The sequence below is a fragment of the Mustela erminea genome, chromosome 9 (genome assembly GCF_009829155.1).
Source record: "Mustela erminea isolate mMusErm1 chromosome 9, mMusErm1.Pri, whole genome shotgun sequence".
Classification (NCBI taxonomy): domain Eukaryota; kingdom Metazoa; phylum Chordata; class Mammalia; order Carnivora; family Mustelidae; genus Mustela; species Mustela erminea.
In genome coordinates, this window is record NC_045622.1 from 38,313,596 (window position 1) to 38,379,643 (window position 66,048).

Sequence of the window (66,048 nt, forward strand, 5' to 3'; positions counted from 1 at the left end):
ACTCATATGAGAAATTTAAGAAACAAAACAAACAAGCAAAGGGAAAAAGAGAGAGACACACCAAAAAACAGACTCTTAACTATACAGAACAAATTGGTGGTTACTGGAGGGGGGGTGGGTGGGGGGATGGGTGAAATAGGTGGTGGGGATTAAGGAGGGCACCCGTGATGAGCCCAGCGTGATGTAGGGAAGTGGCGAATCACTATGTTGTACACCTGAAACAAATATAACACTGTATGTTAACTCACTGGAGTTAAAATTTTTTAAAAACCCACAAAACTTTTCTTTTGAGATCAGGAACCATACAAGGATGCTGCTATCAGCACTTTCATCTAACTTTGTACTAGAGGTCCTTGTGAAAGCAGTCACACAAACAAGAAAAATGAATAAAACATATAGAGATTTTATAGATTGACACTGTCATTATTCACTGATAATACGAATATATATATGCACTGAAAATCCAAAAGAATCTATAGAGGAGTTGTTATTACTAATAAGAAGGCTAGCCAGCTAGCTGGATATAAAATCAACCTACAGAATCAGCACGTGTTCCCAGTGGAACTACAGAATATCCCAACTCTACTAATAACAGAAAGGATCAATAAATTATGCTGTAGTCTTACAGTGGTTTATATACTGTAATAAAAATGAATGAATTATAGGTATATGCAAATTTATGTGTGAATTTTATAAATTTAATGTTGACCAAAAAAGCAAGACTCAGAAGAATCATAGCATGCATTATGATTCTGCTTATATACAGATCAAAATCAGACATAGATTATGCTTAGTGAAAGAAGCCAGTATATGCTGTATTGTTCTATTTATGCAAAAGTTGGAGACTGAACTAGCCTATAGTGATAGGAAGTGGATTAGTGGTAGTCTGGGGTTGGGACTGAGAGGATTTACTGCAAAGGGACACGAGGAAACTTCCGGGAAGACAGAAATTCTATATTTTGATTGGGGTAGTGGTAACATAGGCATATACACCTGCAAAACTCACTAAACTATATTATTTAATGGTGCATTTCGTTGTACATAAATTTTGCCACAGTATAAATGACACGACACATTTTAAAATAGCTGCTGCAGTAAAACTACAAGGAAAAGTGAGAAAATAATTATCCCAAAGGCAGGCCAGTGGTTTCCTCCCAAGAGAGGAATACATGGGGCACTTGTAGAGTCTTCACAGTGTTTATTGTTTGGCCTGAGTAGTGGCTCTATCAATTTCACTTTAAAAGATTTTATTTATTTATTTGACAGACAGAGATCACAAGTAGGCGGAGAGGCAGGCAGAGAGACAGGAGGAAGCAGGCTCCCTGCTGAGCAGATGCGGGGCTGGATCCCAGGACCCTGGGATCATGACCTGAGCCGAAGGCAGAGGCTTTAACCCACTGAGCCACCCAGGCACCCCTCAATTTCACTTTAGAGGGGTTTTTTGTTGTTGTTATTGTTACCTTGCAAATATATGTTTCATGTACTTATGTGTGTGTATTTCACAATAAAACAAAAAAATGGAAAGCATAACTAAACCCACAAAAGAACGTTTCCCTCTTGCACTCATGGAGTAGAAAATCATAAGACAGTCCTCATTACTATTCACATTTAGGGAAGAGGTACTGTGGACAGACCACATTAGCAGTGATTGTGTTGGTAGAAGATCCCACGCACATTTTCTTAAAACAGATTTTGCTAAATGTCTTGTTTCAAAAAGTATTGCATCTAATTTCCTTCTGAGGTAAGTACAGGATTTGGTTCCTGCTGACTACAAGAGAAATTTCTCTAGATTTTAAGAAGGAGACTCAAATTAAGAGAGACTTAACACCACTTATAAAGTAACTAGAGTCTCTGTGTTACGGTTCAACTCTCAGATGTACACTTTTTAGACAAGTTTTTCACTTAGGCTTTTTATTTTGATTATTACCATGTTTATTTCACCAGGAAATTGCTATTTTTTTTTTTCGAAAGTGATTTGGTGACTAGCAGTCAGGATAGATTATTCTGTGGTAATGAAAAAAATGGCAAAGAATCAGAGGACTAATAGAATACACATTTATTGCTCAGTCACACCAAGTGCCTTTTGGTTTCAGTGCCTCTTTACCAGTGTGATGGGAAGAATAATACCTTATATTTGTTTAATACTTTGAAATCTATCTTTTCCTCAACATCTTTTTCATTTACTCTTCAGCAGATTTTTTAAGGACTGCTCCTGAGCCAGGCACCATGCTAGGTACAGAACGTGGGAATAAGACAGAGGCTCTCGCCTTCTCTGTGCCAGTATCTTGTGGTAACTACAGTATAAAAGCCTGATGGGTACAATGATGGCCAAGAGGAGAGAGTGTTTAACACCATCACAGAGAGACACTCCTAACCGGAAGCTGTACTACATAAGCCAAGGTTTCAAAGAGAAGTAGAAGTTATCAAGGAGAAGGGATGGGGAGGTAGGAAAGGCAATTCAGGGAGTGAGACAGGCAGCTTGAGAGGCATCGAGGGTTACCTTACACGCTCTCCCCAAAACACCAAGAACTGGGCATTCACTGCTCTCCCAGTTTTGTAGCTAAGGAAATGCAAGCTCAAAGAAGGGAATGATTTTCTCAGTTCACACCCCTAACGAAAGGCAGAGGAGAACTCAGTCTTTTATTTTATTTCATTTTTTTAAAATTTAAATTCAATTAGCCAGCATATTGTGTATCATTCATTTCAGATGTAGTATTCAATAATTTATCAGTTGTGTATCATGCCCAGTGCTCATTACATCACGTGCCCTCCTTAATGTCTGTCACCCACTTACCCCAGCCCCTACCCACCTCCCCTCCAGCAGCCCTCAGTTTGTTTCCTATAGTTAAGAGGCTCTCATGGTTTGTCTCCTTCTTTGAATTCTTCCCCTTCAGTTTTCCTTCCCTTCCCCTAAGATCCTCTGCTCTGTTTCTTATAGTCCACATATGAGTGAAACTGTATGATAATTGTCTTTCTCTGATTGACATATTTTGCTCAGCACAATACCCTCCAGTTCCATCCACAGCTATGTAAATGGCAGGTGTTCATCCTTTTAAATCCGAATCTCACGCTCTAAGTACTTACTATCATCATCATCCGTATAAAAAGCATACTTTAAAGTAATGGACATACATAACTCACATGATCTATCTTGACCATATTACTGCCTGGCATAACATTGGTATTCAGTAGATCAAAGGAGAAGAAAGCTCTAGACAACTCTGCTTTCTAAGTGCAAGGTATTTCTTCTCCATATGGGCAGAAATTTCATCTCTTTTTTTCTTTTTTCTTTTTTGTTTTTGAAAATTGAGGCACAATTGACATGTAACATATTAGTTTCAGGTATACAACATAATGATTTGATATTTGTATATTTTGTGAGATGATCACCACCATAAGCATAGTTAACATCTGTCATTAATAATATACATAGTTAAATTTTTCTTGTGATGAGAACTAAGGTTTCATCTCTTTGCAACTTTGAAATATGCAATACAGCATTATTAGCTATCATAACCATGCTGCACGTTATATCCCCAGAACTGACTGATTTTATATCAGGAAGTCTGGACCTTTCATATCTCTCTTCTTTTTTAAATCATCCTGTCTTTGGTTTCAAGTAGAGCACCTGATACATTATTGGTTCTCTATAAATATTTATTAAGGGAAAGAAGGAAGGAAGTGGGGGGTAATGAAAGAATCCATCTAAGTCTTTATCCTTAAACCAATGGGAAAAGTTCCTTTGATTTATTTTTTTTAAAGATTTATTTATTTATTTGACAGGGGGAGAGAGAAAGTGTGAGAGAGAGAGCAGGGGGAGGGCAGAAGAAGAGAAAGAGAATCTTCAAGTGCATTCTTTGCTGGGTGGGGGGGCCCAACCCAGGACTCGATCTCGGGACCCAGAGATCACGATCTGACCCGAAATCAAGAGTTGGACACTTAACCAACTGAGCCACTCAGGCGCCCCTCCTTTGATCTATTTGAACACCAAAATAACCATTTACTTTGCATTCATAGAACTTCCAGTCCACTTTTTTTGTGAGCTGGTCCATTTTTCATCATGACATAGAGCAATCAGGACACGGAAGTGTGGGTCACAGGAAAAGAGCCCCGTTCAGTATTTTGAACTTGGCAGGTTCCCTAAATGTGGGTCCAGTGACTAGATGGCAAAATCATGTCTGTCGTTATTCATCTGAAACAACACATTCTGCGTGATTTAAACCCTTGGAGACTGGAGATTTATTACCGCTTAGTGATTACTTCAAACATTGCAGATTAATGAGGCGTAAGAGATTACCTCAGACTTTAGTGATCTCAGGAGTTTAGTAAACATCACCAGCTCTTCAGTCTGTAGTGAGAGGTCTGATGGGGCCACAGCAGGCCTTATTTATAGAAACTCTGGTTCTGCACCAGTGGTATACCTGCCCTTTCTACTGTGAGGGAAGATTCGAAAGACGGTTTGGGGTGATTGCACAGCAGTACTTATCTCAGGGGCACATCAAAATGCTGCAGTCAGTCACCTTTAGAATTAACCATTTAGATGGCCTTGGAGCTGAAAACAGAAGCTAAAAGGCCACCGTCTGTCAGTCAGCAATGAGTTTTAACAACCTCCGACACATAATAGTACACTGACTAGTTGCTGAAGTGGCTCCTGAAGAAACCAACAGAAGGCATATTCTTTGCTCATGAGAAGGATGCAAACCAGATGGGAGAAGTATCACAGAATAACAGAAGAGGTCTTGAATCAAGTGCCAAATAATTGGGCAATAGGTCTATAAGAAGGGAGATGCCACAGGGTACCGAGAGCGTCCAGGAAGACTTATTGGAGGAATAGGACTTAAGATATGTAGGTGTGGATTGTCACCCCTGCCTGTGGACTCCTGTGATCCAGGCACACGACGTTTCACCCCATGGAAAACAGACACTTGTACTTCTGAAGGAATATGTGAAATTGCAGGTGTCATGGGATTTTTTTCTTTAAGGATTTGATTTGTTTATTTGACAGAGAGAAAGAAAGAGAATGCACAAGCAGGGGGAGAGGCAGGCAGAGGGAGAGGGAGAAGTAGGCTCCCACTGAGCAGAGAGGCTGACATGGGGTTCAATCCCAGGACCCTGGGATCATGACCTGAGCAGAATGCAGATGCTCAACCCACTGAGCCACCAAGGGCTCCCTGCCTCATAAAGTTATTTATAAGCTGCCCATTCTGCCTAGAATATTCTTCCTCCACCTTTCTGCCCTCCCCAAGGGCATTCAAATAGGGTTTCCTCTTCCAGATACTTCCCCAGCCTCCTTTGGCACCTGGGCAAAGTCGGCTCCTCCCTCTATGGCTCTCCCATAGCCCTCTGTATGTGTCTCTAACGCATCAGCAACCACACTGGAGTGTAATGAATTGTGTATGTGTCTGTTTCTCCCCTCCACGGTGCCAGGCAAGTCAGGGGTTCTCAACAAATATTTGTTGTATGGGTGGATGGACAGACAAATTAACTGGAGGAGGGCTTTCTAATGAGAGACCAGTGGGAGATCTGGTAAGATGGGTCTAGATTTTGAGGGGCCTTTTTTCCCCTAGTTTTATTGAAAAATAATTGACATACATCACTGTGTAAGTGGAAGGCATGCAGCTGGGTGGTCTGATTCACAGATACTGTGAAATGATTATCACAGTAGGTGGTCTCAGAGAACATCCATTTTTCATAGATACAATAAAAAGAAAAGAAAAAGGGAAAAAAATTCTCCTTGTGATAAGAACTCCTAGGATTTACTCTCTTTTAAAAATTGTAATTCACTGATATATTCATTTCGGGTGTATAGTACGGCACTTCCATAATTCTATGCATTACTTCATGCTCATTGTGATGAGTGTTACCCTTACTCCTCATCATCAGTTTCACACACCCCCCTCCCCTGCTCCTCTGGTCACCACCATCTGTTTGTTTTCTAGAGTTAAAAGTCTGGGGGTTTTGTTGTTGTTGGGTTGTTGGTTTTTTTTTTGAGGGGGGGTCTCTTTTCTCCTTTGCTTGTTTGTTTTATTTCTTCAATTTCACATTTCTTAAATTTCACATGATTTTCACATCACAGCTGGTGTTTTGTTTTTCCCCGACTGGCTTATTTTGCTTAGCATTATACTCTCTAGATCCATCCACATTGCTGCAGATGGCAAGATCCCATTCTTCTTTGTGGCTGAGGGATATTCCATTGTGTGTGTGTGTCATGTGTGTGGGCGCACACACACGTATATGTCACCTCTTCTTTATCCATTCATGTATTGCTGGACACTTGGGCTGCTTCTATAATTTGGCTATTGTAAGTAGTGCTGCTATAAACACAAGGGGTGCATAGATCTTTTCAAATTTGTGTTTTCATATTCTTTGGGTAAATACCCAAGAGTGGAATTACTGGATCCTGGTAATTCTATTTTTAAGTTTTTAGAGAAACTTCGTAGTGTTTTCCACAGTGGCTGTACCAGTGTGTCTTCCCACCAACCGTGCACGAGCGTTTCTTTTTCTCCGCAGGATGTACTCTCCTAACAACTTTCCTATATATCATAAAGCAGTGTTGTGAAGGCCTTTTTAAAAGCTAAGACAAAGGTAGAGGTAAAGAAAGAGAGAAAGAGAGAAGGAAGGAAAGCAGGAAGGAAGGGAGGAAGGGAAAGAGGGAAGGAAGGAGGGACGTGTTTGAGTAGGTTAAGGGAAAACACTGGAGTTGGATGTTTTTTGTTTTTTCTTTAGATGATCCAGAAAATAAAACCCATCCATAATCCCACTTCTCAGAGATACCCACTATTAACATTATTTGTGTTTCCCCAGCAGTTTTCCTATGCATATAAATACGCTGGCAAATTTCCCTATAATTTATGTTCCCACTATTCATGTACAAGAGTGTCCAAAACTCCAGTCAAGCAAGAAATATTTATTGTATGCTTAGGAATTGCTGTGTAATGGGGAGCAAAACATTGTCCCTGCCTTTCACAGATTTTGCGGTATAGTGGATAAAATAGCATCTAAAATTATAAATTGTTCAGTAAATGACTAAAATGTGCAAAGATTCATCTCCATCATTGTCATATGTTTTCAATGGACAGTATATGATGAAACCAGCATTTCAAATGACTAAGTTGGCACCAGGAGAGATTGAGAAGGAGAGATGTTAATAAGGGACCTGGGTGTGGGTGATGGCAGTGAGAATACAGAAAAGACAGTGAAACCAAGAAATACTTGGAAGCAATATTTCTTTTTTTTTTTTTTTAAAGATTTATTTATTTGACAGAGAGAGAGACAGCCAGAGAGGGAACACAAGCAGGGGGAGTGCAAGAGGGAGAAGCAGGCTTCCCGCTGAGCAGGGAGCCTGAGGTGGGGGCTCGGCTCCATCCCAGAACCCTGGGATCATGACCTGAGCCAAAGACAGATGCTTAATGACTGAGCCAACCAGGGGCCCCGAATCAAAATTTCTTAATGTAGGGACTACAGATCTATTTTGGGATACAAAGATAAATTTTAGGATTGTTGAGTCCTCAAATTTAGATAGTATATATAGTTTATTTATGTATTTTTCTATGGACAGTAAGTCTGGTCGGTCTTCCTAACCTCTCTGCAGAGGCACTATACATAGTACAGTGTATTGCATTGGATTTAGAAAATCTAGGCTCAAACACTGTCTCTACCACCATAACTTTTGGAACTTTAGACATGTTACTTAAACTTCTGGAGGTAGCAAAGCAATAAAACAATAATAATGTAAATTTTTTTTCACCCCATTAACTTTATTTTATAAGGGTCTACTACCTAAAGGATAAAAATCATCACTGTAAAGAAAGAACAGCCAATGCTTGATGTCCGATTTATAATGAGGGAGGAGAAAGGGGTAGAAGAAAGGGGATTCCAAGGTTTCTGGTATGGGAGATGAAATAAATGAAGATTTATTGCAGGAGCATGAAGGACTCTGAGAATATGTTCCTATAGGGGTACAGTCCCTCTGCATTGCATAGTTTTTAGAATACAAGAAGGGGGTACATTATAGATTTGCTATAAAAAATTTAGAGTTTGGATCACTTTGCTGATTATCAAAAATGTTGACTCATTTTAATTGAATACTAAAAGCCAATGTTGGCAGAGTCGGGGGTGGGGGGGGGAGGTTGGGGGCGGGGAGAAAGCTGAGTGGAGAGTGGGTTGGCAAGAAGACTTCCCAGGACCTTCAGATTTGGAGCATCTACAAGTAGGCACTATTCACATAGCTACTGGTAAAATTATTATGTTCTTGGTTGAGAGTCAGGGTTGGACCTTAAGACACTATTTACAGATAATAATATACACATTGCCATAGAGACATCTTGACAAGGGCCCAGTTGTCGAAGATCGTACCACTTAAAAATGCGTATCTCATTGTTAGACCACACCATCCGTATACACTGGGAGTTAATATATTTATCATATTGTATTTTTCCTTTTTCCTTTTATCATCCTGAGAAAAATTTAAGCTATAGAATCTTGTTATCTGACCACTAAAATTATTTTTGTTATATTTTCTTCATTAATAGTTGCATAAATCTTTTCTTATGAATAATAGTTACATTGCATTGTTTTTCTGTTTTATAATCTTCTTTTGGCTAAAATTTTTTTTAATGCAGAAATCACAAAAAATGGAAATGACTTGGGTCTTTCTTGTTTTCTATGCAACCGTAGATCTACAAAACACTGTGATAAATGTGGTGGAGGAAAGGGTCTATAGGGAGGAGAGCACAGCATTTTCAAAAGACCCCAAGAGAATTTCTGCACCAGTCATACCTTGAAAGTTGTAAACAAGTGCCCTCCGTAATACCCATCCTCCATGCAACCCCTCGACCTGCCTATCTCCCTTCCAGCAACCACCAGTGTGTCCTCTACAGTTAAGAGTCTGTATTATGGTTTACCTCTCTCTCTCTCTTTTTAGCCTCACGTTCATCTACTTTGTTTCTTAGATTCTGTATATGAACGAAATCATATGGTAATTGTCTTTCTCTGATTGACTTACTTTGCTTAGCATTATACACTCTAGCTCCATCCACATCTTTTTTTTTTTTAAGATTTTATTTATTTATTTGACAGAGAGAGAGATCACAACTAGACAGAGAGGCAGGCAGAGAGAGAGAGGGAGCAGCAGGCTCCCTGCCAAGCAGAGAGTCAGATGCGGGGCTCGATCCCAGGACCCTGAGATCATGACCTGAACTGAAGGCAGAGGCTTATTCCACTGAGCCACCCAGGCGCCCCTCCATCCACATCTTTGCACATGGCAAGATTTCATTCCTTTTGATGGCTGAGTAATATTCAATACACATATACAACACATCTTTTTCATTCATTCATCAGTTGTTGGAAACTTGGGGTCTTCCCATAATTTGGCTTCTGTTGACAATGCTGCTATAAACATCAGGGAGCATGTGTCCCTTCAAACCAGTATTTTGGTATCCTTTGGGTAAATACCTAGCAGTGCAATTGCTGGATCACAGGGTAGTTTTATTTTTAACTTTTTAAGGAACCTGTGTACTGTTCTCCAGTGGCTGCACCCGTTTGCATTCCCACTAACAAAAACAACAATAACAAAAAATGCACGCTATTCCTATTTACCACTCAGTAGAAGTTTAAATGTCTTCAAAAAGATAGGCCACAAGTGCTTTTTGAGAATCTATTATTTATTTGCCTAGGAGTCTGGGGAAATAAAAAGAAACTAAAATATATAGTTTTGTGTTAAGCTCCCAATCTGGCTGTGGCATCACGATTTATGTTTAGGAAATATTTAAGAAACAAATATAGATAAATGTCCTTGTCAGTCCCTCAGGATGCTATTCTACTGATTCTACTGGTTCTTTCCCTCGGTGGTCAGAGAAAGCAGTTTGTAATAATGTTTAATTATTTAAAGACCAAACTATATCTTCCAGGCTTATGATGCTAAATGCATCTCATTTTCATGCAAAAATGGGACCTTTTTGAACAATACTATGGTGGTAAGTGCCGGCCACTTACCATGTTTATCATCTCTTTAGAAGAAAAGATAGTTTTTTGCATTTAAATATATCAGGATTGGGGCATGTGACCCTGTTACCTAGCCAAAATGGATTGACCCGGAAATCAGAGTCAAAAGTAATTGTTAAGAGCTGAACATAGTCACAATAGGTAAATATTTAATGAGCACTTACTGTGAGTCAAACACTAGGCTGAGGTCTTCATTTAATTGTTTTATTTAATCTTAAAATTGTTCTATGAGGTGGTCAGAATATTATTAGATGCATCTTGATAACAATACGCATGTAGTTATACAGACACCCTGACAGGACTGAAAAAATTCTCAATAATAATTCAACTTTAAACACATGTCCATGACCAGCTCATGCCCCCAGAGAATCTTAGTAATTGGTCAATGTCACAAGCTAGAAAGTGGAGTTGCTGGGGCTTGAACCCAGGATCTTTCTGTCTGCCTAACTCCAGAGTCTTACTCTCTTTTTTTTTGTTTTGTTTTGTTTTGTTTGTTTGTTTAAAGTAAGCTCTATTCCCCAAGTCGGGCTTGAACTCATAACCCCAAGATTAAGAGTTGCTTAAAGAGCCCTTACTCTTAACCCATAGCCTGTGTGGTCGTCTCATTCTGCTTAATGAGGGTTTTCTGTATGGCTACAACTCAGTCAAATCCTCTCTTCCTGGAGGGTGTGTTGAAGGTGACACTTACAGTTAGAAAGTGTGGAAGCAAAAGAAATAGAAAAGAGGTAAAGATAGAGAGCACAGGCTTAGGAGAATGGGCGTTGTCGGGAACCAGAAAGAGTGAGATGACAACTATGTCACTATAGCTCAGAAATGCCAGACACGCTAAATGACCCTGAAAGACATTCAGCATCCCAGCTCTCATTAGGCCTGATCATGTGACATTTCCTCAAAGAAGTCACCTGAGGTCATCTTTGGCCCTAGCTCCCTGAGCAAATCCTAAGTAACACAGAAATGATCTTTTGCTTGGGCAAGAATCAGGTTCCTGATTTCTATGAAGAAATCGTCATAGAAGAAAGTTAATCCTGACAACATTCCTCACACCTGAAACACACGGAGTACTCTCTAACTAATGACATAGATGACCTACTCTTCAAGAGAATTTAGGAGTTAATTTGACTTTAAATTGACACTTGCTAAAAGCTGACTTGAAGCACTTTCTGAGGCTGAGTCTGAGAGACTTGTTAGTTTTCCAGACCTTCAGCTTCTCAAAATTCTCTCCCAGCATTAAATTAGGCCACTGTTGAGTGAAGATTTAGTATTATAGTTTTTGCTCCAATGAAGAGAGGCATGTACGGAGCATCATTTAAAATAATAAATTACTTTTGTTTCACTGGGAGGAAAAATTCATTTTTCCAAGTGAACAACATATGCTTCCTTTAATTACAAAGAGAATTTTAATAACATTAGGTTTTCTGCTATTTCTTCGCTGCCAGGAAACTCACAGCCCCAGGATAATGTGCAAGGCTCTCATTAATCGATCTTATATACCTGGGACCATTTATATACCTGGTGTTTCCAGTACATTTTGTTCTCATATTTTAAAAATGACATATTTTTATTATAAGTTATCTCCAAACATTTTTGAAAGTGTTAAGTTGAGCCATCTGAAGTTGCCAATAGTCAATCATTTTGAATCTATAAAAGGAGCAATTCCAGATGGTTCAACTTGTAAATCAGAAGTAAATACAAGATGTATGTGTGTGAGGAAAAGTTCCAAAGGGCACATGGCAAAAATTTAACTGTGAAATCCTACAGTGAGTCTGTATATGCTTTTTTTAAAAAAAAATTTCTTTATTTATTTGAAAGAGAGCATGAGGGGGAGGGAAAAAGGAGAGGGAGATAAAATTCCAAGCAGACTCCCTGCGGAGCATAGAGCCCTACTCAGGGCTCGATCCCACCACCCTGAGATCATGACCTGAGCTGAAATCAAGGGTCGGATGCTTAACCAGCTGAGTCACCCAGGCACCCCTGCATATGCTTCTTATTTTCTTCTTCCTGCTTTTTGTATTTTCTAAATTTTTTATTGCTTTTGCTTCATTCACCAACACTGTTGCTTCTTCCTTTTTGCTTCTGTCGCAGATTGTGCCTTATTACTCCGTAGCTATCACCCTAGACTTATTATCTTGTATTTATTATCCACACCTATACTTATTACCCGCACTTGATACATTGTACTTACTGCATTGAACTTATGACCCTGTACTGCACCTTCAAAAACAAAAACCAACCAAACAAAAATTCTATGTGTCTCTTCTGTGAATTTCTTGAGAGCAAATACTGTATCTTATTTATTTTCATATTCACTGTACTTGCCTCATAGGAGGGACTCAACAATTGTTTGTCTAATTGAATGAATAAGTGTATTCATGTCAGCCCTAACCAAATTAGAACTAAATTCATATATAACATTTCAAGTAATTGATTTTTCTAAAAATAACTGAATAAAGCTTTATAATTACTTTTCTATATTTTACATCTTCTCTTCTATTAATGTGTTAACCTTTGGATGACATACATTCTTTTATTATATTCAGGTGACATTTACATTTCTTTTCAGTTTATTTTAACCTGGCAGTAGCTTTTAGTATTGCATGACTACAGCTCTAAGATCATACTTGGATGTTTTCCAGATTTCTTAAATTGAACTGGGGCTATGTTCAAAGTATGTCCTTGACTCTTGTCCTGTTTGCTTGGAATCATTTCTTTTGATGAACCCAGTATCTATCTTTGCTCTACAGCAGATAACCTTGAGGGCATTTGACTCAGAGCTTTCCTCTGTGTTTTACATCAGTCAGTCTGTGTAGGGTTTATGGCATCTCTTTATGAATGACCAGTTTCAGATCATAATGATGCCCTGAGCCTAAAATGTATAAACAGCTCTATGTTTCTATGAACATGGAGGCAGTAAGCTGTGACAAAAGCCAATGCTCCTCAAAATTCAATGTACATACACAACACTGGGGATCTTGTTAAAATATGGATTTTGATTCAGTTGGTCTGGACCAGGGTGTAAGTGTCTATGTCCTAGCAAGGTGCTGCTGGTGCTAAGGGCTTGGGCCCAGAGTGTGAGTAGGCAGATGATGGGCCCTCTTGTATAGCCCTGGGTATCCTTAAATGCTCCAGTTGGAGCCTGGAGAGGGTTCATCTCTAGTAAATGTAGAAGTTCCATGGGCTGGTGGCATTGTATCTGAAGCACGCCCCCAAGTTAGTTCAAGTTTTTGTTGCTTCTCTATCCCCCTTTATCCTTCCAGATGCCTTCTGCAAGGTATGTCATGGAAGCTCAATGTTCTCACTGTGGCATTCCACTTGAGCTTAGCCTTTCCCTATGCTCTGAATTGTCCTGTTGTGCATCCAATCAATTCAAGTTCCCATCTGAAACTAATTTAAGGAACACATGCTCAAGAATGTGTCAATAGACAACACAGTTCAATGTGGTAATTTCAATTTGAAAACACAAGTCTTTGGTTTGCATATTTGCTCTGCTATTAACTGGCTAGGGATCTTGACAAATCATTTTGTGCCCTCAAAGAAGTCCACACCCTAATCCCTGGAACCTGTGCATGTTTCTTTGTCTGGAAAAGAAACTTTGCAGATGTGATTACATTCAGATCTTGAGTTGGGGATATTGTCCTGGATTATCTAGGTTTGCCCAGGGTGATCAGAGGAATCCTTACAAGAGGGAGGTAGGAAATGTCCACAACAGCCAAAATATGGAAAGAACTCAGATGTCCACAGACAGATGGATGGATAAAGAAGATGTGGTACATATATACAATGGAATACTACTGAGCTATCAAAAAAATGAAACCTTACCATGTGCAGTAATGTGGATGGAACTAGAGGGTACTATGCTAAGAGAAATAAGTCAGTCAGAGAAAGACAAATACCATATGATTTCACTCATATGTGGAATTTAAGAAACAAACACAGGGTTAAAGGGGAAGGAAGGGGAAAATAAAATAAGACAAAACCAGAGAGGGAGACAAACCATAAGAACCTCTTAATTATAGAAAACAAACTGAGGGTTGGTGGAGGCAGTGGGGTGGGGGGATGGGGTAACTGGGTGATGGGCATTAAGAAGGGCACGTGATATAATGAGGACTGGGTATTTTACGCAAGTGATGAATCACTGAGCTCTACCTCTGAAGCTAATAATACATTACATGTTAATTAACTGGATTTAAATAAAATTAAATTAAATTTTAAAAAGAGGGAGACAGGAAGATAAAGCAATGTGGAGACAGAAGCAGAGACTGTAGTGATGCAGGCATGAGCCAAGGCAGTCTCTAGAAGCTGGAAGAGGCAAGAAGCAGACTCTCTCTTGGAGCCTCCAGAAGGAACCAAGCCTGCTGACACCTTGATTTTAGTCCAGTAAAACAGATTTTAGATTCCTGGCTTCCAGAATCATGAGAGAACAAATGGTATGGTTTTAAGCCAAGCCACTAGGTATGGGGTAATTTCTTAAAGCAGCATTAGGAAATTAAGACAACGTTTCTGTTTCTTAGTTTCTAATATATGACTAACGATAACAAGACTAATAGAAGCTTTGATGCTAGCTTTATATATATGAAAGTGTTTTGAAAACTCTGAAGCTATGGATCTCAGACCTTAGTGGATAAAGGAATCATTTGAGAGCTTATTAAAATTGAGATTTTTTAGGGAGCCTGGCTGGGTCAATTGGTAGGGCATGTGACTCTTGATCTCAGGGTTGTAGGTTCGAGCCCCAGTGGGTATAGAGATAACTTGTTAAAAAAAAAAAAAAAAAACTTGAAAAAATAAAATAAGAAAGCGACTGATTTCTGTACATTGATTTTGTGTCCTGCCACATTACTGAATTGCTATGGACTCTGAGAAACAAACTGAGGGTTTTGGAGGGAAGGAGAGTTGGGGGTTGAGTGATCCTGGTGGTGGGTATTAAGGATGGCATATATTGCACTGGGTGTGGGGCATAAGCAAGGAATTTTGGAACACTAAAAAAAAATTTAATTTAATTTAATTTGAATTAATAAAATAAAATAGAGGTTTTTTTTTCTTCTCTAGGGATTCTGATATGATACGCTTGGGGTTAGCGCATGAATCTGCATTTCCAACAATCACCTGAAACTTTCTCATTTAGGTAGTCCCTGGACCACGCCTGCAGGCATTGTTCTTATGTGTCCAAGCCTCCCCCAACACCCGCGCCAAAAAAAAAAAAAAAAAAAAAAAAAAAAAAAAAAAATCCAAGCCCCCTGGTGGACAGGTTGGGTAGATCTTGGGGGGAGTGGGGGAGGAAGAAGGCAAAGGTCTAAATCACCTGACAGAGTCTCCCACAAATGAGCATATCTTTGTAAGGTGCCCTCAGATGGGGTTGGTATGTATCATGTCAGCAACAGCATCTATAAAAACAATGATCTTCTGTCCAGTGGCGGGATGTGGCAGCAGCTTATAGGGTACAGTCTCCTGGTCATGGTTCTCCCATGCCATAAGGCACGACCCTGGGGCAGCTGTCTGTCCTTCAGATTCAGAGCATGTCGCTACCTCCATGTTCAGAACAACTGAACCAAATGCCCTTATCTATAAAAGTAATGGTCAGAGGACAAACACATTTAAAAAAAAATAAAACATAGCCGAGGTCTTATTTTGTGTTAGGCCCTGAGTTTCCGTTCTAAAGGAACACACAGTGGGCTGGGCCATAGACAGGGAACCATCCCAGGGGCATGCGCAGAGGGTCCAAAAGACTAGAAGAATCTGCCAACAGAGGACTAGAAGAGCCAACACTTAAAATGTTGTTAATAACTTTAAAGTGCTAGACCAATGGCTTTTACTTTTCCCTAATTATGCCTGTCTTTCAGAGTGTTACATGAACCCAGAGGGGACACCTAATTCAACTTGGGTGATGGTTAATTTTTATGTGTCAACGTGACTGAATCACAGGGTGCCCAGATATTTGGTCAAACGTTACTTGGGGCTATTTCTGTGAGGGTGTTTTTGGATGAACTTAACAGTTCAGTTGATAGACTGAATAAAGTGGATTGCTTTCCCTAACGTGGATGGGCCCCAACCAGTCAAGCCTAAAGAGAACCAAAAGGTTGACCTTTCTCAGAATAAGAAGGAATTCCTCCTGCTTGGCTGCCTTTGAACTGGATATTGATTTTCTTCTTGTCTTCTGGCTCAAACTGCAACATCGACTCATCTTGGGTCTTGAGCCTGCTAACCTTCAGACTAAAACTGCCATCGGCTCTCGTGGCTCACACCTCTTGACTGCAGATCTTAGGGCTCACCAGCCTCCTTAATTGCATGAACCAATTCCTTATAATAAATCTCTCTCTGTGTGTCTCTCTTACACACATACACCCTGTTGGTTTCGTGTCTCTGGAGAACTCTAATGCGGATTGAGTACCAGGGAAGGCTTCACAGAGGAGCTCACTTCTCAGAGAGGTGTTGACATCATTTCTAAATATTCTACTTTATACACTATAAATTCCTTTGTCATTCATCCATTAATTTCAACCAACACTTAGGGTTTGGATGAATTCTGTGAGTGCTCATGGCACACCAGGCACTTTGCTAGGCACAAAGGTGGGGTCTAAGCATAAGACATCGGCTCTGATCTTCCAGTGAGAAAGTCAGGCTTGAAGGCAAAGCACTGCTGAGCAATATCGTACGTACAGATGATCTTCTGAAAGTGGCAGTCCCATTCTTACAAAATAAAAACAGGCTATCCAGCTAGGATTGCCAGCTAAAATATTGCATGGAATATTCAATTATTGGTTGCTTATCTGAAATTCAGATTTACCTGGGCATCCTGTATTTTTAATTGCTTGATGTGGCAATCCTCTCGTTCTTCCTCTATATCCAGACGATATAGACCTAAGGAAGACAAGGGCCACCTTGGACTCAGAAGGGTAGATGCCCTTCTCTTCTCTTTTAGAGTATTTCTTCCACCCTGGCCAGCCCCCAGCCCCCTGGGACTTCCACTGCAGACATTGCATATTGGCTGACAGCAAATCCCCCATATATCATTCCAGAAATGGTGTAAGCAATCCCTACTGGGACACAGGGGAATGCCTTTGACTCTGCCTCTGGGGAGAGAAGGGGGCCCACATAGCCTGAAGCTAATTCTGCTTTCCCCAAAGGCCCTCCCACCTGGATTTGCTGCTCCAGGTACTTTAAGCTAGTTAAAGCCAGAGCCAGGTTGGGAAAGAGGCAAGCACTCCTGAGTGCTCTTAGAGACAGGACTAAGTGGAGGCTGAAAGCAGGGAATTTGGAATGAGCCTGCATCTGAATCGTCATTTACTTGCTCTATAAACTTGGATGTGTGGCTTAATCTTCCTAAGCCTCTATTTCTTCAAGGATAACATGAGGAAGATCATTTTTCTGTGAGGATTAAGTAAAATGCTGTACATCAGCATAGTGCTTGGGTATCCAGGGATATGTGCTCAGCACATGGTGGTCGTTACTAATGCTTCTGAGTCTCTTTTACACCTAGCTTATTACTGGTTTTTTTGTTTCTAATATGTTGTTGTACACATTTTTGTGCATTTTAATTAATTAATTAATTAATTAATTAATTTGGGGGCGAGAGAGAGAGAGAATCCTAAGCAGGCTCCACACCCAGTGCAGAGCCTGATGCAGGGGTGGATCCCATGACACTGAGATCATGCCCTGAGCCTAAACCAAGAGTCCAGGGCTTTCCCATCCAGCCCCTGGAATTTATTTATTTATTTATTTATTTATTTATTTATTTATGTTTTGAATGTGTGTCTTGGAACAAGTGCCTAGGAGTAGTATTATTAGGCCAAAGACCATCAGAGGCACAGAGCACAGATGCAGAGCATAGACTCTGAAGCCAGAGAAGCTAGGATCTTCTTCCTGGCTACTCTTCTTCCTGGTTATACAATTTTGGGCAGATTCCTTCACTTCTGTATGCTGTGGTGTTATGGAATTTAAATCAGTATTAGTTTTTACGGTGAATGTATGATTGGTCTCTGTACCTATTGGCAGGTTACCTTCTAACTATAATAGTTTGATTATGATAGTAACTATCTTCCCATTAGACTAAGAGCAAATCATATTCCCCTTTGCATCTACCATTTTTTTTAAGTGTTTTTACATTTCTCTGCTTTCTTTTACTTTAATCTTTGTTTTTCATCATATCTGTCTTCTATTATGAAGTTTTGCTTCAAGCTTCAGAAGTTATGTTCCATTTGCATCTAAATGACTCTAACTTGGTACTTTAGGAAGTAAATGGGGAAGATATTTTGGGAACAGGAAGTCTTTTTAGTGCCCTTTATTTAGCATCAGCAATGAGAAATTTGAGGGCAATAGCAGGAAACAGGGACACTGAGAACCACAGTAAGATTGACTTTGAATCTGAGGTAGAATTCTTCATATAGTAATGGGATAGTTGAAAAGTGGAAACAACATCAGATCCAGAATCAGAACATCTTTTTGTTAACAGTATGATCTTTGGCAGGTGGCTAGAATGTCTCTTGATTTAGTTCATTTTCAGACAGCCTTTTAAAATTTAGCCTACCAACTTACACGCTTTTATTAAGTTAAAGACCCTATAAAAAAGACACTTAAAAGAGATAAGAGGGGTGTTTTTGTAATTTGGGTGATATGGTCAAAAAGGAATAAACAGAAATAAAACTGGGACACCAAGGTGGCTCAGTCGGTTAAACGTCTACCTTTGGCTCAGGTCATGATCTCAGGTTCCTGGGATGGGGTCCCACACTGGGCTCCCTGCTCTGTGGGAAGTCTGTTTGTCACTCTCCCTCTGCTCCTCCCCAGCCCCTGCTCGTGTGCTTGCACACTCTCTCTGGGTGTCTCAAATAACTAAAATCTTAGGAAAAAAAAAAAAAAGAAATGGGACTAACTACCAAATGGCACATATTTTTACTCTTGGCTCTAAGATACACTGTCTGCATGGATAGGCAACCTTATTTTTGAGATGAGTGGAAATATACCTCCCGATTTCTCCAGGAAAATTTTCCTATACCAAGGTATTAGAGAAATAAGCAAGCCTGTGTCTCAGGGTATGTCCTGAACAAGGGATGTGGAAAGAAGATTGCCGAGCTCTACAGGAGCTCTCTCCTTCCACACCGCCCCAGCGACTGCCCACTGTATTGAGGGGGCTTTCCACTGGTCCCATCTCTGCAACGTCAGGCATGGTTCTACTCATTGGTTCTCATTGGTTTATTTTCTCCTCACACCCAACCGAAGAGCAAAGATCTAATTTTTATGGGCTCCCCATTTTTATTTGGCAGGAAGACAAGGTGAATGAAGCACACCATTTTCCTGGCTGCCTTCAGCTAGCTGGATCTTTATACAGAGTTTTAAGCCCAAACATGCTTGTTGTCGGAATTCGGAATGTCGGAATGCATGATAGCATGCATTTTATTCCTCTTTCCAGGGGTAATGAACAAAGTGATGTCAGGCAGGGGAAAATTCCTAAACAGACACCAACATCTGTTTTACCTTTCCTTACTCCCTAGGGTTAGATGATCACAAATGAAATTTAAAGAATATTCCGTACGGCAGGTTTGTCAGCTTCTCTCAATCTCAATCTTCGTTTGTCAAATAGGAATAATAAGAATGCCTATCCCTATCCCAGAACTGTTGTAAATGTTAAGAAAGAAAATGCAGGAGTGCCTGGGTGGCTCAGTCAATTAAAGTTCTGCCCTCTGCTCAGGTCATGATCCCTGGGTCCTGAGATCAGTCTCTCTGCTCAGCGGGGAGCCCGCTTCTCCCTTTCGCTCTGCCTGCTGTTCCCCTTGTTTGTGCTCTCTCTCTCTCTCTGTCAAATAAATAAATAAAGTCTTAAAAAAAGGAAGATAATGAAACATTGTTTCATAAGCCACTAAAGGGTTTACAATTATTAGTTAATATTTTTATTAGCTTCAAAATCTAAACCATAATTCCACTCATTACTAACGGAAACAATAAAAGTGGCAAACATTCGGTAACATACTAAGGATGGTAAGGATCAGAAAATATTGAGGATAATTTTTCTATTTATTTTTATATTTGGAGTTTATAGATTTGCTTGTGGTTTACTGTATGATCAATTTTCATCAATACTCCTATGAACACATGAAAAGGAAAGGTACGAAATTCCAATTTTCTTAGGCATAAAATTCTACATATATTTATTAAATACCTCATTAGTTAAATTATTTATTTTCTCTGTATTAAGATTTTTCAAACTGGCGATCTATGGATGAGCTTCAGGAGAGCTGTACTTTTTTTTTTTTTTTAATAGAGGGAAGGTTCATAGTTTTTTCAGGTTCTCAAAGGGATCTGTGACTCCCCTGCTCTATAAAAAAAAAATCTGCTCTATACCCTACTTGATCTGTGGAGGACTAAGAAAGGAAAGTTAAACTACTAAATATAACTTAATAGCATTATTAAAAACTATCCTCAAACAAAAATTATAGTTATTTTGTTAACGTACAGGATTCCTGAGAAATTGTCATGTTGATATTTACTATATTGCTAAATGGCCTTTGTCAAGTTTATTAGGGGCCTTGGAATGAGACTCACAAAAAGTCTGGGCTTCTATAGGATGGCAGAAAAAAGCCAACTCCCTTAATCAAAATTTATCAAATCCAGAACAAGCTGGTCACATATATTCCGTTTTCCTTGAGTTTTGCACTGGGTCTCTTGCAATGTCCTCTGATGAATTCTAAGTCTTTTTCCTGAATACTTCTCCTCAGTTGATTTTCGGAGGAGACAGTCCCACTTTGGAAAGCTAATCATGCCTTAAGGTGACTCAGTTCAAAGTCACATACTTCCTCAAGTGAGTCAAGGAAATAAATGCATCAATTTCTAGGATGAAATGACAACCACTTAAAAACCGACAGCCAAATTACAGACGTATTTGGAACAGGAACTATCTGCTGGCAAACAAGTCATGTATTTTGACACGATGGCCATGAAGAAATTAAAGTCCTCCTTAAGGGAAAAACTGAAGAGGCATTCAAATGAATAGGGAGGATTGAAGCTATAACCTGTGCTCCTACAAAAGTCCCTATGCCTAATCCTCAGAAGTATTAGAAATTTGCAGGACTGACTTACCCATTAGGCTCACAGTATTATGATACCATGCACAAATGGTCCATGATGCTTTCAGGGCTCAGTGAGATATCCTAACTGCAATTTCTTTTAAAACCAGGGGAAAATGATAAGAATAATAATGATATACAATCATGAATCCAGCCGAAATTATGTTTGCCTTTAACCAATGCAGTCATAAAATATATTATATAATTTTTTTTATGGGAGAGGGACCCATGAAGGCAAAAGTGTCCACCTCCCATGGAAGTCATAATGGGGGTCATGGAAATTATTGTTTACTCAATGTGGTTCCTGGTCAGTATGTGAGCAGATGCCTTGTGAAGTTTGCCTTCATGTGTGTTTATACATGGTTCTAAAGCACTGTTTAGAATAGATTATATTCTCTTAGAAGAAGAGGGATTGAAGCTACAGAGCCTCTTCATGTCTGTGTATCTTTCTTTCTGTTTGCTTCACTCTGGCTCTTTCTAACCAGGAACTTATTTTACTTGCTTATCTCATGACCCAATAGTCTCTAGCCTCAACTAAGCATCAGATTTGCCACTGATGTTGGTTTTCTGTGGATCAGAATTCAAATTCTCTGCTGGAGTTTCCTCTAGTCAAGTGTTCAACACAGATGAAATTAGCCATAACTGATCTTTCCCCTCTTGTTCCCCCCACCACAGACACATACACACACACTCCTGCATGCCCTGCAGAACCTGTCATAGGTATGGTTAGCCCTTCTGGAGGCTCCATTGGGTGGTTAATGAAATGTCTTCTACTATATAGTTTTAATATGGTTCAATGACACTCAAGCAGAAAACTATCTCAGGACAATGAGCCTGGCAGTAAGTAGTGGTCTAATTCTAATTACATTATTATAATTTTTCATGTTCTTGATTGTCATTTTTGCCACATATTCAACACATGGGAAACAGAAGGGTCCTCTCCAGGAAATGTCATTTGCAGAGACTGTCCAGTCTAGCCAGGTCTCAGGGAAGGGCCACATTGCATAATCAGGCAGGACTTCTGCCTTGAGATTAAGCCATTCTCTGAAGATGAATGATACCCCGCTGAGTCTCTTTTTTGCTGGATAAGTGACCTATCTGAGTTAAGTATCCACATCACATACACTTCCTGTCACTTTGGGATTATAATAAGCCTCCTTCATTAATGATTCTGTATTAGGAACATGTGAATAGATGTGACTTTAATAGCAAGTTGAATTTTATTTAATTATCACAGTGTCACACACCTTTCTACATTTGTAGAATTTTAATACTCAACAAGCACCATATTGTTTCACTATAAAGAGGTATGATTGGTGCATAGCAATTTGGTATGACCAAGACATATACTGTCTATCTCAAGAATGAGAAGAACCCTGAGAAAGAAAAAAACTTTTATCTGTCATATTTCCCATTTAGATGTGTCACTCCTATTTAAAATTGAAGAACAGGAAAGATTAGGTCCTTTTTGATCAGAAGAAAGCTTTGAGTAAAAAAAGACTGATCAATGACAGCTGTTTTTCTTTTAATATTATCTTACTAATAGAGAAATAGGAAAAAATCTGTCATGGGCATTGTATCAGCCAGGATTCAGTTTTGAAGAACAGAATCTATTCAGCAAGTTTAAGAGAAAGGGATTTATTAAAGGCTATTTTATGGTTTATTGTGCCATTGGGAAGCAAAGAATTGCCTCCCAGATTGAACTTGCAAGAACGACTCCCAAAACAACTGTAGATCTGGGGCAGGGGAGCAGCTGCTTCTGCAGTGGTCAAGAGGCTGCAGATTCAGAAAGCTAAAATCCTAGCTACCTGCTCCTGGATATCCTGCCTCTCTGCCCACGACAGTCTCCACACCAACCAAGCGGTGTGACATCTTGTCTCTCGTCCCATGTGGCTTTAGTTCTAAATCAAAGTTTCTTTTGACTATACTTGATTTGTGAAGCTCTACCTGCAAGGAAGATTGAGAACTGTAGCTTTTAGCTTTCTGGCCTCTGCATGGTAAAAAGCATCCAGAACGGAGGCCAATGAGCCAACTTGAGTATTTATTCTGGGTACATAACTGGGTATTACTGAAAACCCGAGTAACTTTGCGGGTGAAAATCAGATATGGTCATCTTTTGGGTTTATTTTTTTCCTCCTTCAGGACTGGAATTGTATTATTTGTAATCTTTGGTTCATGATACACTCACATCAGTGATCTACATTTGGATCCCAAAGTACTTAATAATAAAATAAACATCATAGACCTACTGACCACTAGCGTAAAAGCTAGGTCCATGACAACAACCTACAACTAATCAAGCATCTCTTGACATTCCCCTATCCTAGGAAACCATCAGCCTGCATTTCATGTTTTATTGCATTTATATGTATTCTTATAAAACAACTTTACAAAATTTTTTTAGACTTTTCTATACTGCAATAAAAATGGGATCATACCCTATGTAATCCTTTGGTTCTTCCTTTTTTATGGAATGTTCTGTTGCCAAATTTATCCATATTTTTGCATTTCACTATAGTTCATTTCAACTGTATTCTGTTGCTGATTGTGACACTATTTCATCAAATAAATATACACCCATTTTTCTTTTAATAGATATGTGGGCTGCTTCAGAGTTTGGACACAGTGAATAATGATGCATAAACATTCTTTCAAATGTAGAATTTCTTTGGGGGTGTTTACCAAAGATAGAATTACTGGATCATGGGGATTTTTAAGTTTGGGTTGCACTTGTGTATGTTAAAGGTCATCAAAAATGTTTAATTTCAGCCAAGTCTGGCTTAAAAGTAGTAAACTAGCATTATCATCACAAGAATATAAAATATAGGACTTAGAGGTTTACCATTTGGAGAACAAGGGATTATCTTTGGCATTTTGTACCTACTTCTCTGCTGACATACCTCTTCCCTAGGAACCCAACACACCCTTCCCATTCTCAGTTGAGAGTGTCAACCAGTGGAATTCCTTGAAACTCAACAATCATCCTTCTCTGACCACAGCCTCAGGTCCATGATCTCTCTAACATTTGGCCAAAACCCTTTCCTGTCACACTATACTCCTTTAGCTTTTGAAACACATAGCTATTCTGCCACATTAAAGAGAAATCTCAGGGTTCCTACTGCATCCGCAGGAAATTGATAAGGACAAAGAGTGTCCATTAAAGCCAGCTTGATTTAGTGTAACATAATCATCAGACTGTGAGTAGATATTTGATTTACAGCAGGCTGCCTAAGCTATAGAGAGAACCCTTAAATTTCACATCTGTCATGAGATGGGTTCCCCTGAAAAGAGACTTTAAGATTTATGTGCACGTGCTTTATGGGGAGGACTCTCAGTTACAACAGCTGTCAGGGAATGAGGAAAGCTGGATTAAACAAAAGGAGAAGTTGAACCATAATACAGTTGTAACAGAGCCTTCAGCTGATTCTCTGGGAAGCTCTGATGCTGAGATGAACCTTCAGAGATGTTGTGTTTGAGCAAGAGACCTACGGCCTTTGTTCCCCATGTAGACTAGGATCCAGTCTACCCCCTAGGAAGAGGGCATGATATTGAGTGAGACAGCTCCCTTTGAGCAAAAATGATTCCTGGGGAAGGCTTCCTGGCCACTGGGGGATCTGGGTAGCATATAACAACACTCTCACAAGTCCATCTCCTCTACGTGAATCCACTTGCTTCTCATAAACTCATGCCATCATTAAGTTGTTGGGACAACAACTTAAGGTTTCTTGTTTCTTGGGGAAACTAACAAGATGAAAATTAGTAGGCTAAACTTGAAGACCCGCAGCTACAAATGGTTATAAGGTTGCAAATAACCCTCCTCTACTCCTCATTCTAAATTCCTCACAACCTAGCTAGCACCTCTGCTGGTCTAGGTGGATGACCTAGTGGAGTGATTCAGACTCTTATTCCTGTGGGGTCAACATACAATTCTAGATCATGGCCACAATTAGAATGACAAGAGACACTGTAGTGGTTCACCTGGATGCTGAACATATTCTTTCTTGTTCCTGTTGTATAACAATAACCATCTCTCTTCCTAATGATAAGGGTCAATTACCCTTGGCAGGCTGGTGACTCCTTTCCTTGCCTACTGGTCTTGGCAAAAGCCCAAAGAGATTAGATGACGGCCATAACTTAAAGTTCAATGGGACCCTTAATTGTCCCTTAATGGAAATATTCTACATCTGGGAATCAGAAGTTCTAGATCTGTAGAACCTAGGGTTATAAAAATAGAAGCATAAATTTTTCAAGCACTTTACAGAGGGTTATGATAAGTGGGACTACTACTTTCATTCCTTAGTTCCTTGACCCATGTAGCCTACATACTAGGGACAGAGTACCTTATAATGATCATTGGTTTAGGGTATATAATGGGTCCTAACGGATGTATCTCATATTCATAAAGCTTCATCTCAAGTCTGGTGCCTTAATTATGTCTTTAAAGACTGGTTCCATTGCTCTATCAGGCCAATGTCCTCTCAGTGGTGCAATATAAAATAGGATCAATGGCTCCCATGGTATGAATCCCTTTGCTGCAGTGGGTCCCTTGGTCAATTGCAACTTTATATGGGATCCCATGCCAATAGATCAGTAATTCCATGAGCCTTCTGATAGTGCTGGACGAAGCCATATGAGCAGGAAAGAAAAGCTCATTGTCAGAAATATGTAAATTCCAGTCAAGATGAAGTGCCAGGGTCAAAGAGGTCCCATGTAATTATTTTGCCTTCAAATGGAAGGTTAGTCTCTTCTAAGAAAGATTTAATATTGAGAGCCCAATCCTAGCCTCTGTTGCTGGTAGGTTAGACATTTCACAGCAACAGTATTGGTCTTAAAGAGGGGGAAACCCATGTTCTGGGACCTTATTCCTCGAAAGCATAGCTTCTCTGATCATGTGCCCATTGTACCAGTGTTGGACTGGCCAAGTCATTCTGCCTCCTTGGTGGTTTAGTGCCTCTTCTGTGGTGAAGACTCTCCAGTGTGAATTAACATATCATACAAAGGTCTTCACACTCTGTGCTCACTCCATAAGTTATATATATGCCTCTTTCCCACTTCTTCTGGACTGTGACCTTCTAATTTCCCTCTTTCCTATGTGTCTCACCAACCAATCAAGACATTTGCCATAACCCATGAGAATATGTGATGTGTATATCCTGATATTAAATGTACACATACACATTTAATATCAGGATAATACACTTCTCTTTCTATACTAAGTTTATGACCAGGTACACTTATTGAAACTTCACTCTTAGGGAAGATTTCCCTTCACTACTATCTTTTATGGTCATTCTTGATTTGGGCTGCAGTGCAGTGACAATCTAATTTCAGCTTCATCCATATACTGGACTTGCTCATCCATGAACCAAGCTTATCCTATTTATTTTTTCATCGACAGGTCATAATAGACCCATGTTGGTGTGAGCTAAAGGAGTGGCACCAGTGCAATAGTGATGAATGACATGGGAGTCTGAGTGATCTGATTCTTCAGTTTACTTGCACCCTTTGGCTCTGTTAATGCTGGTCCTGGATGTGTCACTTCTGTCTTTTGGAGAATTATTTCTGGAGCTGCCAGACTTCATGACTTGGCAAGACTGGTGGAATCCTACTCATGATAGACATTTTTGGTCACATGATAAGCTACATCTTAGGCTCTATGGCAGCTTTCTCAAATAATGTATTGTTCTTTGCTGAGGATGGCATGCCTTGCTCTAGAACCCTGGTGCTCATTGTTGTGATTTTCCTACTGAGGTTCATGAACTTCATATGGGCTCCCTGTGACCAGATACATCAAACACTGTATATCTGTCATGTTGTGTGGCTCAAATTTCAGGGCTGTTTGTTTCACAGACTGAACTGCTGCAAAGCCATTTCCTGCTCTAGTCCTCACTCAGAGCTGGCTGTCTTCCATATCTGTTGATGAATAGGTCAGAGTAATAGTGTCAAGTTTGGAAGTTGTTGCCTTCAGAATCTGAGAAGGCCTTCTGGATGTTGTGCTTCTTTTGTAATGGTGGGAGGCACAAGTAATAATGTGTGCTTCACCTGAGAGGGGATATGCCACCATGCCCCCCCCCACTGGACTCCTAAAAACTTAACTGAGGGCGCCTGAGTGGCTCAGTGGGCTAATCTGCTGCCTTCGGCTCAGGTCATGTTCCCAGGGTCCTGGGATCGAGTCCCGCATCGGGCTCTCTGCTTCGGCGGGGAACCTGCTTCCCCCTTTCTCTCTGCCTTCCTCTCTGCCTACTAGTGCTCTCTGCCTGTCAAATAAATAAATAAATTTAAAAAAAAACCTTAACTGATATGAGTCTTTAAATCTCTGAAAAGTTCATCTCTACTCCCTGATGAAAATACTTCTGTCCAAGTCTTCCAAAGTTTCTGATGTACCACTCCTTGCTCATCTGGTTCAATAAACATAATTATCATAAATGTGGTAAAGTAATACAAGGTACTATGAAAAGTCTATATTGTCTGGATCCATTCAGACTATATTATGACGATAGATGGTAGAGTTAACATAGTTCTGTGGCGAGAGTGTATACAGTTATCTATCCCACTTGAATTTCAATTGATTGCCTTTCATGATGGAGGTGGAAAAGAAAGCCCTCACCAGATGAGATCAATATATATTTACCATGAACCTGAGCCTGTGTTAATCAGCTCTAGCACAGATACTACCACTCACACAGCAGCTGAAACTGAGACTACTACTTTGTTGAGTTTGTAATGGTCTACTTCCATCCCTAGGGATCAGACTAGTGAATTAAATGAATAGGGATATGATAGAGACTACCAACCCTGTATTCTGTAGGTCTTTAAAGGTAATGCTAATCTCTACCATTCTTCCCATGCAGTGGTATTGTTTTGATTTTATAATCTTGTCTGTGAAGAATGGAGGTTTCAGAGGCTACCATTTGGCTTTCCTCATTATAATTGCTGTTACCCCATAGGCAAAAGAGTAAACGTGAAGTTTCAGCCAATTACCAGGATGTCCATGAAAATTATAATGTGGGTACTGGAGAAATGATTGCTGGATTACTGGGTGGGTCCATGGAGCTGGTGAACACACTGTGAACCAGGACCTAGATCATGACTCCATTTACTACTTGAACCCCATAAAACCCCACTTTCATAAAGTGGCCACTATGACATAGTTACAACAGTGACTTCAGTTGATCGTATGGGGATCAATATCAACTTGACTCAGTGTCCCATAGTCCTTGAAATGTCTGAGTATTCTCCTTTCAGTATTTGGTAGCCTGAATAAATGGCTGTAGATTCTTTGGGGGAAGAACCAGGGGAATCACTGCTCCCACACACTTGCCATAATGTTGCCGATTCCTTCCTTATGTACTGGCCCCTCCTTTAACCAGTGGGTTTCCTGACTGAAAGTTGGCTCAGATAAGACTCAAGGAGAAACTGAATGGCAATGCATTATAACAGAGATCTCAGTCAACCCCGGGCGTAGTTTTGAACTAGAATGACCCATCAGAGATAATCTGAATCAAAGCAAGGAGTTGAGACTTGGTACCGTCATATCAACTATCACTGGATGCAGGCTGCCTCTGGGGAGGCACTGTATATCTGAGCAAGGCAACTACCCTCATCTGAGGGCAATTTCTGGACAGAGCCTCTCTTGTAAGCTGTTTGCTGGGCAACATTCCTCAAAGCTGATAGAGTGAGTTCCTTCCCTTTGACTTTGAAAGGGACATCTGGGTGTTGTCTCATGGCATTCCATAACACTGAAAGTACCTTCTCCGAAGTTTCTTAACCTCTGTCTGAAGCTTCTCTCCTCTGAATCCAGGCCAGCACTTCATTACCAAGTCCTCAGTGTCTTGGTTGTCTTCTTTTCTCCACAGAACACTAATACTATGAGATGTCCTCCAAAAATAATTCCATAGTCAAACAAATTTGGTGCATGTGACCTAATTTATCACACTCTTGCAGGTTCACAAAGCACATCAACATGTTGAAATCTCTGAGATGACTGAAGCACAACAATTTTTTTTTCCTAGAGTTAGTATTTTCAAACTTGTCTTCTTGTAACAGTTCATGAAACTAGAATTCTAGAAAACAACCTTTTGCTGAAGTTCCTTCAATGCTTGAAGAAATCCCTCTTGGCTTCCTTTCTCGAGGATTTTCCTGGTTCTCTTTCTTTTCTTATTTTTTATTTTAATTCCAGTCAAGTTAACATACAGTGTTTTATTAGTTTCAGGTGTACGATTCAGTGATTCAACACTTCCATATACCAGCCAGTGCTCATCACAGTAGGTGCCCTCCTTTATCCCTGTCACCTGCTTCACCCATCCTGCTCCCCTCTGGTAACCATCAGTTTGTTCTCTATAATTAAGAGCCTGTTTCTTGGTTTCCCTCTCTCTTTCCTCCCCCCACCCCCCACCATGCTCATTTGTTTTGTTTCTTATATTCCACAATGAGTGAAATCATATGGTATTTGTTTTGCTCTGACTGGCTTATTTGACTTAGCATTATATTCTCCAGGATTTTTCTAAAGGATCGCCTTTTAGTCAGGTAATGAATGTGTATGTCTTTCTTTCCATTCCTACTGCTTTAAGCTGGCCGACGTCATTATGATTCTGCAGACCTAGACTATTGCAGGAGTCTCCTACAGGTGACCTTCCCTCAAGTTTCTCTCACTTTCAATCTTTTACACAGACCTGAGCAAAATCAATGGTCTAGAACTGCATTAAGTAACCACTTTAGCCACGTGAGGGAGATAAAACATGCACAAATGAAGCAACTCAAATTAACTAGAAAATAATACATCAACCAAATTTTGCACTTAAAATAGTCTATTAATAGTGTGATTTAAATTGAATATATAAATGCAGATGAAAAACAGCTCTTTGCTCCCCAGCGTTGCGTACGCAATTTCAAAGCCAGAGGTCAGAGGACTATTTTTTGATGATTGTGCTGCCTCGCCCAACAATACAGAGATCCAGATGGAGGTTTAAAGGGGGTATTTTCTGAATTCTAAAATAGTAACATTTACAAAGCTGTACCCCACTCTTCTGATTCATAATGGCCAAGGAAGAAGCAAGGGGTCACAGATTTCTTTTAACAGAATTACCTGGAATGATAATGTTCTAAATTAAAATCACATGAAATAAACATCAAAGGTTAAAAAAAAAATTACTCTCTTGTATTCCTTTATTTCAGAATATTACCTACCAGACTCACAAAGCTCTCCTGGCCTATGCAAAGAAGAGTACAAGTCCCTGAAATTCATAAGAAGACAATATGCTATTTCTAGAAGACACAGGTTTCAGTGTAAACCATAGTATGTGGGCCTCCCAACAGTCAAAATTTTCACATCACTGTGACCTGGGTAAAAGGAACTCTGAATTTTAGCTGTGACGGAGGAAAATGATGGGGAGATAAGGTGAAAAGAAAGGATGGATGCAGTCTGAAGAATGAGGGACTGAAGATGTCAAATGGCCGGCCACAGTGCCATTGACTAATTTAATAATGAAACATTTAAACCAGAAGATGCAACCTAAGTGGCATGTAGAGTCCAGTAGATAAACAGAGGAGGAAAGCAGTTTAGTAAAACAGTATACAGAGCTTCAGAATGTATGAGGCAATAGAGAGTGTTGGGGCTAACTGTAGGGTACCCGCTCCCTCTAAGGAGAGTTCAAGGTCTCCACACCAGTCAGTTATTGCCTGATGGGAAGTCAGGCCCTGCCTTGGCAGAGCTTTGGATATCATAAGGGAAGTGTTTGAAATCTGGATTTTTTTTTTTTATGAGAAACATCCCATTTTAAAAATGTTGTGGGAGGGTGGGTGCCCAGATGGCTTAGTGGGTTAAGCCTCTGATTCTTGCTCATGATCTCAGTGTCGTGAGATAGAGCCCTGCATGAGGCTCATCTTCAGTAATTCAATACCCAGTATATTAGCTTAGGTCCTTTCATATGATGGTGATTATAAAGTTCCCAAGAGCACCAAGAGAGCACAAGTCTTTTTCAAATCTCTGCTTGCATTCCATTTGTTTGTGTTCTATCGGCCAGAGCAAGCCACACAGACACATAGATTCAAGCAGTGGAGATACAAACTCTACCTCCTGATGGGAAAACTGACAAAGACACATTGCAAAGGGACTTACCTAGGGATGAGAGAAATTCGTGTTGATTTTAGAAATCTCTTATACTGGGACAGGCTATTCATACCAACCCTCCTACTGAAAACAACTAGAAATGGATATGGCTTTTAAATCTTATTTAAAATAATTAAAGATCTAACAAGGTATATGAAATGATTAGACCAAAATCTATGACAGAAGTTTGCAAAACATGAAATCCACTTTTATCTTAAGGACATTTGACAATCCATGAAAACTTGAACTTTGTCATTAATGTATCACAAAGCAAGGGTGGTGGTGGTGGGGGAAACAAAGCCCAGAACCTGTCCAAACTATGGGATCTAAAGACACTGCCACAAAGTTAAGTTGGAATCCCAAAGGGTTATACCTTCAGAATAAGAGTGAACCAGAGTAAATCCGTTCTCATTGCTCTTCCAAGGGGACAGAAGGTTGGGTTCCCTTGTTGCTGGGCAGAATGTGTATGTGGGGTGGGGATGAGAGGAAACAGTCTCAGATTAATAGGTCTTAACACAGTTTTGCTGTGCAAATTAATTTTGTCTAGGTGGTACAAAATACCCCAGGACAGAAATTTGGTATCAGGTAATTCCAGGCTGTACTTTCCTAGGCATTATAAAGAAGCAAATTCATATCTTCTCTGGAGGAGAACACCTTCATCCTAGGCCTCAAAGAACCCCTCACAAGTAATTTTTCAAGAACAATGACCAGCATAGTGTCACAAATAATCAAGCATCGAAAGAAAAAAGACCCCATGAGTTAGATCCAGAAAAGGGAAATAGACCCATAAGTTTCAGTTATTGAAATTACCAAAGATAATAAAACAACTGTGCTAATAATCATTTTAGAAGAAATAAAAGACATGTTTGAAAATATCTTCAGGGAACAAAACTATGAAATGTGAGCTAATATATATATACATACATATATATATATATATAGTCATATTGCATGAGTATATAGCCATATAAACATATATTTTATATACATATTTAGGATGTACTTTTAATTTTTTAATTTTTTTAACATTTTAAAATTTTAAATTCAGTTAAATCAACATATAATGTATTATTTGTTTCAGGGGTACAGGTCTGTGATCCATGCCCAGTGCTCATTACAACATATACCCTCCCCAATGGCTATCACCCAGCTACCCCAGCCCCTCATCCCTATCTTCTCCAGCAACCCTCAGTTTGTTTCCTATGATTAAGAGTCTCTTATGGTTTGTCCCCTTCTCTGGTTTCACCTGGTTTCATTTTTCCCTCTCTTCCCCTATGATCCTCTGCCTTGTTTCTTATGACCTAACTAACATATTCTTATTTGGAAAAAAAAAAAAAACTAGATAGAACTTCTGATTAAAAAATAGCTGTAAATCTATGATGATACCCAGTTAGAAATTGCTTTAAAAAATAAGGGGGAGGGCGCCTGGGTGACTCAGTGGGTTAAAGCCTCTGCCTTCGGCTCAGGTCATGATCCTAGGGTCCTGGGATCGAGGCCCGCATCGGGCTCTCTGCTCAGTGGGGAGCCTGCTTCCTCCTCTCTCTCTGCCTACTTGTGATCTCTGTTTGTTAAATAAATAAATAAAAATCTTTAAAAAAAAATAAGGGGGAAATAAGTAGTTTAGCCCAAGAAAACATTATAGGGTTTAATATTAACAGAACCTCACTAAAGGCAATTTTAAACAATGTACTTCCAGCAGAGAAAAGCAATCCCAGATAGAGAAGCAAGAAGAAATTAAGAGCAAAGAAAGTGATAAATAAGTGAGTTTATCTAAACAATAACACATTCCTAGATTAAGGACAACAAAAAAAGAATTAAAACCCCTGATAAGAATAACACATAAGTTGTGTGGGTAAGAAAATTGGATTAAAATATTCTCATATTGTCTAAAATGGGGCAAAGTGTTGATTAATTTTAGCTTTATGATTTGAGTATAGATTTTGAAATATTTAGGGAACCACTGAAAGAACAGAACAGCAGGTATACATTCTAAACTAATAGTAGAAAAAATAAAAATGATAGAAAATAATCCAAAAAAGTACATAGAGGAGAGAAAAATGAAGAGGTAGGTGAGATAGAGGCACAAAATAAATGGTGAATTAAACCCAACATATCCGTTAACTCCATGAAACTCAAATTAACTAAATGATTCCATTCACACTGTGTTAGTCCAAACTGGAAACTGCTTAGATGTGAATCTACAGTATACTGGATAAATTGCAACATAGACACACTAAGGCATATGAATTATACTGCAAAAAATAAAAATAAAAACAATAGTAAAGAAAAAACTGCAGCTAGACACAATGGCGTGGATGAATCATACAAACTTACTACTGAGCCACAAAGCAAGACACGAAAGAATACATATGTTCCATGTAGAGAATTCAAAAGGAGGCATAATTAAACTACTTAGATTAGGGATGCATATGTAGATTTAAAATAATGATATCTTTATCATTAAAGCTAGGATAATGGTTAACTTTAGGAAAAGGAAGGGTTTGTGATCAGGTTATGACACATTTAGAGGAAGGGGCTAGAATTTTGGCAATACTCTATTTCTTACCCCACAAGTGAATACTTTGTATGTATACGCACTTGTAGCAGTGTAGGTATATTTAACATTAAAATGACGTGTTGGGGCACCTGGGTGGCTCATTCGGTTAAGCGTCTGCCTTCAGCTCAGATCATGATCCCAGGGTGCTGGGATCGAGTCCTGCATCAGGCTCCCTCCTCAGCGGGGAGTCTGCCTCTCCCTCTGTCTTCTCTCCTCTACTTATGCTCATGCTTTGTCTCTCTCTCAAATAAATAAATAAAATCTTAAAAATAAAATAAAATGATGTTTTAAGCCATGAATTTTAAATGGTGAGAGGAGTATTCTCATAGAGTATGATTATTATCCACCTTGTATTATACCCGTGATATAATTTTGAATACATGCAAGGCACTATTATAGGGGCATGGGGGTGAACATATTTCTGACTTCAAGAAACTTATCATCCATATGGGGCCCCCAACCTTTCCAAGTTTAATGATGCATTTTTAACATAAGATAATGATTAGGTATTAGGTGTTTTATTAGTTATCTACTAAAGATCTTACTATTTAGTAGAATCTATTAATGGGGGAAAGGAGCTTTTATTAAATCAATAAAGCCTTTTAGTGAAATTTTATTCTTTCATTAATCACAATATCATCTAAAGCATTAGAATATATCTGTGTGAGCCAAATGTTTCATTTGTAATTTCACAGGTAATGTTTTATGTGTGTATTTATTCATTCATTCATTCACTAATTCACTCACTCACTCGTTCTTTCTTTCTTTCATTCATTCAGAAACAAAGCTTTATGGAGATCTACTTCCAGCCATGCACTATACCTGTCAGTTCATGGATCCCGGGCAATATTTCTAAGTCCCCTTAAGCACGGGTCTGTGGTTGAGAATCATTGATTTATATCACCTGGCCGTAGCAATGTCTCTATGCTGGTCTCCATGCTGAGAACTTCACTCCAATAAATTAAAGGGACATAAATCTTGCCATACCAGATAAAAAGGCTCTGATCCAGAGTGATGTCTATGCACACAGATACCTAGAAGGGACCAAATTTAATATCTTTCTTTTAAGATATTATCCCTTTTATTTCTCTAGTAGCCATTATTTGCCCATGATTTATCACAAACACTGGACATTCCTCTGGCTCTCAAGTATATTCTATTTTTTTCCATTAATTTTAATCACATATATCTTACAAAATTCTTCTCTAACTCTGGCCCTTCCTGCAGCACAGCACAGGAGGTAAGAGGATGGGCTTTTCAACACATAAGGTATCTCCACTGTTAGTGAAAATCATTTTGAAGGCAAGCCGTAGAAAACTTCCCTTGAACGGTATTGTTCATGACACTGAGAGGTCAGGATGTGTCAGGTTCAGGCACAGCTGAATCCAGGCACAGCTTTACCCAGAATACCTCATACAATACCTCTTGTGTGCTGTTCTCCCCATCTCTCTTCTATAATGTGTTTTTAAAAGATTTTATTTATTTATCTGACACAGAGAGAGAAAGAGCAAAAGCAAGGGGAGCAACAGGTGGAGATTCCCTGCTGAGCAGGAACCCCCCATATAGGGCTCCATCCCAGGACACTGAGATCACAATCTGAGCTGAAGGCAGATGTTTAACCAACTGAGCCTCCCAGGCACCCCATCCCATCTCTTATCTTTGCTTCCTTCTCCCTGCCCCTGTGGAGCGTGCATTCCCCTGGGAGAAACATGGTATATGCCTTAGCTGGGGGTGCCCAGCATCCTGCTTGTGATGATTCCTGCCTGGAGTTTCTTCATTTGCTCTCATCCTGTTGTTAGGTTTGTATTTTTATGTTTCACTCTAAGCATTGCCTAACTCAGTCCATGCCATTCTCTTTTTTTTCTTAAGCTTTATTTTAATTCCAGTTAGTTAACACACAGTGTTATATTAGTTTCAGGTGTACAATATAGTGATTCAACACTTCCACACATCAGCCAGCGCTCCTTACACTTGCCCTACTTCAATCCCGCCACCTATTTCACCCAACCCACCACCCATCTCTCCTATGGTGACCATCAGTTTGTTCTCTCTAATTAAGAGGGTTTCTTGACTTTCTGTCTCTTATTTTTTTTCCTTTGCTTCTTTGTTTCTGAATTTCCACATATGAGTGAAATCACCTGATATTTGTCTTACCCTGACTGACTTATCTCACTTAGCATTATACTCTGTAGCTCTATCCCTGTCATTGTAAATGGCATTATATATGTATATAAGTATACATTATATACATTGCATACATATAATACATACATGGTGTATATATCTACATATACATATAAATGTATATATTATCTATTACACTTTTTCAATCCATAGACACTTGGGCTGCTTCCATATCTTGGGTATTGTAGATAATGCTGCTATAAACATCAGGATGCTGTATCCCTTTGAATCAAACTTCTTGTATTTTTTTGGTAAATATCCAGTAGTGCAATTGCTGGATTATAGCATAGTTCTATATATACTTAATTTTGTGAGGAACCTCCATATTGTTTTCCACAATGGTTGCATGAGTTTGCATTTTTACCAAGAGTGCAAGGTTCTTTTTTCTCCACATCCTGGCCAATACCTGTTGTTCCCTGTGTTGTTGATTGTAGACATCCTGACAGGTGTGAGGGATAGCTCATTGTAGTTTTGATTTGCATTTATTTCCCTGATGATGAGTGATGTAAGTGTCCTTTTATGTATCTGATGGCCATCTGGATGTCTTCTTTGGAGAAATATCTGTTCGTGTTTTCTACCTATTTTTTAATGTGATTATTTGTGGGGTTTTGGTGTTGAGTTGTGTAAATTCTTTATATATGCTGAATACTAACTTTTTATCAGCTATGTCTTTGCAAATACCTTCTCCCACTTTGAAGGTTGTCTTTTTTTTTTTCATTTATTTATTTTCAGCATAACAGTATCATTATTTTTTCACCACACCCAGTGCTCCATGCAATCCGTGCCCTCTATAATACCCACCACCTGGTACCCCAACCTCCCACCCCCACCACCACTTCAAACCCCTCAGATTGTTTTTCAGAAGGTTGTCTTTTAATTTTCTTGATTGTTTCCTTTGCTGTGCAGAAGCTTTTTTTCTCTCTTTTTAAAAAATGTAGTGTTGAATTCAGTTTGCTAATATTTTGTTGAGTATTTTTCATCTGTGTTTATCAGAGATTTGGCCTGACACTGGCCTCATAGTATGAACTTAGAAGTTTTCCTTCCTCTTGTATTTCTTTTGGAACAGTTTAAGAATCAGTATTAATTCTTCTTTAAATGTTTGGTAGAACTCACCTGTGAAGGTATCTGGTCCTGAACTTTTGTTTGTTGGGAGATTTTTGATTACTGACTGAATTTCTTTGCTGGTTATCAATCTGTTCAAATTTTCTATTTCCTCCTGTTTCATTCTCTCATCTTATGTTTTTCTCATCCTGTTTTCTATTTCCTCCTGTTGGTGTTTATATATTTTTAGGAATTCATCCATTTCTTCTAGGTTGTCCAGTTTTTTGGTATATAGTTTTTCATAATATTCTCGTATACTTGTTTATATTTCTAGAGTGCTGGTTATTATTGCTCCTCTGTCATTTGTGATTTCATTTTTTAAAGTTCTTTCTTTTTTTTTTCTTGGTGAATCTGTTTAGAGGTTTATCAATTTTATTGATTTTTCAACGTACCAGCTCCTGGTTTCATGGATTTTTTTTTTCTACTAGTTTTTGTTTTGTTTTGATCCTGTATCATTTATTTCTGCTCTGATCTTTATTATTTCCTTCCTTCTGATGGTTTTAGTTTTTGTTGTTGTTATTTTTCTAGATCCTTTATGTGCAACATTAGGTTGTTTATTTGAGACTCGTCTTGCTTCTAGAGGTAGGCCTGTATTGCTATAAACTTCCCTCTTAGAACTTTTTTTTGCTACGTCCCAGAAGTTTTGGACAGCTGTGTTTTTATTTTCATTTGTTTCCATATTTTTTTTAATTTCTTCTTTTATTTCCTGGTTGATCCATTCATTGTTTAATGGCATCTTGATTAACCTCCATATATTTGTGGTCTTTCTAGATTTTTTCTTGTGGTTGACTTCTAGTTTCATAGTGTTGCGATCAGAAAAGATGTACAGTATGATTTCAATCTTCTTGAATTTGTTGAGGCTTATTTTACAGGTTAACATGTGATCTTTTCTGGAGACTGTTCCATGAGCACTTGAACAGAATGTGTATTCTGCTGTTTAAGGACGGAGTCTTTTGAATACATCTGTTAAGTCCATCTTTTTCTGTGTATCATTTGAAGTCACTGGTTCTTTGTTGATTTTCTGTCAGATGATCTGTCCGTTGATATAAGTTGGGTATTAAGGTCCCCCAGCATTAGTGTATTATTGTTAATTGGTTCTTTATGTTTGTTATTAATTTTTTTACATATTTGGATGCTCTCATGTTGGCAGCATAAATATTTACAATATTTGTTATACTTCTTGATGGATTGTTCCCTTCATTATTATTTAGTGTCCCTTTTGTTTCTTGTTATAGTATTTGTTTTAAAGTTTACTTTGTCTGATATAAGTATTGCTACTCAGGCTTTCTTTTGAGATCCATTTGCATGATAATGCTTCTCCATCCCCCCACTTTCAATCTGCAGGTGTTTTTAGGTTTAAAATGGGTCTTATAGGTAGCATGTAGATGGATCTTACTTTTTTTTTTAAATCCATTCTCCCATCTTGTGTTTTTTTGATTAGATTATTTTGTCCATTTACATTCAAAGTAATTTTTGATCGATATATATTTATTGCCATTTCATTACTTGTTTTGTAGTTGTTTCTGAAGATTTTCTCTGATTCCTTCCTTCCTTCCTTCCTTGCTTCCTTCCTTCCTTCCTTCCATCCTTCCTGTTTTGCTGATTTTCTAGTGATGTATTTAGATTTCTTCTCTTTATTCTTTGCATGTCTATTAGTGCTTTTGATATATGGTTACCATTAAGTTTGTGTATAACTTCTTCTGCATTAGCACTCTATATGAAATTGATGGTTGTTTAAGTTTGAACCTATTCTTTTCTACATGTTTTAGGTATATGCTATTATATTTTATATCTTTTTTTTGTGTGTGAGTTCCTTCACTGTTTTTTTTAAAAGATTGATTTTATTTATTTATTTGACACAGAGAGAGAGAGATCACAAGTTGAGCAGCAGGCAGAGAGAAAGGGGGAAGCAAGCTCTCTGCTGAGCAGAGATGCTGATGCGGGGCTCCATCCCAGGACCCTGAGATCATGACCTGAGTGGAAGGCAGAGGCTTAACCCACTGAGCCACCTAGGCACCCCAATTCTTGACTGATTTTTTTACAGAGATACTAATTTTTATTGCTTTTGTGTTTCCTACCTCTGTACTGTCACTTTTGGTCCCTCCTTTCCCCTCAAACAGTCCCTCTTAATATTTCTTGCAGAGCTGATGTAGTGTTCACGAACTTCTTTAGTTTTTGTTTGTCTGGGAAGCTCTTCATCTTTCCTTTTATTCTGAATGATAGCTTGCTGGAAAGAGGATTCTTGGTTGCAGATTTTTCCCATTCAGCCCCTTGAATATATCATGCTGCTCTCTTCTAGTTTTTAAGTTTCTGTTGAAAAATCTCCTACCAGCCTTATGGGCTTTCCCTTGTAAGTTACTGACTTCTTTTGTCTTGCTGCTTTTAAATTTTTTTTATCACTATATTTTGCAAACTTAATTACTTATATACCTTGCTATGGGTTTGCATTTGTCAATTTTGTTGGAAGTTCTCTGTGCCTCCTGGTTCTGGATATCTGTTTCCTTTCCCAGATTAGAGAAGTTTTCAGCTATTATTTCTTTAAATTTTCTGCCCCCTTTTCTCATTCTTCTTTTTCTGGGACTCTTATAAGATGAATGTTATGTTTGATGGAGTCACTGATTTCCCTGAGTCTTTTCTCATTTTGTGTAATTCTTTTCTTTTTCAACTTAATAACTTTCCATTACTCTATCTTGTAGGTCACTAATTTGTTCCTCTGTTTCTCCTATCCTGCTGGTCACTGCAGTGTGTTTCTCACTTTGTTTATTGTGCCCTTTATCTCTGCTTTGTCATTCCTTAACTCTGTGTTAAGGGTTTCTTTCACTTATGTCTTCAACTCTTTTCTCAACTCCAGTGAGTATCCTTATGATCATTGCTTTAAATTCTCTAAATCTGTTTTGCTTAGGTCTCTGGGAGTGGCCTGGTTCTGTTCTTCCGTTTGGGATAAATTTTTCTATCTCCTCATTTTGTCTGCCTCTCTGTGTCTGTTTCTCTGTGTTAAGGAAGTCATCTGGGTTTTCTGCTCTTGAAAATAGTGACTTTATAGAGAAGAGATTCTGGAGTGCTCTGCAGTGCAGTGCCCCTCTTCATTGGGACCTGGCCCCTCAGGAGAACATCTTATGGGTGTTGCTTATGCCCTGCTGTTGAGTCTCTTTTCCTTTCAGTCTTGTTGCTGGCTGTGGGGGGCTGTGCTTGCAGAACCCAGGCAGGCCAGCTCTGAGGGGGGTGTGGCTATTGGGGGACTTGGGAGCAGGGCAATGGTGTTAGAAAAATTTGTGCTGGGCCACTAGTGCTATGCCAGTCCCCTGAAGCTTGCTGGCCCCTGCCCGGTGTCAAGGTTAGCAGGCTCGGAGCAGGCAAGTCCTCAGGAGAACTTGTGAGCATAGGGGATGGCTAGTGGGCTAGGTAGCAAGTGTTTGTGCAGTCCTGACTCTCACAGGGAAGAGGAGGAAAATGGCCCCTGCCAGCTCTTTTGTTCCCTAAGAAGTCCCCAGACACACTCCAAAATCAGTATGAATAGCTCTGTCTCCTGTTTGTTCCCAGCATTGTGTTTTTTAATGTTGCCTCACCATGCAGACTGCTGTCACTTTGCAGGGATGCACGGTCACTCACCCCCTCAGCTCATCTGGTGCTGAGTCAGCTGACTTCTAATGCTCCAGGTTCCAAGTCCCACTGGTTTTACATACTCATAGAATTCAGCCCCTCTGGTCTTTAAAGCCAAATCCTCTGGGGTCTAGCCCTCCCCTCTGTGCGAGGGCCCATTTCTCTGCCTTCTTCAGAAACTGTTGTCCCCCTCCTTCAGGCAGCCTCTCTCCTCCTTTCTGACCTTCCTCACTTTCAGATGTAGCTTCTTCTCTATATTTAGTTGTGCGGTTTGTTCTGACAATCTTTGGTCACTCTGCAGTTTGTTGACTCAGATGGGGATGATATCTAGTTGAAATTGTGGGATGAGGGGAGCTCAGGGTCCTACTCTGCTATCTTCCAAAACTCCCACCCATGCCTGTCTCTTTGGATGAAATGCTTCCCTATAATCCAGGCAGTTTTCAGACTATGTGGCTGAAGTGTCAGACTTTTGAACTATAGCCACACACATTCCAATCCATGGTGCTCTATTGCTCTAGTTCTATTCCTTTTTACTATTGTAGAAACCACATAATGGCAAGCTAGTATCACTCAAGTATAAATGTACACTGAAAAAATTCTCTCTGCCCATGGACACCTTCTATAGAAACTTCTGTTCTCCAAGTAGCATGCTTTTACAAGCCTCCCTGAATTTAAATGGAAAAAGAATATTTCTCAGGGCTATGGCCTGAAGATGTTCTCATTAGTCAAAAGTGCTTTTTCCTATGGTCTCTTTGTCAAATATGTCCCATTTGCCATCATGCCTCCTGGGTTAAAAGTTCTCCTTTTACACTTGAAGCATAAATCCAACACAGGTTATGTATTTGTTCACCAAAGATAAGTGCAAGAATGTTTATAATAGCTTGATTCATAATATCCTCAAACCAGCAACAACCCAAATGTCCATCAACAGCAGAATTGACAAATATACTGTGGTAGATGCACACAGTGGAATTCTTTTTTTTTTTTTTTCACAGTCACAGAAATATTTTAATTTCAATCTGTATCTATACTTCTTAAATTAACATATAATGTATTATTTAAGGGTACAGGTCTGTGATTCATCAGTCTTACACAATTCATAGCACTCACCATAGCACATATCCTCTCCAGTGCATACAGTGCAATTCTATACATCCTTGAAAGTAGATATCCCATTGTGACACCAAACAACATAAATGAATCTTACAAACTACTAATGAACAAAAGAAGCCAGATACAAAAGAACGTGTAAGGTATGATTCCATTTATATAAAATGCAAGACTAGGCAAAGCCAATGTAGAGTTTTGAAATGGTTCATTTTGGGGTAGGAGGGAGAGTGTTTGGAAGAGGGCATGAGGGGGACTCTGGGGGTGTTGATAACATTTTTTATCTCGACCCGGTTTCATAGCTATGTTTGCTGGGTGATAATTTTTTAAGCTACTCATTTATGATCTGTGTTCTGTTTTTAACTAAAAAAGGTCCTTCTTTTTCTTTTTTATTTATTTGACAGAGAGAGAGATCACAAATAGGCAGAGAGGCAGGCAGAGAGAGAGGGGGAAGCAGGATTCCCGCTGAGCAGAGAGCCTGATGTGGGACTCGATCCCAGGACCCGGAGATCACGACCTTGAGCCAAAGGCAGAAGCTTAACCCACTGGCTTAACCCACCCAGGTGCCCCTTAAAAAGGTCTTTCTTAGTGTAGTTCCCCATTGCCTGTATTGCCAGAGGTTTTTTTTATTAAGTCCCACTTCCTCAGGAGAGCTGTTCCATGCCAGGAAATTCTTAGGGGGCACACTGGGAGGGGAGGTTTGTTTCTCTGAGATGCTGGCAATAGTGTGCATATAGTGGGTGAGGGCAGATGGAACTGTACTCCAAACTGGGCGGGGGGGGACAAATTTGGAAGAAGGCAGACAGTTCCCCAAAAAGTGAGGTCATAATTAGGTGATGAAAAGGAGGCAGAAATAGATGGGGTCAAGAGCCAGAAAGCATGGGAATGGAGAATGCAGCAGTGAGCTGCAGACTCTGTAACCAGAATCCTTGGGTTGACAGCCCAGATCCACTCCCTTCTGTTTCACCTCAAGCAGGTTACTGAACCTCTCTGTGCCTCAGAGCTCTCATCCAGGAAATGCACAGAAGAAGTCAAAGTGTGATACTTGTCAAGCACCCCAAGCTGTGCCTGTCCTGGGGTGGGGAAACAGCGCCTGTTGTTATAGTCGTTACTACGTGTGTTTTAATGTTTGCTTCTGGGATCCAGATGCTAGAGTGTGGTTGCGCACAGCTCCTGGTCGTACGGAAAAGCAGAAAGCCCATTCTGTCTCTCTCAGTGCTAGTTCCCAATTTCACACACCAGGTTCCTTCCCTGGATATAAAAGGTATGAGGACAGACTCCATTGTAAAACTAACCACTCAAACCACACTAGGGGGTTATAAACTTTTTTAAAAAGGTGGAGCAGATCAGTTTTCAGAGAAATAGAAGGAAGGAATGGCTTGGGAGGTAACGTAAGAGGAATACAGCACACATAGCACCTTGGTGGCCCGTCTTCCTTCAGAATTAAGCCATCTCTATGCACACGATGTCAAAGCGTCCATTAATCCTGAATATTTGCCCCAGATTTAACTCTGTCCTTAGCCAGGTCAAGATGGATAATTTCTTCAGTTGGGGGGGGGGGGGGGAAACAGGTCATACCTCAAGAAATCCACACTTTGATTTTATATCTCACTGGGTTTTTATTCTGTTGCTTTTATCTCTATGCTGTTTCTCAGTGTTTTATCTCAGAGTTTTTGAATGCTCTCCTCTAACCACCAATAAAAACACAATAAACAGCGTTAACAGTCAAGAACTTTGATATGGGAGTGGAGGCACATTAACTGCAAGACATCCAAGGACACTGAGATAAAGCGGAGAAAAGCATGAGTAGCTGGTGAGGGGCTCTGAATGAACAACTTACAGCCGTGGACACTATGGAATTGGGGGAAGTCTGTGAGCTAAATTCAGTCTGCTAATTTCAGGGGTTCTCAGGCTACTAAATAGGTATGTTCATAGCTGATTATAAATATCGGAAATGCTTACGATGATTGGCTGGTTTTTTTCTTAAGATTTAATTTATTTTATTTGTCAGAGAGAGAGAGCACACGCAAGCAGGGGCAGTGGCAGGCAGAAAGAGAAGCAGGCTCCCCACTGAGCAGAAAGCCCGATGCAGGACTCCATCCCAGGACCCTGGGATCATGTCCTAACCTGAAGGCAGACGCTTAACCGACTGAGCCTGTTTAAGGTTTCTTAAACAGAATAAGTGCTCAATACGTATTGTTCAAACAAATAAATGGATGAATGAGTGAATGGAAGAGAAATCAAGTATTTGGTATCATTAGCATTCGGAAATCATGAAATCTTAGAATTAAAAGGGACCTGTAAAGCCGCTTTGTCTATCCCTTTCACAAGCAGTCATAGCCTGAGCACCTCCGAGTTGCAGGTTTGAATTAGGAGCCCGTGAGAAAGACAGAAAAAGAAGCCAACACTGATACATGACTTTTTCTAGGGAGTACAAAGTATTTGAGAATAATGGCTACCTGAAGGACAGTTTTTAGCAAAATAATTTTCTCCTATCAAGGGAGAATTGGAAAGGACCCCAGAGAGATCATTTATCCTGTCACCTCTCCTCTGACTGTAAAACATAAAAGTCACTGGTTAATACCAACAATATTCTATATTTGTATAGTACTCTCAGTTCCCAAAGTGCATTCAAAGACATTATCCCCATTAACCCTTGCAAGGAAATAGGTGTTCTTTTCTGAGGTCGAAAGAAGTTATGAGCCCAGAAGTGATCAGTGCCTGTTGACTTACAGAATTTCAGTGACCTCATGATAGACGTATGGAATGTCCTAATAAAAGATTGCTCCATAAAAATACACATTCATTCATGGAATGAATATATACACAGGGAGAGTCCTTGAGAATTAATGGGTACCTTGCTTTTTGGAAGCTGTAATTCATCAGTGTTAATTTGGACGGTATCTTTCTCTCCTCCTCCCAAGATGATAGCAAGGACAGACACAAAGGTCTCTTCAGACAATTATCCAAGTGGGGAGGAGAGGGAAAGTGGAGAGTGGCTCCTCCGCGGAGCTGACTTCTCAGGGACTGGGGGGGGCGGGGTGTCTACGGGTTCTGGGCCGTGCCTTGCCCCTGCATACCCCTCGTGGGCAATGTTTGAGAGGAGCAGGCCTTAGATGGGGTTACAGACATCAGGGGCCAGAGCAATGGCTGTGAGAGGAAGAGGGATAGCCCACGCCGAGCAGCGAGCTAACTGGCAGTGACCACAGTCGATCGTATGGGGATCAATCTCAAAGGTACGGGCCCATGGCTTTTCACCTCCATTTCTCTCAACTGCATAACCTCACAGCTCTGGGATTCGGGTATGAATCACAGGAGATGAAACAATATTTCTAAAAATAATTTATAAATAGTAGACTCGGTGGCTCATTTGGATAAATTGAGATTTGTTTTGATGTAGAAATATAAAACCATGACGTTTCTTGCACTTGATGTGTCGTGGAGCAATTGTAGGTCAGGTTAGTCTTCATTCAGTAACTATTTATGGAGTACTTACTACTACTACTTACTACTCTTACTTACTATGATAGGTGTTGGGGAGGTAGTGAAAAGAAAGACAGAATTGGTTCCTTTGAATCGCTTGTTACATCCGTCAGGGAAGACAGACAATTAAACAAGGAATAACAACGCAGTGTTCTGGATATTACAATAGAGAAGTCCAGGGATCTGAGATACCACAGAACGGGGGTACATAACCTGGCCGGAGATCTGAAGGATTCTGTCCGGGATCACACAACACGTCATTTCCACTACTACTAAGTCATGCACTGAACATGGGTGCGAGAGATTCACCATTTTAAAACCTTTCACTCAACCCTGACCTTGGGGAGGTCTTGGAGCATAATGGAAATTATGATCATTATTACTTTTTTAAGATTTTATTTTTGAGTAACCTCTACACCCAACATGGGGCTCGAACTTACAACCCCAAGATTAAGAGTTGCACACTCCACTGACTGAGCCAGCCAGGTGTCCCTACATTATTATTAAAAAAAAAAAAAAAAAATCTGTACCCCCAGCACCTCTCACAGAACTACTACAAATAGTGGGCTTTGAACACACGGTTACTAAGTGAAAAAAAAAAAAAAATGAATGAATGAATATATGTCAGTGCTTATCTCCAAAGGTCCCAGGTCAGTTGCTGCATCCTAGCTAAAAGGGGCCACTGCGTTGCCGTTTTTTTTCCACGCAGCCCGGTGATAAGCACCTGTTTATTGAGGTTACACTGCCCCTGTGCGGGCAAGCCTGGTAATGCCAGGATTGGGCGGGACACCAAGGTCCTCTTTGGTGCTCAGCTTCAGGCTGCTGAGAGCGCCAGTGAGGCAGGCTTCTAGACGAAGGGAAATGTTGCCCCACCCTCGCCGTCCCTTGACTCAGACAGCCACCAGCCTTACTGCAAAGCAAGGGCATGCAGCTTTCTCTTATAAACGGCAGGCCAAGTGAGAAAACTCGACTGCATTTGCATGGCAGAACTCTGGGGGCACAGAGGAATTGTGCCCCATCCCTTTCTTCATGAATAGGCTAGAGAGGAGGGCTCCAGCCCTGCCTTACTCCTTCCATTGCCCTAGAAGAGCCTCATGTAGACCACTCACTTAGACTGTGAGGGCTCCTGTAACCAAATGCCAAGGATGAGGTGGCTTAAACAGCAGCAATTTCCTTCTCACAGTTCTGGAGGAGAAAAGGTAAGATCAGGGTGGCAGCATGGTCAGCTTCTGGTGAGGGCCCTCTTCCTGGATTGCAGAGGATTATCTTCTTGCTGTGTCCTCATATGGAGAGAGAGGGAGAGAGATGATCTCTTCTCTGTCTCTTCTTATTTTTTATCTTTTAGAGAGGCAGGGGAGGGGTAGAGGGAGAGAGAGAATCTCAAGCAGGCTCCACACCCAGCACAGAGCCTAACATGGGGCTTGATCTCACAATCCTGAGATCATGACCTGAGCCGAAATCAAGAGTTGGACGCTTACCCAACCAAGCTGCTGAAGACTGGGGCTAGTGTCACTGGGACTCAGACCAGGTTGGGTCAGACCCGGGAATTAAACCCTGGCTAGCTGGGCCTTGCCAATACCTCTGCTAGCTGCAGACCCCGAGTCTTTGCCCCATTCTCTCTCCAGCCTGTTGGTCTGACAGTCTGCTCCTGATCTCTGCAGGGAGGGTCCTGATCTCTGCATGGCAGACCCATGGGCTTTAGACTTAGCGTCCATTCAACATGGGAACTGAAAGGTCCTGGGAAAGTTAAATGACAGGGCCTCTCTCTGCTTGACCCGCCACACCATTAGATATATGAGCCCTGCCCCAGATACCTAAATGAGAAAGGGCACTGACCTGATGAGTCATCCCCAAATGAGGAATATTAGAACAAATACATATGATTCTTCTCTTACTCTCTGCCTTTGCTTCTTCCTACCAATGCTCGGCGCTGGAAACTGGGTGGTTTTTCTTTTACTTTCCATACATGATACATGCCTCACCATACTGTTGGTGAGTCTCACGGCTTCACTAAATACCCATCAGGAGAACTTGGACACTGAATCCCATTCCCCAGTGAATTCTCTATCTCCCCTCACTCCCTGGACTCCTGCAGGCACGGAGCCTCTCCACACAGGTCTCCACATGCCAGGACCCCATCCCTCAGCCTTCCAGCCTAAAGAACAACTAATCATGCTTATTGTGCATAATAGACTCTTCCTGAATGATGGTGGTGGTGGGGGGGGGGGTGATGGCAAGGGAATGCTGTAAAACACAAGATGGGAAAGAATGTGAAATCAAATGGTTAACGGCACTCACATTAAACCTCTGCTCTCCCTGCCACAAGGAGTTATTTCACCAGTGGACATTCTCAGCTTTTTTATGAAGCCCTGTTTGCCGTCATTCCCTGGATTTGTTTCACCTCCTTCTAGCCAAGCGTTTCTCTCAACTCTCTCAGTAAAGGACACCCTCATTAACTGTCCTCCAGGCAGCCAGCCCATCAGTCTGGTATGGAGGGAAATTTAGTTCTCATTTTATCTGACATGAAGGAGAGAGGTAGCACAGAGTAATGATGGCAATCAAGGGTTCAAAGGCAGTCTGCCCAGGTTTCAAATCTGGTGTTCACAGCTTACTAGCTATATGATTTTAAGAAGTTACTCACTCTCTCCACACCACAGTTGCCCCATCTGTAAACCCAGACTCATCACAGCCCCCTGCCGGCTGGGACGATCATAAGGATAATATGAAGAGTCTAGTCCTGTAAGACACTCATACCCATTCTTGGTCAAAAGTTAGTAGCACCCTATGAGAGGTAGGTGTTATTCTCTCTCAACTTCTCCTTCCTAGACGAGCCTAGTTCTCAAACTTCAGCACGCATCAGAATTATCTGGAGGGCTTATTACGTGACAGAACTTCTGGGACCCAACCCTAGAGTTTCTGATTCAGTAGATCTGGGATGGGGCTGGGAAATTTGCATTTCTAAGTTCCCAGGTGTTGCTGTGAAGCTGGTCCAAGGATCATACTTTGAGAATTACCAGTCTATTTTTTTTCCACTTAAAAAAGTACTATTAAGTTGTTTTTCTTAACATAAGAGCCATCAGTCTTGGCTTCCTACCTTTAGGAACAAGCGGAAGTTTCAACTTGTACTTTGTACAAAGCCTTCCTTGATCAGATTCCGTAGGCAGGAAAGAACATATTTACTATGCTGTCTGTTCTGTAAGAAAGAGGAAGAAACACAAATATATACATGTATCTCCACTTTTTGTAAAAACAAAAAAACCCCGCAAAACTTATGAAAGATAAACCAGAAACTGAAAGAATTGTTTACCTTGAGTGTGGTATATTATTTTTGTGTGTAGTTTTGACTTTTGGAAGCATGTTGTAGTTTACATATTGAAAACATTAAAGTAAATCAACAAGTTTGGAGAGAGAGGCCCAGAAGTGAATAAGGACAGAAACAAATAAAACTAACAGCATACCTAATGGATGACAGAACTACATAGAAGGCAAAAAAGGAGAATGAAGCCAAGTCAGCTGGAACATAGTACTTCCATATATGCCCTGGGTCTAAAGGGAAAAAGAAATACAAACGTTTTGATAGTGCTATGGGTGTAGGGATTCTGAAGCTATTTTGTATCTATTTTAGGACTGAGCAAATGAGCAAATATAATGATGTTTCCAGAAGACAGGTTTTTTACTATGGGGGAAAAAGGTGATACAGTTTATGGAATAGGGGGTAAGGTATCAGTATGAAATCATGATTTTTTTTTTTTTAATTAAAAAGAAGGGGCACTTGGGTGGCTCAGTTGGTTAGGCATCTGACTCTTGCTCTCAGCTCATGTCTTTTCTTTCTTTCTTTCTTTCTTTTTTCCAGCTCATGTCTTAATCTCCCAGGGTCATGAACTCAAGCCCTGCATTGGGCTCTACTCTGGGTGTGGAGGCAACTTAAAAAAAAAATTAAAAAAGGAATATATGCATATGTATATATATTCCCTAGCTCTGTATGCTGAAAGTGTCTTCAAGTAATGCTACCTTAGCAGCAATTGAATGACCTAGCACTAGATCTTAGGGTGTAAATATCACTCCCATTTAAAAAAAAAATAGTTGATTTTAAAGTACAAGATAAGACTAGGACTTTTTTGAATCAGAAAATAATGAAATGCTTTTTTAAAAAAGGTGGGGGACGTCAAAAAGAGGAAAAATACTTGAAGAAATTTCTACTAGCCAAATCACTGACAATTTAAGCAAAATAATAATAAAGAATAATGACAAATGAGTTATGGCACTGGAGGGAGAAAAAAAAAAAACACATAAGAATCCCTGAGTCCTTAATGATACTAAACAGGGGGAAAAAAACACTAAAGAATTGAATAAGGATGACAGGATAGCTTTTCCTTAAAATAGAACACCAACTAATAAATGTAGAAGGAATACTAAAGTTAAAAAAAAATCACCATTTTTATTTTCTTAAGCTTTATTTTATTTTATTTCATTTTTAAAAATTTTTATTTATTTGAGAGAAAGAACCAAAGCAGGGGGAGCTGCAGAAGGAGAGGCAGAAGCAGTCTCCGCGCAGAGCAGGGAGCCCAATGCAGGGCTCAATCCCAGGACCCTGGGATCATGATCTGAGCCGAAGAGCAGGCACTTCACCCACTGAGCCACCCAGGCATCCTTCTTGCCCTTTAGATAATAATCCCCAGAGGCCAGGTTATCATCACAGGGTTTGGAGCAGAATAAGGCTTTGTTGTAGGGGGCTGTCCTGTATATCATAGAATGTTTAGCAACATTCCTAGCCTTTATCCCCCATATCAGTAGTAACTCCCTCCCTGCCAAGTTATAACAAACAAGAATGTCCCTATTACCAAATGTCCCCTGTGGAGCAAAATCATCATTTTTAAACCATCATAGCAATATTTGGTTCAGATAAGAATGATCAAGGAATACTAAAACCATTAGGTGAAAGTTTGTTGGGGATGAGCATAGTAACACAGTCTGAAAATTTGTCCTCCTAGATTCTTTTTTTTTTTTTAAGATTTTATTTATTTAATTGTCAGAAAGAAAGAGAGAGAGAGAGTGAGCACAAGCAGAGGGAGCAGCATGCAGAAGGAGAAGCAGGCATGCACCCTGCTGAGCAAGGAGCTCTATGTGCGACTTGATCTCAGGTCCCTGAGATCATGACCAGAGCAGAAGGCAGACGCTTCACCGACTAAGCCAACCAGCCATTCCTGTCCTCCTAGATTCTTAACTACCAGAGGAAAGAAAGTGCTTTGACAGCCGACAACATTATAACTAAGTGATCACTGACCAACTGATATCATGTTTCCTGAAAAGATATACTGAGAAGGACACAACACCCCTTATTTAACTTTCTTGCCAAAAATGTATAACCTAAATCTATAAAGTTTACAAACTGGTCTGTGCTTTTCAAAAATATCAGTGTCAGTAGAGACAAAGAAAGGCTGGGGAACCATTCCAGATTAAAGGACATTAAAGAGCTAAATGCAGAACATAATTCTCTATTGGATGCTCAATTAGGAAAGAAAAACCCAATGTAGCTAACAAAGATATTATTGGGACAACGGAAAAAATTTTTAAATGAACTACATATTACATAATACTATTATTATATTGCCATTCAATTTTCTAAATGATGATTGCTTTCTGTAAAAGAATGTCTCTTTTATTAAAAGATAGATGCTAAAGTATTTAGGAGTGAATGGACACAATGTCTGTAACTTTATCTCAAATGATTTAGCAAAAATAACAACAATAACAGTTATATATGGAGAGAGATGAAGCAAATGTGTCAAAATATTAGTAATTGGTGAATCTCAGCGAAGGCTATTCCCAGCTCTGTTTGAATTTTGCAACTTTTTTTATAAGTTTGAAATTTTTGCAAATTAAGATGTGAAACAAAAGTGTTTTTTTAAAGTTTTTATTTATTTCCTTACAGTGAGAGAAAGAACACAAGCAGGGGGAGTTGGAGAGGGAGAAATAGGCTTCCTGCACACTTGGGAGCCCAAAGCAAGGCTCGATGCCAGGATCCTGGGATCATGACCTGAGCCAAAGGCAGATGCTTAATGACGGAGCCACCCAGGCAACCCTGAAACAAAAGTTTTAAGTCTGTAGGTGAATTTCTCTTCCTAACTAGCCAGCATAATAAAAAATATTTTCCCTTTAAATCCAGTATTTTTTTTTAACTCTTACCTTTTTCTGTTAATAATAACTTGGGCAGCTGGGATGAGTAAAAAGATGGAGATGGTACAGTTTGGAATCAGTGGATCCGAGGAGTCTCAGGAAGGTCTCCTGAGACAGGTGCTCAGAGGAAAGGTCTAGGTTAAAGAAATAGAACTATCAGGTGGTGTTACTCCCTTGAGAGTTCTGGGAGGATCTTGGAAAATAAGAGTGACACTTAAGGACACTGAGAGTGAATGGTGGGAGAGCCAGGGGAAGCCATGTCCTGGGAGAACCTGATGGGGTCCAGGGGCAACAGAAGGACATGTCAGTATGCACGCCACAGCCAAGCCACAGCTGTGAAATGCACTAAGGAGTAGAGCGGACACCTACAAAGTCCACTGGGTTTGGCCAATAGGTGGTCCTTGGTGACCTATGCAGTAGTGATTTCCAGGGGGCGGGGCGGGGCGTCAGGGATGAAACCACTTTGAGCTGCGTAGAAGGGTAGTTAGTGGGGAGTGAATGTGCTGAGTCCACTCTTCTGATAAGCCTATTTTGAAGAATAGGAGAAAATGTAATAGCAACCATAGCAACAGTTGGGTGAAGGCAGAGTCTGAATTTTGATTTTTTTAAAGATTTATTTATGAAAGAGAGAGAGAGTGGGGGAGAGGCAAGAGGGATAGAATCTTCAAGCAGACTTCCTGCTGAACATGGAGCCCCACTCGGGGCTCGAACTCACCACCCTAAGATCATGACCTGAGCTGAAACCAAGAGTTGTATGCTCAACCGACTGAGCCACCTAGGCACCCTAATTTTGATTTTTAAAACTGATAGTGTGGGGCTGTCTGGGTGGCTCAGTGGGTTAAGCCTCTGCCTTCAGCTCAGGTCATCATCTCAGGGTCCTGGAATCATGTCCCATATCGGGCTCTCTGCTAGGCAGGGAGCCCGCTCCTTCCTCTCTCTCTCTACTTGTGATCTCTCTCTGTCAAATAAATAAAATCATTAAAAAAAAAAAACTGATAGTGATTTGCCTAAGGAGAGGGGGAGGTTGGAGAAGCAGAAAGGAGTGATGCTTGGATTGGCAAGATCCTTGATAAACTAGCGACCAGGACATCTGGACACAGTGGTGGGCCCAGCCCTAGCCGGGGGAAGAATGCCACCTCCCATCCAGCAGCCTGCAGGCCCCAGAACCTTGCTTGGGTAGCCTTTCCTTCCCTACAGCGCTCTCCTCTCCAGAACACACACCAGAATGTCCCCCTCCTTCCTATTATTTCCCTTTGTAGAATCTGCAGAGCAGAGTACTGATGTGGGTAGAGCTCAGAATTTAGTCAGAGGACGCCTTCGCCGGCTTGTGTACACGTGTGTGTGTGTCTGTCTGTGTGTGGTGGGTTTTTTTTTTTTTTAATTTGTTTCATTTTTTGTTTTGTTTTGTTTTGCTTGACTTCCTGACACTCTTTCCCAAGCAGCCATTTGCTCATCTTTAAAATGGGAAGATGTGCCCTATTTCATAGGTTTCTCTGAGAATAAATTAAGGTACTTTATGAAAGCACTCTAACAATTCTAAAAGGAAAAGTGATTCCATGGCTTGTGTTTTTCATTTTGTTGTTGTTATTTTCAGTGTGTGTGGGTTTGTTTGTTTTGGTCTGTTTGTAATTCTTGTGGCAAAGACTCATTCAGCAGTTACTCGCCAAAGGCGTACCACGTGCCAGATCTTCCGCTCTTAGGATCTGGCAGTGTTCCAGGGAGCTGGAGACCTGGCAGTTGCCAAGAAAGTTCTCCACGGCTGCTGGCTTCGGACTGGGCAGCTGCACCAGATCACGTGCTCTTGGCTGTTTGCAGTGAGGGGTGGAAGCATGTCCACACAGACATCATGGCCCCTGGCTGTGGTTTGCAACTCTGAAGAACTGTGTAATGCAAGTTAATGGCCATCAGTTGGGAAAGGGTAAGTTTACTATGAGGTTGTTACTGACAACAGTTTTATCAGAATCTAATTTTCCACTAGGTGACAGCAGAGCCCATAGCATTACCTTAATCATGGCTCCTTGGGAACAGATCGTGTTTGAGAATCTTCTGGAAGAAGAGCCCGCCTTTCTGGAGAGAGTACGTATTGCTAAAACTATGATACATGGCCTGAGATGTCATTGTTGCTCTCCTGAGATAATTACACCCCAGCTTTTTAAACAATGGATTTTAGTCTTTTGACATACTGAATCACTTGAGTTTATAGAAACAACTACAACAATAATAAAATGAGCTAACATTTATTAAGCATTTACTGTGTTCAGGCCCTGTCATAAATAAATCATAAATAATCAGGGCCCTCAGACACCCTACTTCTTAGAGATGTCCTTCAGTGAAGCCTTCCACAGGTGAGCTCCTGTCTCTGTAACACTAACCACATATTCAATGTGTTCATGGCTTAACCGCCCTACCCAGGAGAGGAGGAAGTTGAGAAAGCCTGTTCATAGTTTAGTCAAGGGCCTTTTACAGGGTTTTATAAATAATTTTCAATTCTAATTGACCTTTCTCAGAGCATATATCTTCTTTTAAAAATTTTTTTTTTCTTTAGAATCATGTCAATCTTTGTTTGGGTCTTCTGGGGGAGATTCCCTTATCTTGGGAACATCCTGTGAGTTTCTGGGTGACCCAGTGAAGTTATTTTCCAGGGCCCATGGCTGAGAAGCCAGGCCAAATGAGTTTAATCCTCACAGTATAAAGCCTTAATCATCAGAGGGCAGTGGGGCTCAGAGCAAGAGGTGGGCATCTGATTCTGTCCCCAGACTCCTGACAGCTTTGCTTGGTCCTGAGCAGAGCGATGCCCAATTAGGAAAACCACATGGCTCTCTGGAGCAGGCTGTGACGTAAGCGGGCTTGCTTTGGTTTTTTCCCTATTATAGTGTTACACAGAAAACAGAGAGCTATTCTCCCTGCCTCTCACACAGTGACCTATGACCTACGCACCTCCCTAAATTTTTAATTCTGAAAGAAAGCTTTGATGACCTGTAGATCAAAGGTATACCGAGCATAATGAGTGTACGTCACTGTGCTTGGTGAAGCCTCCAGAAGGATGTTGGCTTCTGACACAGCGGCTGGGGTGGCTCGGATGGTGGAGATCGCAAAGCACGTGACACCTCTTGATGTTTCCCAGGGGCTAGGAAATCATACCATGTGGGAAAATGAGCCATGGAGAATATGAAATGAGTGACAAGGCGGTCTGATTGGTGGTACCCGTAGACCAGTGTGGCCTGAGGAAATTCAGGGTGCTGTTATTATAGAAATGGCATATGCTCTTAGCTGACAGTTTAAAAATCCAGGTATGTATATCTCCTTCAGGAAATGCATATGTGTGCCCATATGAGTACATACATGTGATATAGTTCTTCCCCACAGTACGGAGCCCAAGCTCCAGTCTCCGAGTCTTAGAGCAACCCAAGCATTAGCAAACATTGTCTCCATGAGAGAGAAGCAGAGACTCCTCTGGTCACCCAGAATCTTCCCCCACAATGGCAGCTGGGACCATAAGGAGTGACCACTGTTTCGGTGGCCAGCCTTGGCCAGCCATACCCCAGGCCCCGGCGTTGGCCCAAAGTACATTCACAAGGGTGAGCGCGTGTGCTGCTTGACCCATAAAGTCTGTGTTGACACCCGGTGTAATTATTAACAGTCCCGTTCCAGTCTCATAAAATGGGCCAAGTGAGTCAATAAATTATATCATCACGCTAAATACTCCCTCTGTGCTTCAGCTCCCCTAGCATACCTCCTTCAAGGTGTTGGAATAGTTGCAGACCTCTGAGCTGGGGGGAGGGGCTTTCTCATCCTGGGGTCTCTTCTCGATCTAGAAGTCCCCTGTTTCTGGGGCCATTGACCATGGAAGGGCCAATATTACTACCTTCAGTGCAGACAAAGGAACTCCCTGGCCTCCTTTCTAAGACTGGCTGCCATCAATCCCTAGATCCCTTTTCTTCCAGCAAGATCGGTACTCAGTAGCACAAAGGAAGATTACTGCTCAGGAAGGTAACTTCTCTGGATAGTTATTTTGGCCACTTCCTGATCCCTAGCATGTCATCTGCAACACGAGAAAAAGAAGAAAACGAAACTCCCTCATAATTACCAATGAGAAATTCCCTGTGGTTCATATTGTTAAAGCATATTTTCCGGATAGAGATATAAAATCTTTTACTAGAGCTAGCAGTGTTCTGACTTTCATAGCTTTTCCAGGGGAGACAACCAGGGTTTGCAATGAATAATTACATTGACACTTTCCTATTATTTATTTATTTTATCTTTTAAATATTCTTATTTTAGACTCTTAAACTTCTAGGATGAAATTGAATAACAACAGTTGAATTGAATAACAAGCTTGTCTTCTTCTGATTTAGTGGAATGCCTTGAGTAGTTTACCATAAAAAATGATGTGTTCGGTTGACTTAGGATAGGAATTCGGGTGAAGGGAGTATCCTTCTAAATTTACCAAAATATTTGTCTTGCTGTATTTATAAGCTACATTGTCAGTTTCTTGATTTTGTCCAGATAAATGGCATTGGAACTAGACTTCCCTCAAACATTGAACTTTTTCATCTCTTTCTCTTTTTACCTAACATAAAATATTAACTCCATAAATAATAAAAAGAATGAGCTTTGGAATCAAACATACCAAAGGTGATGCCTGGCTGTGGTACTCTGTTAACTCTTCTAGATTTCTTTAGCTGAAAATGGGAATAATGACACTGATTTCACAGCATTTATCACACTGCCTAGAATGTAGCAATTACTCAATAAATGTGTTAGTATAGTTTTTGATAATAATAATAGTTATATGTTATATATTATTAATATTATATATTAATATTAACACATTTATTGAGTAATTGCTACATTCTAGGCAGTGTGATAAATGCTGTGAAATCAGTGTCATTATTCCCATTTTATATATGTTATATATAACATACAATAACTATTATTATTATATATATTATTATTATTATTATTATCCTTCAGTGGATTACAGAATGGAAAATTTCCTTAGAAAAGACTTTCACATGAATTAAATTTTGAAGACTATCTAATTTGAAGACTATCTAATGATAAGTCTAAGATCACTCATAGGGTGACCCACTGTCCCCAGTTGCCCAAGACTGATGGGCCTTTCAAGATAAGGAACTTCCAGTATTAAATGTGGGAAAGTCCTGGGCAAATCAAGACAAGTTAGTCACCATAAATCATAGTGTTATTGGTTTGTTGCCTGTTTTATTTTAATCAGTTGGGCTTCTCCAGAAGACAAAAATAACATTCAAAGATATCAGTGGGTTAAGCCGCTGCCTTCGGCTCAAGTCATGGTCTCAGGGTCCTGGGATCGAGTCCCACATCGGGCTCTCTGCTCAGCGGAAAGCCTGCTTCCCTCTATCTCTCTCTCTCTCTCTGCCTCTCCGTCTACTTGTGATCTCTCTCTGTCAAATAAATAATAAAAAAATAAAATCTTTAAAAAAAAAAAAAGATATCATTAAAGACCTGCTGATTGAACAGACATCACCATCATCCTCATCCTCATCTCAACCACAATAACAACAAAGAAAACCCCATATTTAGAAGGGAACTACATTTCTCTAAAGCACTTTCTAGCAAATCAAGGAAAACATTCCCGGGATGGTTTCAACAGAAAAATTAGAGCATTAAGGATTAGCATCAGGAAGCTGGGTATTCCAGTGGGGAAGGAGGTAGGAAAGACAAGCTGGGCTGCTTGACATACTTCAGGTAGTGCAAACCTGGTCTCCTGATTCCCAGGGAGAAGGGGGAGGGGGCCAGCCCCACAGGAGGTGTGAAAGGAACAGAAAGAGGTGTTCTAGTGAGGTGTTTGATGCCCTCATAGAATGGTTGGGGCAAGCCTGGAGGGGACACTGGCTTCAGGGGCTGTAGTCAGCCTGTACCCAGATGAGTCATCCCCAGACTACTCTGACGGGAGGGAGTAACCACAGTTGAGGACATTCAGAAAGGTCAGGATCAGACCTGGATTCCTGGGCAGTGCCACTGCTGGGAACGGAGGGTGAGGAGCCAAGATCAGGGGTACCGTGGGACATACAGGTCACAGCTGCGCAAATCCACAGGTCACAGCTGGGCAAATCCACAGTGTTTATGACACAGACTGTGGACACACCCAAGGTGCCAGGAGCTTATTCTCACTGGGCGTTAGGCACATTGTTGTGGGAGTCAATTAGATAATGCAAATAGATGCATAGCATTGTTCATGGAACACAGTTAAAACTTAATACATGTGAGCTATTTTTAGTCTTTTGCACTCCGAAAATTAACCAATTAATTTCCCTTGGGACAGAAGCAGAAGACTAAAAGTCAAGGTTTGTGTTGTATTTGTTCCACCATTTTCTGTCCATCCACACAGCAGTATGGAAAGATAAGCATTTGTGTCCACAGTGGCTACTACAGAGAACAAGCAATGATGTCAAGAGCATATCTGCCAGGAAAAGCCTTTAATGGCCCTTTATAGGGTCATGGCCTTGATACACCCACACAGACCAGAACCCTAATTTTGTCCATCCACGGACAGAAAACTTTTCTCTAAGGATTAGTTCCCTACATTAACCAGTACTTACTAGAGAGATACACAAACCAGTGTATCTTTTATTTTTTGCTTTTAATATTGATTATTTTTATTTGTCAATGGTATATAAAACAAATAAGTAAAAGAGAGCCAAACATGGACCAATCGTCACAGTGTATCAATAAATGAGGACATCCCAGAAGCAATTAGCCATGTCTGCTCCAACAGGGTGCTCATTAATTTCTGATGAGAAAGTATTATCAGAAGGCAGGGATCCTTATGATCAGTAGCAAACTCCACAAAGTGTCCAATCAAAAATCAAAGGCCTGTGAGTCCACTCACAAGAAGAAATGACTGCATAGGGACAGACTGCAAAGTTCCTTTTGAACAACACAGTCTTCTCAAGACAGAAGCTTAGCCATAATCAAAAAGGTTATTCCAAATGCAGAGCACGGGAACTAAGAGGAGAGCTGACATCAGGTCAGTGGAATTGAGTGAAGAGTGCCTCACTCACAGAACCAGAAATACTGGACAGGTCACTGACTCTCTTGTACAGGCTGAGATGGGTGCTGCTAGTATCTGTCTTCATGACTTTTTGCTTTTTTCTTTTCCTACACTTTGCTAGTTCCACAAAATCTGTTTCTCACATATGCATTCTCTATTTTGCCAAGTGAATATATTCATTCCTATGACGGAGAAGTTTTGCAAGCCCACAGCTCTATTTGCCTTGAAACAGCTGTGTAGCATGTTCTTCATGCTATCTTCTTCCCTATCCTGCATTCTTACCTCTCGTTGTTTGCTTAACCTAACGTTTGTTTCTGATATTTGCTTAGCACACCTCTCCAGCTGTTTCTGAGCACTGTAAGAAGGAAACAGTTCACTGGGTGACAATACCAGGTAATCAAATCTTCCTCTGAGCATTCAGGACCAGTGCTGTTGTACAAGGTAGAATCTATGACTTATCTGTTGCCAGTGCTCTCTGAAAACATAGTGCACTGTCAAAACTAAAATTATCCAGATAATTTGTCATTATGATCAGCCATGTGGCTATTTAAATGGTTTTAGAATGAGGCTGAGTTTCAAAGAGCAGTGGCCTTACCAGATCCCCGACTCCTCCAAAAAGTGAGGGTTTTGGCTCCTGGCATCCTGTCCCCATGAACAGTACCAGAGATGTGGATCTGCCTTGCTGGAATAGGGGACAAGAATGACTTCCTATGACTTCCTGGGCATGAGCTCCCATGTTGGAAGAAAACCATTGCTATGACTAGGGTGGCCATATGACCTGTTCTAACTAGGACACCCGAAACAACAGAGTCAATTAGGTTGATCTCAAGCAAACTAGGACCTTACCTATTAGAGCATGGATCACCTCCCTGGGAATGAAGTCAGCAAAAGACACTTCTTTCCACTCCAGATGAGTGACAAAAGGGAAGGAGTGAGTGCTGAGAACAAGTACAGTGATACTCTGATGTGCTCAATTAATCCTGAAGTGACAGATTGGAATGAATCCAATAGATCCCTGCACTGACACCTGATGTAAGGGCAGGCTTCTCAGTTAGAAGAGCAAGTCATGCTTTCCACTGACCAAGAGTCAGGCCTCCCCTGTAAATACTGCCCTGTGATGATGGGTAGGCAGAGCTCTGCCTGAAATGGGGCTGACACCTCAACTTGAAAGTCACAATGACCACATCCAACATTTTCTTGACTTTCCAGCCAAGTGGTTATCTCAGGCTCTCTCCAAATCCTGCCTCATTATCAAGGCTCACTCAGAGGTGGACTGCTCTGTGTAGTCACACTGTCCTCCAAACCCCTTGCTTTCTCTTTTCTCAGAAACTGTTTAGCCTTCTGTACTACAATTCTGAGATTTGAGCTGAAGTTCATCAGTAGCCCAAGTAGAAGGTGTCCTTACTTATTTTTAACCCCTGTGGCACTGAGAAGTTGTTCAATCCCATTCATCTTTGGCATATATGGCCTTACATTGTTCTTTAACATGGACTTTTGTTTTCCCAAATTCCCTGGGGATGCAAGTCATATACAATTGTCCCTCTTCCCGTCCATGTGATTCAATTGTCGGTGAGGGCTTACTGATTTTTGGAAGGCTTATTTTACACATAGAACCATTTTAGTTTTGTTCCAAAGGGAAGAGCTATTTATTTTAGCAGAACTTATCTAGGCTTTGCCCTCATTTCTGAATATATTAGCAGTCCTCTCCCCTCAAAACCTCTATGCTAATCTGGAATTCAGATTAGGCTTCTTAAAAAAGATGAGGGCATGCAGTTAATATTTTGGTCCAAATGGTGATGCTGAAAGTCTTAAGTATGCAGTGAAATTGTAAAATGAGCAGAAGATTTTAAATCCATCAAATCAGAGATGCGGTCTGGGTCTGGGTCTGGGTCTGGGTCTGGTTCTTACTGACTATGGGACTTTGAGATTCATTTCCTCGCTGAGCCTTGGGTTTTTTTTGTAAAATATTGATAACAATATCTATTTCACCGAGCTAATGTGAGGATTATGTACAGAAGAAAGTACATAGCACAATGCCTAGAACAGAGTAAGTGCTCGTAAATGTTAGATAATTCTCAAGCTGAATGGGCCACTGAAGTTGCTTTAGGGGATGCCAATTCCTGTAATTCTAGGACAGAAGGAGGGGAGTAGCTGTGAGACAAAGAGGAATACAGAATCACAGTGACTCTACATGATGCCAGATGCCTGGAAAGGAGTGTCATAAGGAAGTAATAATCCCGAAGTTTGAATTGGCTTCTCTGGAAACTTTCAGGTTTGATATAACAGATCGCAAACTGTATCCTCAGTCCAAAATTATTTCAGTGATTTTGGGAAAGTATGGAAGAGCATTTCCCAAAGTTTGGTCCGTTGAAACTAGTGCTAAGAATTAATTCACTAAAAGTGTCAAGTGAGTTTGTTAAATCTTGCATTCTATATCACCCTCTTAGAGATAGCCATGCATACTAACATGTTGTAGACTGAGAAACTGCATTTTAAACTGTTTAAACTTGGTGTTTCTCAAACTTATTTGACTATGGAGCCCTTTTCACATAACATCTGTCTACAGAGACCTTACTAATTAAAAATATAAGTTGCAGGAAATATTGCCTTAAAAGAGCAACGTGTTATCAGACTTGCTGAGGAATTGCTGTGTTAGTGTATTATCACAGGGACATACCCTCCCTGTTTCTGAGTCACTAGGTCTGCATTAGGGCCCAAGAATTTGTCTTCCTTTTTAAAATTATTGTTTTCAGATTGAAGTATAGTTGATATAAATTAGTTTTAGCTGTACAACATAGTGATTTGACAATTATATACATGAGAAGTGTAGTTACTATCTGTCCCCATACAAACTTTGTATTCCTAGCATAGTGTATGCTCTACTTTTCATCCCTGGGATGGGGATCTGAGATCTGCAGTTTGAAAAGATAAGGATGCTCTCAGTCCATGGACCTGACTTTGAGAAGTAAGTCAATAGAATGTGATACTGCCCAGGATCTTTTACTGTCTAAGTAATAAGGCATCTGTCTAGGAAGAATTCTGGTAAGTATCATTGTAAATTCAGAGTTTGCTAGCAAAATAAACTGATTTTCTTTGTAGATCTGGATGAACACATAAAATTTCACACAGGATTTCTGTGGAGGAAGGTTTCTCCTGACATTTTCTATTAGACTAACACAGACTTGAGTAAGAGTCTGTAATCGTTTCTTCATATGATTTAGCCTGAATCTTGTAGTCATCTGAATGAAAGCTTGTATTGATTAGCTATTTGTGACAGAGATCCAAAATACAATGACTTGAATAAGATTTCTCTCTCATATAAAAGTCCAAGACGGTATGACCAGCTTTACTCTAGGAAATCATGAAGGGCCCAGCTTCCTTCTGTTATGCTGACTCACCATTCCTAAAGTGTTGCATTTATTTCCATGGTTATAAGAGCAAGATTCATATGTTGCACATATTCTTTGATCATATCTCATTGACCAGAGTCTAGTCAGATAACAGAGATGGCCAGGCTGTCATGAGTATTGCTAAAAGTTGTATTTCAATAAAAGAAGGAAAGAGACAATGAATAGTCTCTGTTAACAGCAGAAATGCTGATGACACCAATTCCTGAAAGGAGAGGGAAAATGGGGGCATGGGAATAGCAATTTGTTCCAGGAACAGTCACTTACAGCATAAGGATATGGTGGTGTGTTACTCTAGACATGGTGGAAAGTTCTGTTGTAAAACCCATTTCCTGGTTTCTGTTTCTTTCTCAACAGTAACAGAAGATGGCTACAAGGATGATACATGTTTCAGCAACAAATTATTATAAAAGAGTTGAAAGGGTTTCAAGAGTCCTGCAAGGATTAGGAGCCAATCCCTGAGAATAGCAGCAGTTAACAATATGCTCTTCTATTGGGTTGGACCCCAGGATATAGGCAGGAAGCCTTTTTGGCAGGGGTGGGGGGAGTTCTTTGATCCCTTAGTTAAACAATCTAGAATTCAGCCCAGTTTTGGCTAGAGGCTTCATTTATTCCAGGACACATCAAGACATTAAGTTGTAGAACATGCATAGCAACTGAATCACACTATTTAGTGCAGCATGAGGCTGTCATTTGAGGTCAACTCCAGGAAGTACCCTCTTATCTGCGAAAAACCTATCCCCCCTCCGCCCATGAATGGAAAGTCCACTCTGTCTCCATCCCTACTGTACTCATCCAAGTCCAGGAGATAGGAGGCCAAGTAAATTTTACCCATGGAGCTCCATATTTCAGAGTCAAGTTTTGGTAATTAAGATGAAAATAAAGACAAAAATTAGAGTTTTATTTAAAAGATCCTAAATGTTGTGTTATAAATAACTTTGTTTTTTATTTCCTTAAAGAGTCACATTTGAATGATCTCCAGTGAAGTTCAAACTCATTAGATGATAGAGAGTCTCGTGACACAACTAATGGAGGCCCAAAGAGCTGACTGGGGGATAAATTAGGAAACATTTATATTATGCAAAGTGAACTCTTCCTTGGTCAGTCTCTCACTTCTCTGACTTAATGTAATGGCCCATCTTTAAGTAGTCAATCAATGATCCAATTTATTATAAAATGGATGCAGTCTATTAAGAAAATTAGGTCAAAGTGCTTAGCTGTTTTCATGAGAGAAAAATCAGACAATGAACAGTTATGTGTTATTATGACTGAAAAACAAAACTGACAGGAACAGGACCATATAAACAGAGCATCATGTGATTGTCTACCAGCCTGGCCCTAATGGAAACAGACGAGTGACATTTCCTTTTTAAAATGGGTATCTTTTCCCAAGGACTTCTTGTGTTAAAAACTTCTGAGCACATGAGCTGGAATGCAGTCCTAGCTGGAACTTCTCTTTTATCCTGAGCGGAACATTATAACTTCTATATCACATTTGTTTATTACCAGAAAGCCAGTTATGTGGCTTGTGTTTACTTTCTTTAACGAGGCCCACTGGGGATCAGCATCTCTTAGACAGATTTCTTTATTGAGGAATGGTTCTATTTCTCCCCAGTGTGGCTGTTATCACTCAACAAGGTCATTCAGTTGTGAGTAAGTTCCTTAAATCACTGTGAAAAGGGTTCCAGGTAGCAGGAATTCTAGGATTCCTCATGTATGACCTGTGTCTCAGGTGACCTACTTTCCATAAGTAAGTCTTTAACACATTCTCTTTCAATTGTGATGAAAAGGAGGCTATAAAAAAAGCCAACAGGTACAGCCTGTCAGATTAAATCCCAGATTAATCTTGATGTTAAAAGCCTGAAACAGAGAGGACTTACCACGTTAAACTTACATGTGAAGACCATGAATTCTCTGTGTCCAGAGAAAACTAGACTTTTATACTTGGCATGACAGTAGTTTCATTAGAAGACAAGTCAAGTTGAATAATTTCCATGTAGGTTAATGTCTCACCAATACATAATACTTAAAAGAAGCGAATTTTTGAAAGCACTTTTTCTTTTGAGAGTGTAGAAGTACACTTGAGATTTATTTAAGCACAAGCTTTAAAGGTTTTTTGTTTTTTGTTTTTTGTTTTTTTTTGCTTTATTTTTCTTCTATGGATATTAAATAACAAGAGGAATAAATAACATGTGAGAACATACTGTGTGCTTCTTAGCGCTAGCCATAAGTCACTTTTTTTCTATCATCCTTCAAAGAGTAATATTTTCAGAGGACAATGTTAAATATGTTGGTAGTGGTATTTATGGCAGAGTTAAGGCCCAATAGAGAAGCTCAATGACCTGATTTCATGATGATTTTCCTAATCTGTATGAGAATGGATAGGTAGACATGTGCAATGCTCTCATGACTAAACCACACCACCAACCTGTGGTCAGAAGTGTTCAATGGCACCCATAACCTTCCTGCTCAGTGAGCTCAGGTCAAGCAGTTGTGAGACAGAGTGGTGTAGAGGTATATACAAGAGTCATAAGTGAGCTTGACTACCAGCTGTTAGACTTAGGGCAAGCCACTTTGTCTATCTAAGCCTATTTCCTTGACTAAAAAATGAAGTAGGGGCACCCAGGTTGCTCAGTCAGTTAAGTGTCTGCCTTTGGCTCAGGTCCTGATCTTTGGGTCTTGGGATTGAGTCCCATGTCAGGCTCCCAGCTCAGCAGGGTGCCTCCTTGTCCCTCTGCCTCAGCTTCTTCTCACCACTCATACTCTCTCTCTTTCAAATAAATAATAAAATCTTTAAGATAAAAAGCTTTTGCACAGCAAAGGAAGCAGTCAACAAAACCAAAAGATGACTAACAGAATGAGAGAAGATATTTGCAAAAGACATATCAGATAAAGGGCTAGTATCCAAAACCTATAAAGAACTTGTCAAACTCAACACCCAAAGAACAAATGACCCAATCAAGAAATGGGCAGAAGACATGAACAGACATGTCTGCAAAGAAGACATCCAGATGGCCAACAGACACATGAAAAGTGCTCCACATCACTCAGCATCAGGGAAATACAAATTGAAACCACAGTGAGATACTACCTCACACCAGTCAGAATGGCTAAAATTAACCAGTCAGTAAACGACAGGTGTTGTTGAGGATGCAGAGATGCAGAGAAAGGGGAACATTCCTACATTGCTGGTAGGAATGCAAGCTGGTGCAGCCACTCTAGAAAACAGTATGGAGGCTCCTCAAAAAGTTGAAAATAGAGCTACCCTACGACCCAGCAATCACACTACTGGATATTTACCCTAAAGATACAAATGTAGTGATCTGAAGGGGCAGCTGCACCCAAATGTTTATAGCAGCAATGTCCACAATAGCCAAACTATGGAAAGAACCAAATGTCCATCAACAGATGAGTGGATAAAGAAGTGGTATGTATGTATATAGTGGAATACTATGCAGCCATCAAAAAACTAGAAATCTTGCCATTTGCAATGATGTAGATGGAACTAAAGGGTATTATGTTAAGCAAAATAAGTCAATCAGAGAAAGACAACTATCATATGATTTCTCTGATATGAGGAATTCGAGAGGCAAGGCAGGGGATTGTTGGGGGTAAGGAGGGAAAAATGAAACAAGATGGGACCAGGAAGGGAGATAAATCATAAGAGACTCTTAACCTCAGGAAACAAATGGAGGGTGGGAAGGATAGGGTGGCTGGGTGACGGGGAGGGTATGCACTATGGTGAGTGCTGTGAATTGTGTCAGACTGATGAATCACAGACCTGTACCCCTGAAACAAATAATACATTCTATGTTAATAAAATTTTTAAAAAATGAAGTGATATAACATTACTTCATTGGCTGTTCCCAATTGGCCCTGAAGAAAAGGAAAGAAGCCGGAGATGAAAGATGGCTAAGCAGGGTGAGATGACTTCTGACAGGGGACCCTCTGTTGGTGCCCATGTACCTCTTCATTTGGCATGCTTTCTTTGTTTGGTCAGAGGCCTTATTCTTTGGCCAAAATCATGACAATAGCTGCTTCAGGAGCTGAATCTTCAGAAGTTGTCCTTCTGACTGACAATTATTGGCCTGTATAAATAACCATTCCCAACAAATGTTATTGAGGTGATAATGAAAGCTCATAGGATTCTAAGGTTGGAGAACTTTCTGGAATGGGAATGTGATTTCCCATTCCCTGAATAAACGTTTGTGAACACAGTGTCATTGGATCTTTAGCAATTT

General features: G+C 40.2%; 1 long non-coding RNA gene across 1 annotated transcript; it reads left to right on the top strand.

Annotated features, from left to right (window-relative positions):
• Positions 1-3,247: 3,247 nt before the first annotated feature.
• Positions 3,248-13,432, top strand: LOC116599149. Its single transcript, XR_004289260.1, has 3 exons — positions 3,248-3,413; positions 8,349-8,351; positions 13,422-13,432. It is a non-coding gene; the product is annotated as an uncharacterized LOC116599149 (long non-coding RNA).
• The last annotated feature ends 52,616 nt before the right edge of the window (positions 13,433-66,048 follow it).